At 42.9% G+C, this 72,089-nt stretch overlaps 1 pseudogene; it reads left to right on the top strand.

Moving 5' to 3' along the window:
• The first annotated feature begins 36,566 nt into the window (after positions 1 to 36,566).
• On the top strand, positions 36,567 to 43,202 carry LOC138637804 (tigger transposable element-derived protein 1-like; annotated as a pseudogene).
• Positions 43,203 to 72,089: the final 28,887 nt, after the last annotated feature.

The raw sequence follows: 72,089 nt of genomic DNA, 5'->3' as shown, positions 1-72,089 counted from the left end.
ATCACACATGCTGATTCAGCGATGTCTGCAGGGAGTCCAGCGACGAAATAAAGTTCTGGACTTTCTGCAGCGACCAACGACATCACAGCAGGATCCTGATCGCTGCTGCGTGTCAAACACAACGATATCGCTAGCCAGGACGCTGCAACGTCACGGATCGCTAGCGATATCGTTGTGAAGTTGTTTAGTGTGAAGGTACCTTAACAAGGGCAGAAATCGCATCACAGTCCACAGACTGGCTGGTGGCTCTCCTGATGCAAGCATTACAGCTGCATAGAAATACATGCTAACGCATTTGGGTCAGTAGAGCCGCTGGTCAGTCCAAACATTACGATGCGATCCTTTTCCATGTTACACAGCTATCTAACTGCGCCCTAAGTTTCAATAACTTATCAGTATTGGGACTGGACCAGAGGGGATAAAAATTGAATTTAGATTTTTTTCTCAACTGTCATAGATTTTTGTTACTGCTTAACAAACCATTTTATTCTTAAGTTTTTATAAGAGATGAACTTATTGTTTTGGAGAGGATTGACTTTGAGTTTAATTTCCTGAAATTTGTAACTCCACATAAATTTGAAAATATTGAGATTCAAATCATGGTTCACAAAAAAGAACAAAACCTTTCCCAGCACCATTTCCCACACTGCTGAATCATCAAACAGCAGTCAAACATCATATTGTATTGCCACACAGGATTTCCCATAATGTCCTGCATCTATGACATCTAGAGGATTAGGATATTTTGTACAGTGGTGGTCAGTACATGGGCAATCAAAGATCAGCGATTCCCACTAGAGCACAGTATGTAAGGCATATTAATTTCCATCTGCAAAGTCACTGGGTAAGTTGCTCTCTTTTGTAGTGCAAGCTCTTATGGTTAACAGGATCATGTCCAGTGGGTACGGAAAGTATTCAAACCCTTTTAAATTTTTGACTCTTTGTTTCATTGCAGCCATTTGGTAAATTCAAAAAAGTTCATTTTTTTTCACATTAATGTACACTCTGCAACCCATACTGACTGGAAATAAGCAGAAATGTAGAAATTTTGCAAATTTAATAAAAAAGAAAAACTGAAATATCACATGGTCATAAGTATTAAGACCCTTTGCTCAGACGCTCATATTTAAGTCACATGCTGTCCATTTTATTATTAATATTATTGTACATTTTTAAAGCGCTATTTATTCCATGGCGCTTACATGTGAAAAGGGGGCAAATGCACACATGTACATAAGGAGTGATGACCCTGACATGAGGGCTCACAGTCTGCAGGGGATGGTTGAGGATATACTAGGAAAGGGTAGAACTGGTTGTGTGGCGGTTCGGTAGGTTAAGGATCACTGCAGGCAGTAGGCTTGTCAGAAGAGGTGAGTCTTCAGGTTCTTTTTGAAGGTATGGTAGGTGAGAGTCTGATGTGTTGTGGTAGAGAGTTTCAGAATATGGGGGAAGCACGGGAGAAGTCTTGGATGCGGTTGTGGGAAGAAGAGATGAGAGGGGAGTAGAGAAGGAGGTCTTGAGAGGATCGGAGGTTGCGTGTAGGTAAGTACCAGGAGACCATGTCACAGATGTATGGAGGAGACAGGTTGTGGATGGCTTTGTATGTCACTGTAAGATTTTTGAACTGGAGTCTCTGGGTGATAGGAAACCAATGAAGGACTTGGCATAGGGGAGAGGCTGGGGAATAGCAGGGAGACAGGTAGTTTAGTCAGGCTGCAGAGTGTAGGATGGATTGGAGTGGTGCCAGAGTGCTAGAGGGGAGGCTAAAGAGTAGGAAGTTGCAGTAGTCAAGGCGGGAGATGATAAGGGCATGCACTAGTGTTTTTGTGGTGTCGCGGTCATGGAATGCGCCGATCCGGGAGATATTTTTTAGCTTGAGATGACAGGAGGAAGCAAGGGCTTGGATATGTGGCTTGAAAGAGAGGGCAGAGTCAAGGATCACCTGAGGCACCGGGCGTATGGGACTGGGGAAAGTGAGCAGCCATTGATATTGATAGATAGGTCTGGTGGAGGGGTAGAGTGAGATGGAGGAAAGATGATAAATTAATGTTTTGTCCATGTTCAGTATTAGAAAGTGAGCAGAAAAGAAGGCTGAGATAGCAGACAAACTGTGTGGGATTTTGGTAAGTAAGTAAGTAAGTAAGTAAGGAGGTGAGGTCAGGTTCGGATAGGTAGATCTGCGTGTCATCGGCATAGAGATAATACTGCATACTGTGGGATTCTTTGTGCTGTCCTAAGGTGTAGATGTAGAAGAGTAGGAGTCCTTGAACAGAGCCTTGAGGAACACGAACAGACAAGGGGCGGAGTGAGGAGCTTGTGTGGGGGAGGGAGACACTGAATGTTCGGTCTGTCCGGTATGACGAAATCCAGGATAGGGCCAAGTCGGTGATGCCAAGAGATAAGAGGATCTGTAGCAGAAAGGAGTGGTCCACAGTGTCAAAGGCAGAAGACAGGTCCAGGAGAAGGAGGACAGAATAGTGTGGCTTGTTCTTGGCAGTTAGTAGGTCATTAGTGACTTTAGTTAGGGCAGTTTCACTTGAATGATGGGGTCGGAAGCCAGATTGTAACCGGTCAAAGAGGGAGCAGGAGGAGAGGTGGGAGGACAATTCAAGATGGACACGTTGTTCCAGTAATTTAGAGGCATAAAGGAGAAGAGATAATGGACGACAGCTAGACACATAGGATGGGTCGAGGGAGGGCTTTTTGAGGATGGGTGTGATCTTGGCATCTTTGAAGGATGAGGGGAAGACACCTGTTGTGAGTGAGAGGTTAAAGAGTTGTGTTAGGGTTAGGATGAAGACCGCGGCAAGGTTAGGGATGAGGAGAGATGGGAGCGGGTCAAGCGTGCAAGTGGTGAGATGTGATCTTGACAGGTCGGTGGAGAGCTGATCTTCTGCCATGGTGGAGAAGCTGGTTTTGGAGGAACAGGGTTGAGCAGCTAAGAGGGACAATGGGCGCTGTGGGCCAAAGTTTTCTCTGATCATATTGATCTTCTGTTTAAAGAATGAGGCAAAGTCTTCAGCAGAGATGAGATGGGAGGGAGTGAGTGCGGGGGGACGGAGTAGAGAATTGAAAGTGTTGAAAAGCTGTTTAGGGTTGTGAGACAGGGAGGATATGAGAGATGAGAAGTAAGTTTGTTTTGCGGCGGTGAGCGTGGACTTGAAGTTGGCGAGGGACTGCTTGTATGCAGTGAAGTAGTCTGCAGAGCGGGATTGCTTCCATCTCTGCTCAGTGATCCTGGAAGCCTGTCTCAGTTCCTTGGTCAGTCTGGCCAGCCAGGGATGCCTGTTGAGTGTACGAGTTTTGCTATGCATGAGCGGGGCGGCTGAATCAAGTGTAGCTGTTATTGTGGTGTTATAAAAAGTGCAGCAGCATCTGTGTCATGAAGGGAGGCTATGTCTGTAAAGGTACCTTTACACTAAGCGATGCTGTAGCGATATAGACAACGAGCCGATCGCTGCAGCGTCGCTGTTTAGGTCGCTAGGAGACGTCAAACACGGTAACAGCAGAACGATGCAGGAGCGATCCAGTGACGTACTTATCGTTCTCGCTGGTTGTTAGCTCCATGAAAAAACATTGCAGGCATTGTTGCTTTTGCTGTCAAACATGATGAATTTCGCCGACCTGATGACCAAATAAAGTTCCGGACTTCTAGCTACGACCAGCGATGTCACAGCGGGATCCTGATCGCTGCTGCGTGTCAAACACAATGAGATTGCTATCCAGGATGCTGCAACGTCACGGATCGCTGTCCTTCTCGTTCTAAAGTTGCTCAGTGTGAAGGTACCTTAAGAGGGAGAAGGGAGAGAGAAGGGAGAGAGATTGTAAATTGAGGTGTTTGAGATTTCTGCGAGGGTGAGTGAGTTTGTGGAGTGGGGGTTGCACACTATGAGTGGAGAGGGAAGAGAATGTCAGTAGGTTGTGGTCAGACAGGGGGAGGGGTGAGTTAGTGAGATTAGTAAGGGAGCAGAGGCGGGTGAAGATGAGGTCCAGCGTGTCGCAATCTTTGTAAGTGGCCTCAGAGGACCTTTGAGTGAGGCCAAAGGAGGCAGTCAGTGACAAAAATTTAGAGGCAGCTGAGGTGGAAGCGTCAATGAGGATATTGAAGTCACCCATGATGATAGTGGGGTTGTCAGCAGAGAGGAAATGAAGTAGCCAGGTGGAGAGGTAGTCGAGAAAGGTGGAGATGGCTTGTTCTGGGGGGCGGTAGATGACAGCCAGCGGGAGGTTGGAGATGGAATAGGTGCAGATGGAGTGCACCTCAAACGAGAGAAAAGTAGCAGAGTGTGGTAGTGGGATTGGAATATAGAAGCAGGTGTCGGACGGGAACAAGCCAACTCCTCCACTACATTTGCTGCGGCAGCGAGGGGTGTGAGAGAGGTGAAATCCACCATAGGAAAGTGCTGCTGGAGAGGCTGAGTCAGATGGGGTGAGCCAGGTTTCCATGATGCCAAGGAAGGAGAGTTTGTTGGTGATGAAGAGGTCATGGATAAATGGCAGTTTGTTGCAGACAGAGCGTGCGTTCCATAGTGCTCCAGGTAGGGGGAGTGGGGGCATGAGGTTATTGTGGGTGGGAAAATGTGCAGAGGATCATGGCGGGGGGTTAAAAATCACTGTGTGGATGTGTTGAGGAGGGCCAGGATTTGGGGATACATCACCAGCGATGAGGAGTAGCAGACAGAGCGTTGGAAGGTGGGATCAGGATAGGACATGATGTTGCCATGAGTGTCTGGAGAAAAAGGACTGTATGTGGAGGAACAGTTCTGAGGAGAAGGTGAGATGGCTGGGCAGTATTGAGGGAGAAATGACTAGTTCTTTGCTGGGTGGAGGAATTGCAGGAGATTGTAAGAAGGAAAGTAGTATGGGGATGAAGAGAAAAGAAACAGAAATATTGTAGTGGTTTGGTATTCTGTTACCTTCCAGTCAATTCCAGTCAAATTCAATCTAATTCAAAGTAATTAAAAATATGTAATTTAAAAGATGGAAGGTAAAAGATGAATGGAGCAGACTGCGTCTGGAGCAGACGTCTGCATTTGAATATATCCCCAGCTAAGGGCAATCAGGTGTGAATGAGGAGGTGGCTGGGTATGGGAGACCAGATGTAGAGAGTTAAGCAAAGGTCATAAAGAGAGGGAGGGGGTTGGACTGACCACTCAAAGAGATGCCAGAATAACATAATGAGAGGCATGAAACAGGTCATGGAAACAAGATTATAGGTAAGAAAGCATACCAGAAAAGGATTATATGTGCTGTTCCTAGACACTCAGATGCCAGGGAAAGCATAGAAAATCAATGCAATATACAGAGACATTGAGGAGCCAGGGAGAGCTGGGGAAAGTCAGTGCATACCATAGAAAATCAGTGTAATATACAGAGACATTCAGGAGCAAGGAGGAGCTGGGGAAAGTCAGTGCACACCATAGAAAATCAATGCAATAAACAGAGACATTCAGGAGCCAGGGAGAGCTGGGGAAAGTCAGTGCATACCTGTGGGAAGAGGAGAACAGCTCGATTAGATGGTACCAACGATGATAATATTGTAGCAGTGATGAGTAGCCAAATGCATTCTAGAATTCAGTCTAATTCAAAGTAATTAAAATATGTAATTTAAATGATGGAAGTTAAAAAATGAATGGAGCAGACTGTGATCCTTGTGATCCTCCTTGAGATGGCTCTACTCCTTCATTAGAGGCCAGCTGTGTTTAATTAAACTGATATTACTTGATTTGGAAAGGCACACACCTGTCTATATAAGACCTCACAGCTCACAGTGCATGTCAGACCAAATGAGAATCATGAGGTCAAAAGAACTGGCCAAGAAACTCAGAGACAGAATTGTGGCAAGGAACAGATCTGGCCACAGTTACAACACAATTTCTGCAGTACTCAAGGTTCCTAAGAGCACAATGGCCTCAGTAATCCGTAAATGGAAGAAGATTGGGACCACGAGAAGTGTTCAGACCTGGCCATCCAGCCAAACTGAGCAATTGTAGGAGAAGAGCCTTGGTGAGTGAGGTAAAGAAGAACCTCAAGATCACTGTGGCTGAGCTCCAGGGATGTAGTAGGGAGATGGGAGTAAATTCCACAAAGTCAACTATCACTGCAGCCTTCCACCAGTCAGGACCTTTATGGCAAAGTTACATAGTTACATAGTTACATAGTTATTAAGGTTGAAGGAAGACTTTAAGTCCATCAAGTTCAACCCATAGCCTAACCTAACTTGCCCTAACATGTGGCCCAATGGAAGCATCTCCTCAGCGCAAGACATATGAAAGCCTGCATAGAGTTTGCTAAAAAACACATGCAGGACTTTCAGACTAAGAGAAATAAGATTCTCTGTTCTGATGGGACAAAGAGAGACCTTTTTGGCAATAATTCTAAGCGGTATGTGTGGAGAAAACCAGGCACTGCTCATCACCTGCCCAATACAATCCCAACAGTGAAACATGGTGGTGGCAGCATCATGCTATGGGGGTATTTTTCAGCTGCAATAATAGGAAGACTGGTTGTCATTGAAGGAAACATGAATGTGGCCAAGTACAGAAATATCCTAGATGAAAACCTCTTTCATAGTACTCTGGACCTCAGACTTGGCCAAAGGTTCACCTTCCAACAAGACAATGACCCTAAGCACACAGCTAAAATAACAAAGGAGTGGCTTCAGAACAACTCTGTGTCCATTATTGAATGGCCCAGCCAGAGCCCCGACCTAAACCCAATTGAGCATACTCAATACTGAGCAAAGGGTCTGAATACATATGACCATGTGATATCTCAGTTTTTCTTTTTTAATAAATTTGCAAAATGTATTACATTTCTGTTTTTTTCAGTCAAGATGGAGTGCAGAGTGTACATTAATAAGAAAAAAATAACTTTTTTGAATTTACCAAATGGCTGCAATGAAACAAAGAGTGAAACATTTAAAGGGGCCTGAATATTTTCCGTACCCTCTTTAGCTCTCTCTTCTGTAGAGCTTAAACTATTATGGTCACCTTGGTCCTCTCGCTCTCTCTCTCCCCAGTAAATTGTAACCTCTTATGGTTAGCATGGCCCTCCCTTCCTCATCTGTGAAGGGTAAGCTCTTATGGCCTGCAAAGTTTTCTCTTTCCTCTCCCCACATGTATTTTATGAGCAATTACAAGCTCTCAGGTATTGAAATACATATCAATTTACTTGCAGCAAATAACATTTTGGGGGTAAATTCAGTAAAGTTTACAAATTTGAATTTCAAATTTCAAAAGATTCGCTCATCTCTAGTCTTTATGATTTAACACCATTGAGAAGAGGGTGTTTTGAGCATGTGACATGGGTCGTGGTCTTTTAAAAAATGGGGGCATATGGGTATAAAAATTAAGGGTATAAGTAATTTTTGATTTAGTGGTCAAGAAAAAAATGTTGCAGTTCTTAACTACCATGATATGGCAGAGAATGATAACTTTTTTCTAGTGAATCATTCAAAGGATTGAAAAATTAGCAGTGTTCCTTCAAGTCTCTGTTGCCATATTTTTGGAAGATTTATGTGTTAGTAAAAACATCTACATGATTCTCTTATGAAAGCTATTCATAATTATTTTAGGTTCAGTGCTTATTATTTTTATATTGCACTGTTTCTGTATATGCGTTAGGGCTGTGTTTTACAGATATATCGTACTAAAAGCCCCCTTTTCTCCATATATGCAGGCACAATAAGGGGTCAACACCTGCATTTCGATTTGCATGATTATATTTACTGTAACTCAAAAGGAGCTGTAAGAAATATGAAGTCAGTGGCTTTTTACTGATGCCTGGAGGTAAATGTTATGGCTACCCCCATGATAGCTACAGGATCAAAAAAAGAATGGCACACTCCAGAAAAAGTATGTTGTGCACATCAATATTGAAAACTGTATTAGAAAAGCTCACATTATAGCATATTGTTTCATGGGTGATGTTTATTATTTGTTTTCTTTGAAGGGACCCTCTTCTTACATGCAATAAGGCTACGTCCCCATGGTCAGTAATTGGCAGCGCTTTGGACGCATGTCCGCTGTGTACAAAGCGCCACTGGCTTTTGAACGCAGGTGATTCCGCATGTGTTCATTGAACCATGGGGAATCACCGCACCCAATACATTGTATGAGTGAAATATATCTTGCGGAGACTCAGTGGCTCCACAAGATAAATTGACATGCTGCAGGCTGGAAAGATACGCCGCATGTCCTGTCCGCAGGGAAGCCACAGGCGCCGATGCACGCATAGTGGAGATGGAATTTCTTGAAATCTCATCGACTATGCTGTAACATTTGCCTGCTGCGGGTTGGATGCTGCGGATGTAAACAGTGTTCAACCCGCAGCATTTACTGACTGTGGGAACGTACCCTTAGCCATGCATTCTTCCAGTTTTTCATATGTTTGCAGTTAACTGATGACACTCCGCCCATGAAAGTTCTTCACATTCAATATAAATAAGACTCTACAGTTTATTTCCTGAAAGTTGGAGGATATATTTGATGTATTTGATTATTCAATTATTTTGTGAGTGCACTTTGTCAATCAATAGGGAAATACAATAAAATGTCTAAAACAATACAGGAAAGTAGCATGCCTAGGTGCTTGTGAACAACAAAATCTTACTTGGTGTGGTTGCTAAGGAAACTGATATAGTGAGCGAAGAATTCAACATTAATACCATGTTTAAACTGAGAAATAGCTGCACATAGAAAAACACCACCTTTAACTATTTCTATACCATGATAAATCTTTTTGTTTTAATTTATTCATATAAAATGCACAAATTATGGATACTCTAGATAAGCGATAGTTATATTCTTTCACTGAGCTGTACACAACAATTGCCCCTCTTCACTAACTATCAACATGTAAAAAAAAACAGGCATGCAATCCCCAAGCAGTTCTGACTTTACTGTGAAGGCCCATAGTATCAGAATGGATCTAAGAAGGAACATAGCATCAATGAATAGAGATAATCAAATCTTTTAGTTTGACACATTTTTCAAAAATATTTTATTTGCTTTGAATCGCATTACTCTAAAGCCTCCAATTTGCCCTGAAAAGGCATGTGTAACACTCTGAGGTCTCCTAGTACTATATACAACCCCTTTAAAGCTCTTTAGCAAAACTCAACCTCAATAATTTCAAATTAATCTAGTCAATTGTGACCAGATAGACTGTTATTTGTAAGACATTTACTTAAATTGATGGTGTCGCTGTCATACTTAATATCATGTTGCTGTGACTGAGTAATACAGTATGACATTATATATTACATAAAGCCCTCCACTTTGTCCCCACTAATATACTTGACAGAGGAATATGTGGACAATTGTGTCCAGCATTTGGCAGTACTAATGCTCAGACAGTTGGTGCCAATGGTGCATGTCTGCATTTTGAGCAATTTTTTTTTGCTTTCTTAAAAATAATTATACTCCCAAAACAGGAATGCAGAAGAAAAGCAAAAACTCATTATAGTTGCTTGCAACCAACAAGTTCACTGTCTCAAACACTGATTTCAGATTTGATTTATGTAAAAAATATTGTACTTCCTTGCTGCTGCTTAATACTACATTAAAGAGAATCTGACAACAGAATTTTACCTGCAATATTATTTGTGTACCCATTTAGCTCTTTCAAAAACAAGTCCAGCAATACCTTTTATAGTCTGTTTCACTGAGAAATCAACATTGAATTTAATATGCAAATTCCCACCCAATGCTGCCTCTTCCTGTTTTATGCTAAGCGACTTCAATTGAGCGACTTCAATTGACCCAATTGAGCATACTCAATACTGAGCAAAGGGTCTGAATACATATGACCATGTGATATCTCAGTTTTTCTTTTTTAATAAATTTGCAAAATGTATTACATTTCTGTTTTTTTTCAGTCAAGATGGGGTGCAGAGTGTACATTAACCCCTCTGTGACCTTAGACGTACTATCCCGTCGAGGTGCCCTGGGCTTATCTGACCCTGGACGGGATAGTACGTCATAGCCGATCGGCCGCGCTCACGGGGGGAGCGCGGCCGATCGCGGCCGGGTGTCAGCTGCTTATCGCAGCTGACATCCGGCACTATGTGCCAGGAGCGGTCACGGACCGCCCCCGGCACATTAACCCCTGGCACACCGCGATCAAAGATGATCGCGATGTGCCGGCGGTACAGGGAAGCACCGCGCAGGGAGGGGGCTCCCTGCGGGCTTCCCTGAGCCCCCCGCAGCAACGCGATGTGATCGCGTTGCTGCGAGGGTCTCCTCACCTCCCTCCCTGCTCGAGCCCCGGATCCAAGATGGCCGCGGATCCGGGTCCTGCAGGGAGGGAGGTGGCTTCACAGAGCCTGCTCAGAGCAGGCACTGTGAAGCAGCCTGCACTCCTATCAGATCAGTGATCTGACAGAGTGCTGTGCAAACTGTCAGATCACTGATCTGTGATGTCCCCCCCTGGGACAAAGTAAAAAAGTAAAAAAAAATTTTTCCAAATGTGTAAAAAAAATAAAAAAAAATATTCCAAAATAATGAAAAAAAAAAAAAAATATTATTCCCATAAATACATTTCTTCATCTAAATAAAAAAAAAACCAATAAAAGTACACATATTTAGTATCGCCGCGTCCGTAACGACCCGACCTATAAAACTGTCCCACTAGTTAACCCCTTCAGTAAACACCGTAAGAAAAAAAAAAAAAAAACGAGGCAAAAAACAACGCTTTATTATCATACCGCCGAACAAAAAGTGGAATAACACGCGATCAAAAGGACAGATATAAATAACCATGGTACCGCTGAAAGCGTCATATTGTCCCGCAAAAAAAGAGCCGCCATACAGCATCATCAGCAAAAAAATAAAAAAGTTATAGTCCTGAGAATAAAGCGATGCAAAAATAATTATTTTTTCTGTAAAATAGTTTTTATCGTATAAAAGCACCAAACCATAAAAAAATGATATAAATGAGGTATCGCTGTAATCGTACTGACCCGAAGAATAAAACTGCTTTATCAATTTTACCAAACGCGGAACGGTATAAACGCCTCCCCCAATAGAAATTCATGAATAGCTGGCTTTTGGTCATTCTTCCTCACAAAAATCGGAATAAAAAGCGATAAAAAAATGTCACGTGCCCAAAAATGTTTTCAATAAAAACGTCAACTCGTCCCGCAAAAAACAAGACCTCACATGACTCTGTGGACCAAAATATGGAAAAATTATAGCTCTCAAAATGTGGTATTGCAAAAAATATTTTTTGCAATAAAAAGGGTCTTTCAGTGTGTGACGGCTGCCAATCATAAAAATCCGCTAAAAAACTCGCTATAAAAGTAAATCAAACCCCCCTTGATCACCCCCTTAGTTAGGGAAAAATAAAAAAAAATGTATTTATTTCCATTTTCCCATTAGGGCTAGGGTTAGGGCTAGGGTTAGGGCTAGGGCTAGGGTTAGGGCTAGGGTTAGGGCTAGGGTTAGGGCTAGGGTTAGGGCTAGGGTTAGGGTTAGGGTTAGGGCTAGGGTTAGGGCTAGGGTTAGGGCTAGGGCTAGGGTTAGGGCTAGGGTTAGGGCTAGGGCTAGGGTTAGGGTTAGGGCTAGGGTTAGGGCTAGGGTTAGGGCTAGGGTTAGGGTTAGGGTTAGGGCTAGGGTTAGGGTTAGGGCTAGGGTTAGGGCTAGGGTTAGGGTTAGGGTTGGGGCTACAGTTAGGGTTGGGGCTAAAGTTAGGGTAAGGGTTTAGATTACATTTACAGTTGGGAATAGGGTTGGGATTAGGGTTAGGGGTGTGTCAGGGTTAGAGGTGTGGTTAGGGTTACCGTTGGAATTAGGGTTAGGGGTGTGTTTAGATTAGGGTTTCAGTTATAATTGGGGGGTTTCCACTGTTTCGGCACATCAGGGGCTCTCCAAACACGACATGGCGTCCGATCTCAATTCCAGCCAATTCTGCGTTGAAAAAGTAAAACAGTGCTCCTTCCCTTCCGAGCTCTCCTGTGTGCCCAAACAGGGGTTTACCCCAACATATGGGGTATCAGCGTACTCAGGACAAATTGGACAACAACTTTTGTGGACCAATTTCTCCTGTTACCCTTGGGAAAATACAAAACTGGGGGCTAAAAAATAATTTTTGTGGGAAAACAAAAAGATTTTTTATTTTCACGGCTCTGCGTTATAAACTGTAGTGAAACACTTGGGGGTTCAAAGTTCTCACAACACATCTAGATAAGTTCATTGAGGGGTCTAGTTTCCAATATTGGGTCACTTGTGGGGGGTTTCTACTGTTTGGGTACATTAGGGGCTCTGCAAACGCAATGTGACGCCTGCAGACCAATCCATCTAAGTCTGCATTCCAAATGATGCTCCTTCCCTTCCGAGCTCTCCCATGCGCCCAAACGGTGGTTCCCCCCCACATATCGGGTATCAGCGTACTCAGGACAAATTGGACAACAACATTTAGGGTCCAATTTCTCCTGCTAACCTTGGAAAAATACAAAACTGGGGGCTAAAATATAATTTTTGTGGAAAAAAAAATATTTTTTATTTGCATGGCTCTGCGTTATAAACTGTAGTGAAATACTTGGGGGTTCAAAGCTCTCACAACACATCAAGATGAGTTCCTTAGGGGGTCTACTTTCCAAAATGGTGTCACTTGTGGGGGGTTTCTACTGTTTAGGTACATTAGGGGCTCTGCAAACGCAATGTGACGCCTGCAGACCATTCCATCTAAGTCTGCATTCCAAATGGCGCTCCTTCCCTTCCGAACCCTCCCATGCGCCCAAACGGTGGTTCCCCCCCACATATGGGGTATCAGCGTACTCAGGACAAATTGGACAACAACTTTTGGGGTCCAATTTCTCCTGTTACCCTAGGGAAAATACAAAACTGGGGGCTAAAAAATAATTTTTGTGGGAAAAAAATTTTGTTTTATTTTTATGGCTCTGCATTATAAACTTCTGTGAAGCCCTTGGTGGGTCAAAGTGCTCACCACACATCCAGATAAGTTCCTTAGGGGGTCTACTTTCCAAAATGGTGTCACTTGTGGGGGGTTTCAATGTTTAGGCACATCAGTGGCTCTCCAAACGCAACATGGCGTCCCATCTCAATTCCTGTCAATTTTGCATTGAAAAGTCAAACGGCGCTCCTTCCCTTCCGAGCTCTCCCATGCGCCCAAACAGTGGTTTACTGCCACATATGGGGTATCAGCGTACTCGGGACAAATTGGACAACAACTTTTGAGGTCCAATTTCTTCTCTTACCCTTGGAAAAATAAAAAATTGGGGGCAAAAATATAATTTTTGTGAAAAAATATGATTTTTTATTTTTACGGTTCTGCATTATAAACTTCTGTGAAGCACTTGGTGGGTCAAAGTGCTCACCACACCTCTAGATAAGTTCCTTAGGGGGTCTACTTTCCAAAATGGTGTCACTTGTGGGGGGTTTCAATGTTTAGGCACATCAGTGGCTCTCCAAACGCAACATGGCGTCCCATCTCAATTTCTGTCAATTTTGCATTGAAAAGTCAAACTGCGCTCCTTCCCTTCCGAGCTCTCCCATGCGCCCAAACAGTGGTTTACTGCCACATATGGGGTATCAGCGTACTCAGGACAAATTGGACAACAACTTTTGAGGTCCAATTTCTTCTCTTACCCTTGGAAAAATAAAAAATTGGGGGCAAAAATATAATTTTTGTGAAAAAATATGATTTTTTATTTTTACGGTTCTGCATTATAAACTTCTGTGAAGCACTTGGTGGGTCAAAGTGCTCACCACACATCCAGATAAGTTCCTTAGGGGGTCTACTTTCCAAAATGGTGTCACTTGTGGGGGGTTTCAATGTTTAGGCACATCAGTGGCTCTCCAAACGCAACATGGCGTCCCATCTCAATTCCTGTCAATTTTGCATTGAAAAGTCAAATAGCGCTCCTTCCCTTCCGAGCTCTCCCATGCGCCCAAACAGTGGTTTACTGCCACATATGGGGTATCAGCGTACTCAGGACAAATTGGACAACAACTTTTTGGGTCCAATTTCTCCTGTTACCCTTGGTAAAATAAAACAAATTGGAGCTGAAGTAAATTTTTTGTGTAAAAAAGTTAAATGTTCATTTTTATTTAAACATTCCAAAAATTCCTATTAAACACCTGAAGGGTTAATAAACTTCTTGAATGTGGTTTTGAGCACCTTGAGGGGTGCAGTTTTTAGAATGGTGTCACACTTGGGCATTTTCTATCATATAGACCCCTCAAAATGACTTCAAATGAGACGTGGTCCCTAAAAAAAAATGGTGTTGTAAAAATGAGAAATTGCTGGTCAACTTTTAACCCTTATAACTCCCTAACAAAAAAAAAAATTGGTTCCAAAATTATGCTGATGTAAAGGAAACATGTGGGAAATGTTACTTATTAAGTATTTTGTGTGACATATCTCTGTGATTTAATTGCATAAATATTCAAAGTTTGAAAATTGCGAAATTTTCAAAATTTTCGCCAAATTTCCGTTTTTTTCACAAATAAACGCAGGTACTATCAAAGAAATTTTACCACTATCATGAAGTACAATATGTCACGAGAAAACAATGTCAGAATCACCAGGATCCGTTGAAGCGTTTCGGAGTTATAACCTCATAAAGGGACAGTGGTCAGAATTGTAAAAATTGGCCTGGTCATTAACGTGCAAACCACCCTTGGGGGTAAAGGGGTTAATAAGAAAAAAAATAACTTTTTTGAATTTACCAAATGGCTGCAATGAAACAAAGAGTGAAACATTTAAAGGGGCCTGAATATTTTCCGTACCCTCTTTAGCTCTCTTTTCTGTAGAGCTTAAACTATTATGGTCACCTTGGTCCTCTCGCTCTCTCTCTCCCCAGTAAATTGTAAGCTCTTATGGTTAGCATGGCCCTCTCTTCCTCATCTGTGAAGGGTAAGCTCTTATGGCCTGCAAAGTTTTCTCTTTCCTCTCCCCACATGTATTTTATGAGCAAACTGTTATTTAACCAGGAGTAGGCTAAGAAGGGCAGGGAAAAGAGCTGAAGTGACAAAGGCTTCAAAGCTACAGAATCATTTGCATATGAATTTTGCTAATTTCTCATTAACAGAATAAAAAACTGGCAATGTGAAAGTATTGTTGGACTTGTATTTAAGAGTCTCAGGTGCATATAACTAACTTAGCGGGGTGAAATGCTGTTGACAGATTTCCTTTTTAGGGAATCTGTCACCCCCTGGGACTTTTAAATCTATTGCCTGGAAGAAAACTCTGCCTCCTTTTATTGACATGCCATCTCCCCTCCCATCATCATTACACAATGCCCTGTGACATGAAGTGGTGGCCCTGGAATCTACTGCTTGCGCCCTTCTATGGTCATTGGTTTCATTGTTCTTCTGTGCTGACACATGTGCAGAAGAACCCTGAACAATGAAGCCACTTAAATGGTACCTGAACCTGTAACAGTTCTGACAGTACTTGAACCAGCACCAGTGTCTGTCCTGGATAGAGTAACAGAGTCCGTACTCTCAAAGCCTGTTCCAATATCTGAATTCTGTCCTAGAACTATGACTCCAAATTTGAGTCCATCCGGCCACGAGACCTAGAACCTAGAACTCATGCTGTCTGATCAGTGCCTGAATTCTGTCCTACCAATGATTTGGAAACTGTGTCTGTCCTTCCCAGTAACCCAGAACCTGTGTTGTCTGAACAGTGTCTGAACCCTATCCTGCCAGTGATTCTGAGCCGAGTGTGTGTGATCAGCAGCTGCAGTACCTTGGATTGCCTAGGAGTGGTATCTTTGCGACTACCTACAGCTCTCGCCTAACTCCACCTTCAGGCACTCCAGCAAACACCAGGTAGCTGATTAGCTATGGCCCACTAGGTAAGCACAGTGGGTCCATGACACACGTGTGTGACAGTTTGCTCAGGTCATGGACTCTGCTGATCCCAAGACTAGTGATGAGCGAACGTGCTCACCACTACTCGGTACTTGCCCGAGTATCACTATGCTCGGTGTACTCAGTGAGCCCTGAGTATTTCCGGAATTATTCAGCGGGAGCTCGGGTCTCCGCCTTTTAATTTTGGCACTTTTTAGAGCACGCAATCAGCGTCAGTGTCTGCCATGCACTGTAATACCGCAGCCATCTTTGTTGTGGTATTACAGTGATTGGCTGGCTACACTGCGTCATCAGGCCTATATGAGACTTGGCGCCACAAGTGTAGGAGACCCAATCCTTAACATTAGGCCTAGTTTTTAATAAGGACTTCCTCCACATCTCATCATTCTCCGTCACTAGAACACCTTGGTGAACGTGTTGTATGCTGCTACATCCATTCAATTTTTGGGCAAGTATGTCTATGAGCCCCATAAATATTATTTTTTTAACTATAACCCCCATGGGGAAATGTTTGTCAGCCCATGCACTTAGTCTATGGGCATTACAAGTGTATGAGACCCGCTTCTTAACATTGGGCCTCGGTTTTAATAAGGACTTCCTCCACATCTCATCATTCTCCGTCACTAGAACACCTTGCTGAACGTGTTGTATGCTGCTACATCCATTCAATTTTTGGGCAAGTATGTCTATGAGCCCCATAAATATTATTTTTTTAACTATAACCCCCATGGGGAAATGTTTGTCAGCCCATGCACTTAGTCTATGGGCATTACAAGTGTATGAGACCCGCTTCTTAACATTGGGCTTCGGTTTTAATAAGGACTTCCTCCACATCTCATCATTCTTCGCCACTAGAACACCATGGTGAATGTGTTGTATGCTGCAACAGCCATTCAATTATTGGGCAAGGGTATCTGTGATCACCATAAATAATTTTTTTAAATGTACCAACCATGGGAAAATGTTTGTCAGCCCATGCACTTAGTGTATGGGCATTACAAGTCTAGGAGACATGCTCCTTTCCATTGGGCCTAGTTTTTAATGAGGCCTTCCTCCATGTCTCATCATCCAACACTAGTGATCACTGATGAGCGATCGTGCTCACCACTACTCTGTACTTGCCCGAGTATCACTGTGCTCAGTGTACTCGGTGAGTACTGAGCATTTCTTATTAGGCAGGAGCTTGTGTCTCTGCCCTGCAATTTTGGCCCTCTTTACAGCGCCAATGAACATGCAGTGATTGTCTGCCATTCACTGTAATACCGCAGCCATTTTTGTTGTGGTATTACAGTGATTTGCTGGCCGCAAAGCGGCATCAGGTCTATAAGAGACCTGATGCTGCCATGCTTGGTGCATTCTGCTCCGGACTCAGCTAGTGTAGGGAGAGCTACTGCTGAGACAGGGACAGATTTGTTCTTTAATTAGTTAGTGTGGGTCTACTAGTGTTCAATCCACAAATCCTGATAAAGCAACAGAACTTTTAAGGGCTATTTCAGTGGTATATAGATCATTGTACTAGGTAGGCAGGGGAGTCTATGTGCACATATCCACATCACTGCAAGGCCTGCAGGCACTGTATGTGTGTGCATAGCTCTCACTGCATACCTCCAAGAGCTCCATTACTGTCTGCTGCTGCGTATTTTATATATACCTAGCTGCAGGTATCCATGGCTAGCATTTTTTTTTGGGTGGGGGCACCTCATATCTGCTAATCTTAATTTTATCAAATGTCCAATAGAGGTTTTTTGCAAACCTCCAAACATCCATATTAAACAAAATCCATTATGAATTTCACAGGGACAATGAGGCATAAGCAACACAATAGTTAAAATATATCTTTAATTATAACAATTAAAAAAAAAACATTCAGCAAAGGAAATTTATATATTTACATACAGCAAGGAGCAGTAACCAAAGCCAAGCGAAACTAATGTAAGGCAGCAAGACCTAATCATCTACATGCACACTGTGTTCCAAATTATTATGCAAATTAGATTTAAGTGTCATAACGATTTAATTGCTTTGTTTTTCAAATTAGCTCATGGACAGTCTTGTGTCTCAGGGCTCAATGGATCACTGAAATCAATCTTAAACACGTGATAATTAGTTTTCCAGGTGATTCTAATTAAAGGAAAACTACTTAAAAATGATGTTCCACATTATTAAGCAGGCCACAGTTTTTACAGTGTCCAAATCCTAGCTTTGCAGGCATACATTTTTTAGTTTGCTACCCTTGGTGTATACAGAAATTTGAGCACCGTTCAGTTTGGCCCCATAGACGCTCATTATAAAGCTGTGCCCTATATGCTCTGCACCGTTCAGTTTGGCCCCATAGACGCTCATTATAAAGCTGTGCCCTATATGCTCTGCACCGTTCAGTTTGGCCCCATAGACGCTCATTATAAAGCTGTGCCCTATATGCTCTGCACCGTTCAGTTTGGCCCCATAGATGCTCATTATAAAGCTGTGCCCTATATGCTCTGCACCGTTCAGTTTGGCCCCATAGATGCTCATTATAAAGCTGTGCCCTATATGCTCTGCACCGTTCATTATGGCCCCATGGATGCTCATTATAAAGCTGTGCCCTATATGCTCTGCGCCGTTCAGTTTGGCCCCATAGATGCTCCTTATAAAGCTGTGCCATATATGCTCTGCACCGTTCAGTTTGGCCCCATAGATGCTCATTATAAAGCTGTGCCCTATATGCTCTGCGCCGTTCAGTTTGGCCCCATAGATGCTCCTTATAAAGCTGTGCCATATATGCTCTGCACCGTTCAGTTTGACCCCATAGATGCTCATTATAAATCTGTTCCCTATATGCTCTGCACCGTTCATTATGGCCCCATAGATGCTCATTATAAATCTGTGCCATATATGCTCTGCACCGTTCAGTTTGGCCCCATAGCTGCTCCTTATATAGCTGTGCCCCATATACAATGCTCTGTACCATTCAGTTTGGCCCCATAGATGCTCCACATAAATCTGTGCCATATATAACGCTGCTGCTGCAATAAAAAAAAACACATACTCACCTTTCTTGCTTGCAGCTCTTCAGCGTCCGGTCCCGGCGTCTCTCCGCACTGACTGATCAGGCAGAGGGCGCCGCGCACACTATATGCGTCATCGCGCCCTCTGACCTACACAGTCAGAGCGGAGAGACGCCGGGACCAGATGCCGGGAAGATGGAGCGACGCCCGGCGTGTGGAACGGGGATAGGTAAATATGACATACTTACCTGCTCCCGGCGTCCCGCTCCTTCCCCCGGACAGCTGGTCTCTGGGTGCCGCAGCTTCTTCCTCTATCAGCGGTCACCTTTACCGCTGATTAGAGAAATGAATATGCGGCTCCACCCCTATGGGAGTGGAGTCCATATTCATAAGTTTAATGAGCGGTCCCACGTGACCGCTGTACAGGGGAAGAGCTGCGGCACCCGAAGACCGTGTGACAGGCAGGGGGAGCGTCAGGATCGCCGGGACTAGGTAAGTATGCCTCAGACCTCTCCCCCCCCTCACCCGCCGACCCTGCCACAGACCGTGACTCGAGTATAAGCTGAGAGGAGCACTTTCAGCCCAAAAATATGGGTTTCAATAAGCGGACCCAAATAAAATAGCAAATGCACAGGTGCAATACCAAATGAAACAGCCAGCCTTAGGGTGTTATTAATAGGCTGGAGCCAGATGCTTTGCATTCCTTGTGTGAACACGCCACATACATTATATGTTTTGTCTTGCATGTATATTTTTTGCAGGGTGCATTTGGGCCCAAATTGTTCTGTACACTGTGGCCTCTGTTCACACAGGATGCATTTTAGCACTGGGCAGCGCGCCGTAGGGCGTTATTAATAGGCTGGAGCCAGATGCTTTGCATTCCTTGTGTGAACACGTCACATGCAGAGTATTTTATCTTAGTGCATTGGTGTACCACACGGCCAAACCCTTATTGAAGGCTGGCTGTTTCATTAGGTATTGCACCTGTGCATTTGCTATTTTATTTGGGTCCGCTGCACCCTGCTTGTGCATTTGTATTGAGGCCCATTTAAACAGGTAAGCATCTCTGCCTGTTTTTGGTGTGTTAACCTAAGCATATTAGCTTCAGCACAGCCTGTTGCCACTTGGATGAGGCAGTGTTGCAGTGATTCCAGGTTGTGACTGATGTGCTACTTTCGGGGAGGAAGGCTGAAGAGGATGAGGAGGAGGTGCAGGAGCTGTAGGCTATGGGGACAACCAAGTGTCCGTTGCTAGGTGCACTTTCCCAGTAACACCATTGTTGAGGGCCCGGGTACTGTTGTGGGACATATGTTTGCTTGTGTAATGCCATGATGGCAGACTGGGAGAAATTGAGGCAGCTAGGGACTGAGTACCTTGTGACAGTCTCTGCCATCAGGTTGCAGAAAGCTTCCGTCTCCTTTTCAAGTGCAAGCAGATGAGAAATATGTGAATTTAGTACTGTGGCCAGTGTGTGACATTGGCTTTGTATTTCTGCTGGCATTCCAAGGACTGGGGCATGGACAACTGAACGCTGTGCTGGGACAAGGACGTGGACGTGCTTGATGATGGTGGTATATGAGTTTGTGTGCAACTACAGATGCACGGCAGGAGGCATCTTTGCATGCACCATGGACAGGTGATTGGCTTGCACGCACAACAGCGGAAGAAGCAGTGGTATCACCCACAGACACTGTTCATGGAGCCTTGTGTTTGGCCAACAGAGTCGGGTGCTTTGCTGCCAAGTTTGCTGGTGGTGCTTAGGCTGGTAGTTTTGCTACCCCTACTGATGAGGACATGGCCAGTGGTGCAAATTGCCTTTTTGTGGTTATCGGAAAAGTCTTTAAAAAACAACCAAACTGTTATGGGGACATTTAGAGATTTCATCTCACATACCACCTCCTCACCTCAAACCCTGTCTTTCATTGTTCCCCAAGGCTCAGTTCTAGGACCCTACTCTTCTCCATCTACACCTTCGGCGTGGGACAGCTCATGTAATGGCACGAGTTGCAATATCATCAGTATGCCTATGACACAAAGATCTACCTATCTGTATCTGACATCACCTCCTTACTGACCCAAATCACACATCTTCCCACTATTTTATCCTTTTTGTCTGCTTGCTTTCAAAAAGTGGACATGGACAAAACGGAAAAAATCATTTTTCAACCATCTCACGCTAAATAGACATGAGAGCTGTGGATGCATCATTTGGAACCACTTTAGTAAGAGGCAAAGTTTGCCAAAGAGAAAATGATTTTCCAGACATTCACGGCCTTTTATGCACATTTTTTGCAGCGGTGATCTTCATCTACTTGGTGTGGATGTGGTAAATTTCAAAGTCGTCATGAATACCATCATCGCTCATATCTTGTAAAGAGGAAAACTGGTGTTTCACAGGGTCATGTTTATCTACGTTTAGTGGCATTCCTTTAACCGTGTTCATTACACTAGAACAAATAATTTTCAACTGTGACATTTGGATATTATTTTTAATTTATATGGGTGAAGATGAATAAGCTTGGGCCACGGTTGTGTTTATAGTTACGCACAGTGCACTCCTCTTTAAACTTAGTATTTCACAAACATCCATCAGTTTGTTTGGTTTTACTACAACACTGACCTGCTTTCTCTTATTCAGCATGTCACGAACATTTTGCACTTTGCCCTTTAGACAGACATGTGCGTCTTTGCCACCATATTTTTGACGGGTTTAGGATGAGTCTCATACGCGCATCTATTACACCGATCTTCTGACGGGCATGAAACACATTCTGGTAATTGGTGGTGGGGTGGCTAAATGACCAATTATTGTAGGCTGCATCCTGGATCTCATACCTCCCATAGCCCCCGCTGATATTAAACATGTACGTTCCCATTCCTGTCTGCACCATGGCCCTTTTCCTGATCTCTTTATCCAATGATTTGTCCGCCATATTTTTACAAAAGACCTGCACCTTCCTATCAGCAACTGTATAGGAAACCACTTTACAGTTTTGCAAGGTGTTTATTATGCCCGTAAACAATTTTTTTTTTAAATGTACCCCCCATGGGGAAATGTTTGTCAGCCCATACACTTATTGTATGGGCATTTCAAGTCTAGGAGACCCGCTCCTTTAAATTGTGACTTTTTTTTAATGAGGCCTTCTTCCACGTCTCATCGTCCACCACCACTAGAACACCAGGGTGAACGTGTTCTATGCTGCTACAGCCAGTCATTTTTTTGCCAAGGATGTCTATGATCCCCATAAAAATTGTTTAAAAAATGTACCCCCATGGGGAAATGTTTGGGACATTTTTTTCTGAGGCCCTCCTCCATGTTTCTTTCAAGGGAGATTGGGGTGCGTGCAAATTTTGGGTCAAGGCAGGCAAAACCGACTGAAGACTATGAAGGGGTTTTTCCTGTGGCCATCCAGTACCTGGGTTCAAGATTTATTGGGGTGTATATGACTTGATATCAGGGCAGGCTTTGCATTCAAAGCAACATTTTTTCAGGAGGCCCTCCTGTACCTCTCGTGAAAGGGGTATTGGGGTGCGCTTTAATGCTTTGCAGCCCAGCCACTCACTGCATAGGCAATAACAGCATAGGAGACCCACTGTTTAAAAAAGGCCCTTTAAGAATATTAATGCCACCTGATGGCCCTCTAAAAATAGGCTTTGTGACTTTAAGAGTCCCTCCCTCATAAATGAAACAAGATGTGTCTCCTTATGTGACACACATCACATGGCCAGCTAGGGTTGTTAAATGTTACAATGACATTTCCCAGTAAATGCATTTGTATTGGTTGAAAGCAATGTTACAGTTGAAAACACATCAAAAACGCTGTGTGTGAACATAGCCCAAGTGGTGAAGGAACATTGTGGTCTGGGGTAAATTATTTTGCCTTATATACAAATCATTAGCCTGGAAAGGATTTACCTTAACATTTTTCCCAGCAAAATCCATTTTGGTTACATTTTTGTATGTTTTTGGTGCACCTCTAAAAATGGTGTGAAACTCTGACAACATTGCTTACAGCTGTGACCTAGGAGTCAGAAAAGCTTCCAGGGGTGATCCCTATGATCTTTCTGTGTCATTTGAGCAGTCTTTCAATAATTTTCTGATGTTTTTAGACATTAAAAGGACCCCGGGAGGATCGCGGTAAAAATACTCGGGTTTCCCAAAGACTTACATTGGGCTCGTTGCTCGGGTCGAGTACCCGAGTACTCCAATTTGCTCGACCCGAGCAACGAGCACCTGAACATTTTAGTTCTCACTCATCACTACTCAAGACCCATCAGGCAGAGTTGAGTTGAACCAAGAGTTGATCCAACAACGACATCAGCAGTAAAACATTTTGACTTACCTGTTGACAGTGAATGCCAGGTTGGATGCCCTGATCATGGTTGCTTCATCCACTCCAATCCAAGTTGAAGCAACCTCAGCCTGCAACTTTTTTACCTTGAACAAAACCTTGTCTGTCTTATCTGCCCCTTTATGATGGAGATCCTAAGCAGTGCCATGGTTTACGGAATCAGTTCACCATGCACTATGAAATGTATGCCCATCAGTTTCCCTCTGATTGAGCTAAAGTGGGATTCTTGATTCCCTATCTAGAATGAGAGGCTGTAACATGGCTCAACTCCTTGTGAGAACCTCGAATCTGCAGGCCTTCCTGGTGGCCTTCTGAAAGTTCTTTGATGAGCAGAGCTATATGTCTTCTGCTGCATCTTCCCTTCTCAGACTGTGTCAGGGTAGTCTGTCTGCAAGCCACTATGCCTTCTGGTTCCGGACCTTTTGCTCTGAACTAGACTGGAATGATGAGGCTCTAGTAGCCACCTTTTGAGAGGTATAGTCCAGAAGGATCAAGGGCGAACTGGCTGGTCGACACATCCCTTCAATGTAAAGTGCTGTCGAATATGTTGCCACTATAGAAATAAAATTATTATTATTACTATCATTATCCCTGCTACCATAGACAATTTGATTTCCCTGATAATTTGCATAGATTTCAGTTTCAAGGAACGATCCAGTGAAGTAACGCATGAGAGGAAACACTTGCATCCAGCTCCATCTTTCCAGAGACCTCTTGTTACCCAGCCTTCTGAGACAGTGATCTATTCTGAACCTATGTGTGAAGCTGGCTGAGCAGCAGCAAGAACACTATCATGCCAAGAGACTGTGCTTCTACTGTGGTAGCAAAGAGTATCAAACTCGTTCTTGTCCTCAGAAGCCAGATAATCTCCAAAGCCTTGGGTCTATAGGAGAAGTGATGCTGGCTGGCAGTAGTTCCTCTCCTTTGTTGATCCTGAATGTATCTGTATCATGTGGAGGCACTTGGTTTATTGAGATGGCTTACTAGACTACGAGTCAGCGGGAAATTTCTTGCAGCAAGTCATGGTGGATTGGGGCCAGATTCCTGTCTGATGCCTCCGGAATCCCTTAATGGTGTCCTCTGTCAAGGTAAAAACCCTTTCTGAAGTCAATTAAGTTATTACAGAGCAAGTGAATCTTCGGGTAGGAGTGCTGCATATGGCGAAGATCACTTTTTATGTGCTGCCTGGTCTGTTGCACTCACTACTCCTGGTTCTTCCATGGCTGCATACTCATGAGTTTGTCCTAGCCTGGAGATCAGGAAAAGTGTATTATTTGGATTAATCCTGTCATGAGTGATGTCTGGTCTCTATTTATCAAATTGGCTGTGTGCCGATGTCTTCTCTGACATCCTATTCACTTTGAAAATGTATCTTGCCATAACTCAAATTAAAGATGGACCAGGAGAAGTTTTCTTCAATTATGTCCCTAAAACAGATTTTTCTTTTAAGCTGCCATCACACTAGCAGCTTTTGGTCAGTATTTTACATCAGTATTTGTAAGCCAAAACCAGGAGTGGAACAAATAGAGATAAAGTATAATAGAAACATATGAACCACTTCTGCATTTATCACTCACTCCTGGGTTTGGCTTACAAATAGTGATGTAAAATACTGACCAAATATTGCTAGTGTGACGGCAGCCTTACTCTTGTGCTTTGAAGAAGATTTGAACCTGAAAAGAAATCATGAGAGTCCAAGGAGAGTATTGATGCCTCACTTATACTGCAGAGATTTCTTATGGGCTTGAAGAAGAAGTGGTGTAAGGGGGGAACTGTAACATTAATGCTGGCGTCTCTGCATACTTCCTCTCCCTCCTCCTGGCAGGGACACTGATATACTCAATGCCCTGATGGAACAGCAGTGTCTTAGTTCCTTGCCATGGTTCACCTGGGCATGCCCATACCACTCAGGTTTCTCAGTGGCACCCCTGGTGGGAGCGTGTGCTCTCCACAAATATAAAAGGAGCAGCAGGCACACTTTGAAAATGCCTCCAACCAATAGCTGGAAGCCATCAAGTATATAAGTCATGCTCCCCAGTAGGAAGGTGTCTGAGCAATGTTCTATATACAGTATAGTAGTTTTGTGCAACTAATGAGTTGCCAGGTTTCTGTATACTCTGTTTCATATGTCTGAACCTTTTTCTAGCTCCCGTGTTGCATAGTACAGAACCCTTAAGCTGTTCTGGTGGTTCACCAGCCATGAAGACTCACCTGCAGTACCTGAACCCTAAAGCTGCACCTACGGTCGCTGAATCCTGAGCCCGCTTTGGGAGGACATAAACCTTGACACCGCACTTGTGGTACCTGAACACAGACACCACTTCGGTGGTATTTGAGCTTGAAGCCGCTCCTGCGTTACCTGAATCCTGACACTGCTCCGGTAGTAGAACACTGAAACTGCACCTGCGGTAACTGCAGCCTGGAACTACTCTGGCAGTACCTCAGCCTGAAGCCGCACCCATGGTACCAGAAACCTGACACCATTCCTGTGGTACCTGAACCTGAAGACCGCACCCACGGTACCTGAACCCTGTCACCATTACTGTGGTACCTGAGCCTGAAGCCGTATCTGAACCCTAAAGCCACTCTGGCAGTTCTTGAACCTGTAACCGTTTCAGTGGTACTTGAATAAATATCAGGGTCTGTCCTGGTTAGCGTTCCATAGCCCATAATTTCAGAGTCTGTTCCAGTATCTAAATCCTGTTCTGCCAGCGACTCCAAATCTGTGTATCTCCTGCTTGGTCACCCAGACCCAATGTTTTCTGAACAGTGTCCAAACATTCTCCTGTTAGAGACTTTGAGATAGTGTTCATGTCTGCGATCCTGACTCCTGGGTCAGCAGCTGCAGTATCGGGGACTGCCTAGGAGTGGTAACTTGCAGCAATGTAGCCGCTTAGCTATGCCCCTCATAAGTAAGCCCAGTTTATGGCACAGTGGGTCCAAGATTCATATGCGTGACAGGTATCAGTACAGATCAAGCATGTACTTCAGAGAGAAGATTATCTAGCAGAGCACTTGCTGGAGTGGCAAGTGCTTGAGTAAAACTGTATTTCAAAAGTTAGATTGCCAAAGTTATATTTATGCAGATCTCTCGTTATTTTGTCTATCCCTGTCAGAAGATCTGTGTGGTCAAATCTGCTAAAAGGCTCCCTATATGTTATGGCCTGCAAATTGATTTTATACTTAGTCCTCATTAAAAATAAGGGCCTCAACATTAGTCAAAGCACATTTCTTTTAATTACTTCAATTTGTCTTATCAAAATTTGTACCATCTCTATGCGGATGACACCCAATTATACACTTCTTCTCCAGATATCATGCCTGCCTTTTTAGGAAACACCAGTAATTGTCTTACCGCTGTCTCTAACATCATGTTCTCTGTTGTGAATTCTGTTATCGAACTCCCTCCTGTGGTCATGAATGGTACTTCGGCGAGTTCTGTCCATGGACTCCCTCTGGTGGCTGTGAGTGGTGCTGCTGCTTCTGAGGTTCCTTCCACAGGTGACGGAGTTTATTCGTTGGCTGGCTGCTCTATTTAACTCCACTCAGATCGTTACTCCATGCCAGCTGTCAATGTTCTTGTACTGGTTCAGTTCGCTCTTGGATCTTTCTGGTGACCTGTCTACTCCAGCAGAAGCTAAGTCCCTGCTAGTTATTATTTGTTCATTGTTTTCTGGTCCAGCTTGCTATCATGATTTTGTTTTGCTAGCTGGAAGCTCTGGGATGCAGAGTGGCACCTCCGCACCGTGAGTCGGTGCGGAGGTCTTTTTGCACACTCTGCGTGGTCTTTTTGTAGTTTTTTGTGCTGACCGCAAAGATACCTTTCCTATCCTCAGTCTGTTTAGTAAGTCGGGCCTCTCTTTGCAGAAACCTGTTTCATTTCTGTGTTTGTGACTTTCATCTTTACTCACAGTCAAAATATGTGGGGGGCTGCCTTTTCCTTTGGGGAATTTCTCTGAGGCAAGGTAGGCTTTATTTTCTATTTCTAGGGCTAGTTAGCTCTTAGGCTGTGAAGAGGCATCTAGGCCGTGTTATGTACGCTCCACGGCTATTTCTAGTTGTGCGATAGGATTAGCGGTTGCGGTCAGCAGAGTTCCCACTTCCCAGAGCTTGTCTTGTGTGAGTTTAACCATCAGGTCGTTCCTGGTGCTCCTAACCACCAGGTCCATAACAGTTCTCCGTCTATCTGAAACTGAACCTGTCAAAAAGTGAACTCCTTGTGTTTCCTCCCTCTACTAATGTACCTATACCCGACATTGCCATTTCAGTGTGTGGTTCCACCATTACTCCCCAGCAACATGCCAGCTGTCTTGGAGTCATACTTGATTCTGAGCTTTAAATCACCCCCCCACACATCCGATCACTGGCTCCCTCTTGTTAACTGCACCTCAAAAATATTTCTAGAATTCGACCCTTTCTTATTTTCAACTCTGCAAAAACTCTCACTGTTTCCTCTTATTCATTCTCATCTGGACTATTGTAACGCTCCCCTGTCCAGTCTGTCTTGAATGCTGCAGCCAGGATCGTATTCCTCACCAATCGTTACACTGATGCCTCAACCTTCTGCCAGTCATTACACTGGTTACCCATCCACTCCAGAATCCAGTAGAAACTTATTACCCACAAAGCACTACATGGCTCAGCACCACCCTACATCTCCTTTGCCTCAGTCTACCACCCTACCAGTGCCCTCCGTTCCTCTAATTACCTGAGGTTTGTATCCTCAATAATTAGAACCTCCCACTCCCGTCTCCAAGACTTTTCACGTGCTGCGCCAATTCTTTGGAATGCACTACCCAGGTGCTTACGATTAATCCCCACAGTTTTAAGCGTGCCCTAAAAACGCACTTGTTCAGACTGGCCAACCATCTCAACACATTAACCTAACTATCCCTGTGTTGCCCGTTCAAAATTTTTACCATAACCATGTTCCTCGCATCATGTTCTCACATGCTTTATGCATTTAATAGCCCTCTGTGTCTGTACTGTTATATAGTTAGTCTGATAACCGGTTCATGCAGCTTTACATGAACACCCGATGTTTACACTTTGGCTGGTCGGAACAATGAAAGCAATTGTTACCATCCACCTTTTGTGTCTCCACTTTTCCTCATAGACTGTAAGCTTGTGAGCAGGGCTCTCATTCTTCTTGGCATCTGTTTTGATCTATGTGTTTATTGCTATTCTGTAATGTCTATTTTCTGTACAAGTCCCCTCTAAAATGTAAGGTGCTGCGGGATATGTTGGCACTATATTATTATTATTATTGTCTATTTAACCTATTAAAACATTAATTTAGCCATAAATGGAGTCCTTTATATTGCCAAATTAGAAATTGCTTCAGAAATGGTTATTCAGCATATCACATGGTAACTCACTTGCGATAATTGACCAGCCACCAAATCATTGAATGATTTAAAAAAAGGCAAAAGCAGCTTTATCGATAGAAGAAAAAAATGGATGGTGAATCGCTCCATTCTATATCTTATTATGTTTCTAGGGTAAAATACAGGTCCTTCTCAAAAAATTAGCATATAGTGTTAAATTTCATTATTTACCATAATGTAATGATTACAATTAAACTTTCATATATTATAGATTCATTATCCACCAACTGAAATTTGTCACGTCTTTTATTGTTTTAATACTGATGATTTTGGCATACAACTCCTGATAACTCAAAAAACCTGTCTCAATAAATTAGCATATTTCACCCATCCAATCAAATAAAAGTGTTTTTTAATAACAAACAAAAAAACCATCAAATAATAATGTTCAGTTATGCACTCAATACTTGGTCGGGAATCCTTTGGCAGAAATGACTGCTTCAATTCGGCGTGGCATGGAGGCAATCAGCCTGTGACACTGCTGAGATGTTATGGAGGCCCAGGATGCTTCAATAGCGGCCTTAAGCTCATCCAGAGTGTTGGGTCTTGCGTCTCTCAACTTTCTCTTCACAATATCCCACAGATTCTCTATGGGGTTCAGGTCAGGAGAGTTGGCAGGCCAATTGAGCACAGTAATACCATGGTCAGTAAACCATTTACCAGTGGTTTTGGCACTGTGAGCAGGTGCCAGGTCGTGCTGAAAAATGAAATCTTCATCTCCATAAAGCATTTCAGCCGATGGAAGCATGAAGTGCTCCAAAATCTCTTGATAGCTAGCTGCATTGACCCTGCCCTTGATGAAACACAGTGGACCAACACCAGCAGCTGACATGGCACCCCACACCATCACTGACTGTGGGTACTTGACACTGGACTTCAGGCATTTTGGCATTTCCTTCTCCCCAGTCTTCCTCCAGACTCTGGCACCTTGATTTCCGAATGACATGCAAAATTTGCTTTCATCAGAAAAAAGTACTTGGGACCACCTAGCAACAGTCCAGTGCTGCTTCTCTGTAGCCCATTTCGGCACCTGTAGCCCATTTCCTGCACACGCCTGTGCACGGTGGCTCTGGATGTTTCCACACCAGACTCAGTCCACTGCTTCCTCAGGTTCCCCAAGGTCTGGAATCGGTCCTTCTCCACAATCTTCCTCAGGGTCCGGTCTCCTCTTCTCGTTGTACAGCGTTTTCTGCCACATTGTTTCCTTCCAACAGACTTACCATTGAGGTGCCTTGATACAGCACTCTGGGAACAGCCTATATGTTGAGAAATTTCTTTCTGGGTCTTACCCTCTTGCTTGAGGGTGTCAATGATGGCCTTCTTGACATCTGTCAGGTCGCTAGTCTTACCCATGATGGGGGTTTTGAGTAATGAACCAGGCAGGGAGTTTAGGCTACGTTCACATTGGCGTTCCGCCAATGTGCGTCGCTGTTGCGCCGGCGACGCAGCGGCGACGCGCCCCTATGTTTAACATAGGGGACGCGTGCGTTGTTTTGGTGGCGTTTTTCGCCACGTGCGTCGTTTCCGACGCTAGCGTCGGACGCAAGAAAACGCTACATTGTAGCATTTTCTGTGCGTCCGATTTTCGTCAAAAACGACGCACGCGTCGCAAAACGCGCGCGTTTTTGCGCGCGTTTGCGCGCGTTTTTACGTGCGTCGCGCGTTGCGTCGCCGACGCAGGGCGGCGCAACGCTAGTGTGAACCTAGCCTTATAAAAGCCTCAGGTATCTTTTGCATGTGTTTAGAGTTAATTAGTTGATTCAGAAGATTAGGGTAATAGGTCGTTTAGAGAACCTTTTCTTGATATGCTAATTTATTGAGACAGGTTTTTTGGGTTATCAGGAGTTGTATGCCAAAATCATCAGTATTAAAACAATAAAAGACGTGACAAATTTCAGTTGGTGGATAATGAATCTATAATATATGAAAGTTTAATTGTAATCATTACATTATGGTAAATAATGAAATTTAACACTATATGCTAATTTTTTGAGAAGGACCTGTATAATAGCTCATATAGAGGCTCATATGGTCTCTGATGTCAATGTCAATACTCATCATAACCTTTTCAAAGAGAATATACCGTATATGAATTTGTGCTGCACATATCCAGACCTCTACAAAAGAATTCATCTAACATTCTATGTTTTATGTTATTACTCCAGCTTGTTGCCTTCGTATCCTTCATTGTTCATTTGATCTAAAGTAAATGTTTACTGTAAAAGATTTTACAGAGGCAATGCATTACTTCCATCGAAGAAAAAAAGACGGAGAATGGCAATCCCAGTGGCTCAATAAAACAGGATTTTATTTAGCAACCATAAAAAACACAAACTGGGTTAAAAAACGGACGCATTTCTGGCGTCTAGGACAACCTTAATCATAGTATAGCAAGAATAAGGCTATGTTTCAAGGTCAGGAGACGTTGCACTTTGGACACAGCAGATACCCCATTCAGCCCAAAGCGCTGCCCCCTTTGTACGCGCGGTGATTCCGCTTTGCTTTTCATGTGGAATCACCGCATCCTAGCCATAGACTGGGTTATTTATCTTGCGGAGATGGAGCGTCTCCGCAAGATAAATAAACATGCTGCGGTCTAGAAAGACATGCTGCATGTGCATAAACGCAGAGCGGATGCGGCCGTGCGCACATAAAATCCCCTCCATTATGCTGTAACATCTGGACGCTGCGGATTGGATTCTGCAGCTGTATGCAGAATCCTGAAGCAAATCCGCAGCAAATCTTGAAGGAATACGCCACGTGGAAACATAGCCTAAGGCTGCCGTCACACTAGCAGTATCTGGTCAGTATTTTACATCAGTATTTGTAAGCCAAACACCATTGTTTTTCTGGTGAAATTCTCAATATGTTTGATGTGTCACATGACCCTCTTCCCATTGAAAAAAATAAAGTTGGATCCAAAATGGCTGACTTCAAAATGGCCGCCATGGTCACCACCCATCTTGAAAAATTTGCCCCCTCCCATATATTAATGTGCCCCAAACAGGAAGTTGATATCACCAACCATTCCCATTTTATTTAGGTGTATCCATATAAATGACCCACCCTGTAGAATTAGACTTACCGGTAATTTGGTTTAAAAAAACGTCCATGAGAGCACCACAGGAGGGTGTCAGGAAGCAGCAGAAGAAACCTCGTCAGCAGCTATGCAGTTCTGATTCAGATTGGCGGTGAATTGAGGATACCGTTGGTTTGAACTAGACCTCGAACATAATACATTCATAGCACACAGGGCTACGAAATTTCCTGTAGCCTAGATTCGAGTAAAGAACCTTAAAGGGGTTGTCCTGGCTTTCTGTATAATTTGTGTGTACCTAGGTTGCAGAATCCTGACAATTTGTAGTATACTCCCTATCAGCATTCTGCATGGTGTCCTAAGTATCAAACACTGGCATGTGAGCAGCTCTCTCCTGTTTATGGAAGAGCTGCTCACTCACCGACTAGAGTTTCCAGAGTGCTCCACCAGTCTGTCTGCACTGGGAGTGGAGCTATTGCGCACTTGGGTAGTGCGACTACACACGGTCGTGCCTCATGTGTGGAAGTGGTGAGCGATGCTAGAACACGTGATGCCATGCTTCCAACTCATTTTGCAGCCAGGGAAACATTCCAGAATGCTGTAGATAAGCCCATGATGCTGGTGGGCTTAGCTCATCTTCGATTTTGGGGGTGACAGGTTCCCTTTAAGTGTGACAAACAGGCAAAAGAATAAGAAATCAGAAAGAGGACAAACATTTTTTCACACCACTGAATGTATACAGTGGATGTAAAAAGTCTACATACCCCCAATAAAATGATATGGTTTTGTCCTGTACACAAATAAACAAGAATAATCATTTCAGAACTTTGAGGGTAAGTTCACATGGCGTTTTTGCTGCTTTTTTTCTGCAGCAAAACCTGATCTTCTTGGAAGGAAAGAAGCTGTAAAGGCAGTAAAAACGCTGAAAGAAGTGACATGCTCTATGTCTAAAAAATGCAGCAGAGCACAACATACTGATCAAACAAAAAAAACAGTGTGTGTGCATGAGATTTCTGAAATCTCATAGGCTTTGCTGGTATTGTAAAAAGCAGCTGAAAATTAGCATAAAAAACTGCAGCAAAAAAGCAGCAAAAATGCCCTGTGTAAACTTACTCTTAATCTCACCAATAATCTGTATAATTAATTTGAAAAAAAAAAACTGAAATCTTTTTCAGATAAAAAAAGAAAGTTATAGAACTAAAATAATGTGATTGCATAAATTTAATATGCACACCTTAAAGCCTAATTCATACAGCCATGTTGCATGTACATGTTCTATATGGGTTTTTCAAAAGTTCAACACATACCGTTTACAGTTTATGGGGTTCTGGTTGTTCATATGTCCATGTTTTTTCACAGACTGTGTCCAGACCTTACACTGATTACACACTGATCCAAAACAAAGATAACACTGGTACCATTTTCTCATGTACGTGTTTAAACTAATTTAAACCAAAACTATTACTTTGTAGAACCACCCTTTGACTTTACCACAACATTCAATTTTTTTAGGTAGGAGTGTGTCAGCATAGCACATCTAGAATTGCAAATCTTTGCCCATGCTTCCTTGTATTAGAGTTCCAAATTAGTTAGATTTTGAGGAAATCTCCTGTGTGCAGCTCTTAAGCTTTCTAGCAGAGGCCTGAAGGTCTTGATGCAAAATTGACTGATACTTGGAACTGTTCATAATTCCCTCCCCCTGGACTAAAGCCTCAGTTCCAGCTGCTGAAAAAAGCCCCATAATACTGCCTCCACCATGCTTCACTGTGGTTATGTTGTTTTTTTTGATAATGCATAGTGTTGGCTTTGCGCCACACATAACTTTTGTAATTATGGTCAAAATGTTCAAAATTGGTCTCATCAGATCATAACACATTTTCTTACAAGCTTCTGTCAAACTTGATGTAGGCTTTGGCAAAACATATCCGGGTTTGGGTGTTTTTGTTTGTAAGAAAATATATGCAGTATAAATACATGTGTATGTATAATACATTTACATAAATAATGTACATGATTACATTGTTGCTTCTTTGCTGGAACTACAGTGTTCTTTCTATTGCAGCCATAATAATCCAAGATTTAGAAACAGTTAAGCGCTTTTGCTTGGCATTCAACAGACTATGTAGTAAAAATGTATAGCGGAAATCCCAATTCAAGTATTTTAGTGAGACCCTACCATACAATATATGACATTAATCACATTATAATAGCAGAATTTTATAGAAGAACATTCACTTTTGAGAGCTAATCTGTTCCTGTTAATTGCATTGATGCCATTAGGAAAAAGGTACAGTCTTTTTACGATTCTTCCAATAATTCAGAATTATTATAATTTTATAATTAATATGTTACAGCTACTTCTTTAAAATACTGGCAGAAGTACTGAGAAAGAAAAGTAGTTTCCTTTATAATTCATTTAAACAAAATTATTTATTGCACAAGTCTTGTAGTTACAGTCTGGAATAGAATACACATAATAGCACCTTCTATCATAATATAAAGGCCACAGTTCATCAAACCTTTTATGTAAAAAAAGTGGGAAAAATTTTTCGACGTCTTGCGACCTATGATGTATAGGTGCATAATAGTTTGCCTCCCCCTCTTTGATGCTTGCTCTGACTCTGAGCCAGCATCTTTTCATGCACCTGACAGCTGATCTGATCAGTTGATAGGCAGACATGACAACCCAGGGTCTGCATGAGACAACAGTGGTTGTCATTGCTGATCTGCTATGAGCACCGCCCAGCGGCCAGTGTTCATAGCAGATGAGCATTTCTGCTACACATAGCAGGGCTGAAGACCTGCTATGTGTAGCACAATCAATCAGAAAATCATAGCTTCAAGTCTCCTATGGAGACTATTTAAGCAAGTTAAAAAAAAAAAGAAAAATATAAAAGTTGAAATCACCCCCCTTTTGCGCCATTCAAAATAAAACAATAAAAAAAATCAATCATACATATATTTGGTAACTCTGTATTAAAAAATGCCTGATCCAGCAAAATATAAAAAGATTTAATCTGATCAGTAAACTGCATAACGAGAAAAAAAAAATCAAAAGCCAGAGCTATGATATTTTGGTCTCCGCAACTTCACAATAAAATGAAATAACAGACAATCAAAACATTGTATCTTCCCCCAAATGGTATCAATAAAAATGTCAGCTCGGCACACAAAAAATAAACCTTCACCAAGCCCCAGATCCCAAAAAACAGACACGCCATGGGTCTCAGAAAATGTATCTATACATGTTTGGTATCTATGTATTCGTAATGACCTGGAGAATTATAACAGCAGGTCAGCTTTAGCATTTTCTGAACATGGTTAAAAAAAAAAAATCAATTGTGGATTCATGGCATTTGTATTTTTTTTCCCGTTTTCCAGTACACTATATGAAATCATAAAAAGAAAAGGTGTGAATGATCAAAGTACACAAAATAGTGAATATTTTGTTTTTTATTGAGATTTTAATAAAAAAAATGTGATTCAAAAATCATTGTTAGCCATGAGATGGCATCACCAGTGCTTGCAAGCAAAGTAATTTGACATGCATGATTATTAGTGTTGAGCATTCCGATACCGCAAGTATCGGGTATCGGCCGATATTTGCGGTATCGAAATTCCGATACCGAGTTCCGATATTTTTGCGATATCGGGAATCGGTATCGGGATGAAGATTGATGTGTAAAATAAAGAATAAAAATAAAAAATATTGATATACTCACCCTCAGACGCACCCTGGTTGTAACCGCTGCAACCGCCATGCTTCTGTTCCTAAGAATGAGCGCGTGAAGGACCTTCGATGACGTCGCGGCTTGTGATTGGTCGTGTGAGCGGTCACATGAGCGGTCACGTGACCAATCACAAGCCGCGACGTCATCGAAGGTCCTTTACGTGCTCATTCTTAGGAAGGGAATCATGGCAGTTGCAGCGGTTACAACCAGGGCGCGTCCGAGGGTAAGTATATCAATATTTTTTATTTTTATTCTTTATTTTACACATGAATATGGATCCCAGGGCCTGAAGGAGACCCTGGGAACCATAGAGGATACATTCCGATATTTGTGTCCCATTGACTTGTATTGGTATCGGATATCGGTGATATCCAATATTTTTCGGATATCGGCCGATACCATCCGATACCGATACTTTCAAAGATCGGACGGTATCGCTCAACACTAATGATTATATATATATGTAATATAACGCTGGGAGCATCACTCTGTCCGTCCACTTTATAGACTGTGCAAGCGCAAACACCTGCGCAGTCTGGACCCCACAGAGTGATGCAGCCCAGGAGATCGCGGTATGCGTAAGGACTGAACATACACCGCGATCTCCGATGGAGAAGCAGGGACGTGCCAGGAGGGTGAGTATGCAATATTCACCTGTCCCCGTTCCACCGCTGCGCGCCACTCCATCTTCCGCATCCTCTGTCAGTGACATTCAGGTCAGAGGTTGCGATGACGTGTTAGTGCGCACCCTCTGAATGAACTGTCACAGCCAGAGGACGCGGAAGACAGAGCGGCGCACAGCGGTGGAACGGGGACAGGTGAATATAGCAAGTGCTGGGGGCCTGAGCCAGTGGCGACTCTGGCGCCTGACCCCCATAGCGTGCTGGTGACCCCGCCTGCTCAGGACTCCGGTATTCGATGCCCAGCAACGAGAGGTGAGTATGTCATTTTTTTTTAAATCACAGCAGCATACTGGGTATATTATACTATGGAGCATCTTATGGGGGCCATCAACATTTATGGAGCAGCATACGGGCATATTATACAGTTCGTCCTCGGTTTACGATGGTCGCGAGTTACTTCGTTTCGTGGTTACGACGCTTTATACGACGCCTCATTCCGATTTACGTGCATCTACGTGCAGCGGTGGAAGAATAGAGTCCAGTACTGTACACTGTACCCGATTACACGAGGAAAACGAGTCTCCTGCATGCCATAACACCCTTCATTATGGCTCCCAAATGTAAGCTAGACTCATCTGATACCAGTGCATCAAAGAAAAAGAAGGCCATCACCATGGAGGTGAAAGTGGATATCATAAGTTGATCTGATAAGGGGGAAACACCAACAGAAATTGGCAGGTCATTAGGACTGCTCCTATGAAAGCGACAGTGATAACAAAGCAGCGTAGTGGGCTTATTATTGAGATGGAAAGATTATTGGTGCTTTGGTTGGAAGACCAAAATCAACGCCGTATCCCTGTGAGCCTTATGGTTATTCAGGAGAAGGCTAGGCAACTGTTTGAGGCGTTGAAAAGAGAAAAGGGGCAAGGAAGTGAAAGTGAAGAATTTGTGGCGAGTAGGGGTTGGTTTATGAGGTTTAAGGATCGTGCCAATTTCCATAACATTAAAGTGGAAGGTGAAGCTGCTAGTGCTGATGAGAAAGCAGCAACTGAGTTTCCTAAAGCATTGGCTGAGATAATTGAGGAGGGTAGTTACTGTGCTCAACAAGTGTTCAACGTGGATGAGGCTGGCTTGTTTTGGAAATGTTTGCCTAAGGCCGGCTTCACACTCAGCGTATGAAAATACGGTCCGTATATTACGGCCGTAATACGCTGAAAAGTCCCGAAAATAGTGGTCCGTAGCTCCTCCGTAGGCAGGGTGTGTCAGCGTTTTTTGCGCATGGCATCCTCCGTATGTAATCCGTATGGCATCCGTACTGCGTGGTTTTCTCGCAGGCTTGCAAAACCAACATACCGCTATAGAAGTGATCCATGTGTCCCAAAAAGAAAAAAAAATATATATATACTGTCTCTCTCTCTCTCTCTCTCTCTCTCTCTCTATATATATATGTCAGTAGACACATATATGTATATATATTAATATTTTTTCCAGCGCTATACAGCTTGAAATGGGAGCTTTCTAGGTAAGTTCCCACGATCTATGAACATCCAGCAGAGGGCGCCTCACCGCAAATGAAGCTAAATATAGATCATTGATCTATATTTAGCCTCATTCCCCGGGGTTTTGCAGCAAGGATCAGCCTGCATTAGCGGAACTCCTTGCTGCAAAATGTTTTAACCCCTTCAGAAGGATTTACATCGTTGGACGTTGCAGATCTGCGGAGGGTAAGTATATTGTTGGTTTATTATGTTTTTTTACTTACAGAACGAGGGTCTTCAGTGACTGGATTGGGCATAGAATAAAATACTCCAACAACCATTGTTTATATTTCAGTAAAATAATTTTAAATAATGTGTTTGTGTTTTATTTAACCCTTTACTACAATTGGATTAATAATGGATAGGTGTCAAAATTGACGCCTCTCCATTATTAATTAGGCTTAATGTCACCTTACAATAGCAAGGTGGCATTAACCCTTCATTACCCCATATCCCACCGCTACACGGGAATGGGAAGAGAGTGGCCAAGTGCCAGAATAGGCGCATCTTCCAGATGTGCCTTTTCTGGGGTGGCTGGGGGCAGATATTTTTAGCCAGGGGGGGGGCCAATAACCGTGGACCCTCTCCAGGCTATTAATATCTGCCCTCAGTCACTGGCTTTACTACTCTGGCGGAGAAAATTGCGCGGGAGCCCACGCCAATTTTTTCCGCCATTTAACCCTTTAATTTAAGAGCTAGAACGGCCAAATTTTGCAGATACACACTACTGACATTAGTAGTGTGGAATCTGCAAAAAAAATGGAGAGAAGACATGGTTTACATACAGTAAATCAAATCATGTCGGGTTTAGGAAGGAGAAAGAAAAAGCCGGTAATTGAATTACCGACTTTCAAGCTGTATAGCGCTGGAAAAAATATTAATATATATACATATATGTGTCTCACTGACATATATATATATATATATATATATACAGTGGGGCAAAAAAGTATTTAGTCAGTCAGCAATAGTGCAAGTTCCACCACTTAAAACGATGAGAGGCGTCTGTAATTTACATCATAGGTAGACCTCAACTATGGGAGACAAACTGAGAAAAAAAAATCCAGAAAATCACATTGTCTGTTTCTTTAACATTTTATTTGCATATTATGGTGGAAAATAAGTATTTGGTCAGAAACAAACAATCAAGATTTTTGGCTCTCACAGACCTGTAACTTCTTCTTTAAGAGTCTCCTCTTTCCTCCACTCATTACCTGTAGTAATGGCGCCTGTTTAAACTTGTTATCAGTATAAAAAGACACCTGTGCACACCCTCAAACAGTCTGACTCCAAACTCCACTATGGTGAAGACCAAAGAGCTGTCAAAGGACACCAGAAACAAAATTGTAGCCCTGCACCAGGCTGGGAAGACTGAATCTGCAATAGCCAACCAGCTTGGAGTGAAGAAATCAACAGTGGGAGCAATAATTAGAAAATGGAAGACATACAAGACCACTGATAATCTCCCTCGATCTGGGGCTCCACGCAAAATCCCACCCCGTGGGGTCAGAATGATCACAAGAACGGTGAGCAAAAATCCCAGAACCACGCGGGGGGACCTAGTGAATGAACTGCAGAGAGCTGGGACCAATGTAACAAGGCCTACCATAAGTAACACACTACGCCACCATGGACCCAGATCCTGCAGTGCCAGACGTGTCCCACTGCTTAAGCCAGTACATGCCCGGGCCCGTCTGAAGTTTGCTAAAGAGAATTTGGATGATCCAGAGGAGTTTTGCGAGAATGTCCTATGGTCTGATGAAACCAAACTGGAACTGTTTGGTAGAAACACAACTTGTCGTGTTTGGAGGAAAAAGAATACTGAGTTGCATCCATCAAACACCATACCTACTGTAAAGCATGGTGGTGGAAACATCATGCTTTGGGGCTGTTTCTCTGCAAAGGGGCCAGGACGACTGATCTGGGTACTTGAAAGAATGAATGGGGCCATGTATCGTGAGATTTTGAGTGCAAACCTCCTTCCATCAGCAAGGGCATTGAAGATAAAACGTGGCTGGGTCTTTCAACGTGACAATGATCCAAAGCACACCGCCAGGGCAACGAAGGAGTGGCTTCGTAAGAAGCATTTCAAGGTCCTGGAGTGGCCTAGCCAGTCTCCAGATCTCAACCCTATAGAAAACCTTTGGAGGGAGTTGAAAGTCCGTGTTGCCAAGCGAAAAGCCAAAAACATCACTGCTCTAGAGGAGATCTGCATGGAGGAATGGGCCAACATACCAACAACAGTGTGTGGCAACCTTGTGAAGACTTACAGAAAACGTTTGACCTCTGTCATTGCCAACAAAGGATATATTACAAAGTATTGAGATGAAATTTTGTTTCTGACCAAATACTTATTTTCCACCATAATATGCAAATAGAATGTTAAAATAACAGACAATGTGATTTTCTGGATTTTTTTTTTCTCAGTTTGTCTCCCATAGTTGAGGTCTACCTATGATGTAAATTACAGACGCCTCTCATCTTTTTAAGTGGTGGAACTTGCACTATTGCTGACTGACTAAATACTTTTTTGCCCCACTGTATATATACCTATTCTATGTGTACACATTTATTCTACCTATTGGACTGTAAGCTGTCAGTGTGATTTTACTGTACACCGCACTGAATTACCGGCTTTTCTCTCTAACAGCGCTGCGTATTTCTCGCAAGTCACACTGCTTGTCCGTGTGTAATCCGTATTTTTCACGCTTCCATAGACTTTCATTGGCGCATTTCTTGCGCAGTACGGTGACAAACGCAGCATGCTGCGATTTTGTACGGCCGTAGAAAGCCGTATAATACTGATCAGTAAAATACGGCAGATAGGAGCAGGGGCATAGAGAATAATTGTGCCGTATTTTTTGCGAGTTTTACGGACGTAGTTTCTGCGCTCTTACGTCCGTAAAACTCGCAAGTGTGAAGCCGGCCTAACTGTACGTACATCGCCAAGGAGGAGAAGTCAGCACTAGGTCATAAAGTTGGCAAGGAGAGACTGACTTTGATTCTTTGGGGCAATGCTGCTGGCGACTACAAACTGAAGCCCATGCTGGTGTATCAGGCTGAGAATCCAAGGGCACTCAAGGGCATTTCAAAGGGTCAACTACCAGTCATCTGGAAGTCTAATAGGAAGGCATGGGTGACACTTGCAGTGTTTGATGACTGGTTCACCAACCATTTTTTGCCAGGTGTGGAGCGGTATTGTACCTCCAAGGACATCCCCATTAAGGTGTTGCTAATTCTGGACAATGCCCCTAGACACCCTGCCCATCTGGATGACTTTAACCCTAATGTCAAGGTGGTTTACCTTCCACCTAATACCACTGCCCTAATACAGCCTATGGACCAAGGAGTCATTGCTACATTCAAGGCCTACTACCTCCGAAGGGGCAATGGTAATGCTTTAGCAGCAACTGAAAAGAATAAGGACTTGACTCTAAAGGACTTTTGGGCATACAACATCCTTGATGCTGTGAATAACATTGCTGATTCCTGGGATGAGGTTAAGCAGACCAGTATGAATGGTGTGTGGAAAAAACTGTGTCCCCAGTTTGTGAATGATGTCACAGAGGTCCAAGAGTCAGTGACTAGTGTCATAAAGAACGTTGTTGATATGAGTAAGACAATGAATCTGGAGGTGGAGGAGGATGATATCACAGAGCTACTGGCATCTCATGGAAAGGAGTTATCTGCTGAGGACCTTATTCAACTGGAGAAGCAGATGATAGAGGAAGCGGAAGACATACCAACCCCAGAACCTAAGAGATTTACAAGGCAGGGCTTGGCAGGGGGTTTTGCCCTGATACAGGAAGGGTTGACAAGGTTTGAGGCCAAGGATCCCAACATGGAAAGGTATACTAGGGTTGCCAGAGGAGTCATGGATTCCTGTTGTGAATTCTGTGGCAGAGCTCCCTCCCGTGGTCACAAGTGGTACTTCGGCTGATTCTCTCTGTGAGCTTCTGTTGGTGGAGGGAAATGGTACTGCGGCTTCTGAGTTTCCTCCCTCAGGTGATCTGGTGAGGTCGTTAGGTGCTTCTCTACTTAACTCCACCTAATGCTTTGATCCTGGCTTCCTGTCAATGTTCCAGTGTTGGACTTGCTTTTCCCTGGATCATTCCTGTGGCCTGCTGCTCTGCATAGCTAAGTTCTTCTTTGCTATTTGTTTGCTATTTTTTCTGTCCAGCTTGTCTAGTTTGTTGCTGGAAGCTCTGGGACGCAAAGGGTGTACCTTCGTGCCGTTAGTTCGGTACGGAGGGTCTTTTTGCCCCCTTTGCGTGGTTTTCTTTAGGGTTTTGTGTAGACCGCAAAGTTACCTTTTCTATCCTCGATCTGTTAAGAAAGTCGGGCCTGACTTTGCTGAATCTATTTCATCTCTGCGTTTGTCTTTTCATCTTAACTCACAGTCATTATATGTGGGGGGCTGCCTTTTCCTTTGGGGTATTTCTCTGAGGCAAGGTAGGCTTATTTTCTATCTTCAGGCTAGTTAGTTTCTCAGGCTGTGCCGAGTTGCATAGGCAGAGTTAGGCGCAATCCACGGCTGCCTCTAGTGTTGTTTGGTGAGGATTAGGGATTGCGGTCTGCAGAGTTCCCACGTCTCAGAGCTCGTTCTATGATTTTGGGTTATTGTCAGATCACTGTATGTGCTCTGACCGCTATGTCCATTGTAGTACTGAATTGCCTTTCATAACAGATACCCTTAGGTGTTACAAGGAGATCTTGGAGGAGAAGAAGATGGTCTCCTTCCAAACTAACTTGCAGCACTACTTCAAGAAGGTAGAGAGGCCTGAAACAGATCCTGTACCTGTACCCTCTACCTCAGCTGCCCCTCTTGACTCACCTGCCCCTCTTGACTCAACTGCCCCAGTATCTCCAGCACCTTCTGCAGCTTCCTCCCAATAAGCCTGTTCTCTCTTTGGAATTGTTATCTTTGTTTTTTACAGTTCATGGTTTATTACTGTTACAGCACTTACAGTACAGTATTTCATTATTAAACGTACTGTACTGCATAATATTTTACTGTACCTATGTTTATTGATAATTAGGGTACGGTGTTAGGCTAGTTGTTTAGATAAGCTAAGTGTTTGCAGTACTGTACTGTTATTATGGTACAGTACTATATGAATGTATGGTCCGACTTACGTCGAAATTCGTTTTACGACGCCGCGTAAGAACGGATCAACGTTGTAAGTTGAGGACTACCTGTATTATGTAGCATTTTATGGGTTTTACAGCTGGCAAAACGCACCGAGTAAATGTGAAGTTGATACTGGTGCGTTTGCAGCCCGGGGTCCACCGTGCAGGAGAGAGAACTGCTACTAGTGAAATTAGACGCGTGTTCCGTCACTCGGTCAGTACAAGGACGAAACCTGTTGCTTTACAGAGTCGTGTAATATAAGTGGGACTAATACCCTAACTAGGGTTGTGCTTGCTCGGAACACTTCTGTGCTAACCGCACACAAGAAGGAACCAGAGCCAAGCCAAGCAAATAATTGCCCCCACTGACGCTAGCTTCCTACCTGAACAAATCCCACAGCTAGACGGACACACTCCACATATAGCCTGAGTGGCAGAGTATTCACTGGCGACATTTTCAAACATAAATGATACTAGCGCATGGCTGTGCGGCCATGCGAACCTTTTATATTTGCAGCAACTTCAAGACCTTCCTAGAGGACCAATCGAAGCTGCTACAGGACCTGAGCGTGTGATCCCCGACCTCCAATGGAAGGTCCTCCTTTGGACATGCTAAGAAGGAGAAAAGTAGGACTTAGTCCTGGTCTGATGAATATTTTTTTGAGGGTTATATATTAGTTATATTCATTGACCATACAAGGTCATTATGTCTGGTATTTCTTTTCTATACAGGATTTTGCTTAGTCCCAGAAGCGTCTGCTCACTGCTGACCAGTACTGGCTACAATGGCTGAGCCCGGAAGGGCAGCAGCAACCAAGTGCACAGTATCTGCCTGAGTCAGATGCTAGGACCGACGTCTCCGCTGAGCAGGCTCCACTGTGGCTGAAGAATGTGAGACCACAGCGGAGGTGGCTCGACATTCCCCCCTGTGCATTGCACCTAACAATGGGGTCTATCAACCTTTATGGAGCAGCATATGGGGTATATTATACTATGGAGCATCTTATGGGGGCCATCAACCTTTATGGAGCAGCATACGGGGCATATTATACTATGAAGCATCTTATGGGGGCCATCAACCTTTATGGAGCAGCATGCGGGGCAGGATGCAGGACGGGAACAGCACATGACAGAATGGGGCGCAGAATGGGAGCAGCACATGACAGAACAGGGAGCAGAATGGGAACAGCACATGGGAGAATGGGGGCACAGGATGAGAGCAGCACATGTGTGGTATTAACATGGGTAAGTCCAGAAACTAGTTGAGCAGGATGAGAGCAGTTCTTGACAGGATGGGGTGCAGGATGGAGCAGCACATGACAGGATGGGGCACAGGATGGGAGCAGCAAATGACAGGATGAGGGTGCAGGATGGGAGAAGCACATGACAGGATGGTGTCGCAGGATGGGAGCAGCACATGGCAGAATGGGGTGATGGATGGGAGCAGCACATGACAGGATTGGGGCGCAGGATGGGAGCAGCACATGATAGAACAGGGGCGCAGGATGGGAGCAGCAAATGACAGGATTGGGGAGCAGGATGGGTGCACCACATTACAGAATGGGGGCGCAAGATGGGAGCATCACATGACAGGATGGGGTGCAGAATAGGAGCAGCACATGACAGGATGGGGCGCAGAATGGGAGAAGCAAATGACAGGACGGGGCGCATGAGGGGAGCAGCACATGACAGAATGGGGGCGCAGGATGAAAGTACCACATACCAGGATTAAGGAACAGTATGGGTGCACCACATTACAGAATGGGGCGCAGGATGGGAGCATCACATGACAGGATCGGGCTCAGGATGGGAGCAGCACATGAAAGGATGGGGGCGCCAGATGAGAGCAGCACATGATAGGATGGGGGCACAGGATGGGAGCAGCACATGACAGAATGGGGCACAGGATGAGAGCAGCACATGACAGGATGGGAGCGCAGGTGTAATACTATTGTTGGAACTCGAGCATTCTAGTAGCGTGGGGCAATGAACAGAGACAGGTTTCTTTAGTGCAAATAGTGTATTTGTACAACAGCAATAACACCCAAATCAATATACCGATAACCCGCATTGACCTGCAATGAAACAAGTCCTTGAAACTTATAAAGCAAATCGGCAGAGTTCTTAAGGCAGAGTCCTCGGCAAGGTGATCAAAAGGTGAGTGTGACAGGTGACGTGGTGCAGATCCAAAACATTGTTGGTGAAGAAAGAGTCAAATCCAGGTATGTAGTAAACACAGGGAAGTCCAGAACAAGTCCACAGGTTATTCCCAGGTGTGGTATTAACATGGGTAAGTCCAGAAACTAGTTCACAAGTTGATCTCAGTTGTGGCATAAACACGGGTAAGTCCAGAATCAAGTTCACATTAATGTATTATACTGGTGTTATTTCCAACAGCTCCCACCGGGGGGAGTAAATGAAGGATTAAGTAGCAAAACACAGTCCAGCAACACAGTTCAAAAACACAGTTCAGAAACAGAGTTCTTACCAGGAGTGAACCAAGGGTTAAGTTCCAAAGTCAACAGACTAAAGATTGAGTTGCAAAATACTCCGGTCACATGGAAGCTCACAGGACACAGATGAAAGGATTAACCCCTTAATGACCGCCAATACGTCTTTTAACTGACCTGACATATAAGAGAATAGCCTCCCCATACAGGTGACGATCCAGTAGCTGTCGGCTGTCCACTATAACTGACAACTTGCTGCATCAGCCACGATCAGTGTTTGCAACGTCCAACTCTGTTTAACCCCTTAGATGCTGCTGTCAATAGTGACTACATTATTATAAATGGTTAACAGAGTGTAGGGGCTTCCTATTTAACCAAATTGGTGCCCTCAGATCTTGATTGTGTGGACCTGACGTTTGCCGTGGCAATTCATGACCAAATAGCGGCCTTAGAGTCTGACGGCTGTAGTGACCTGTTCAGAAGTTAGAGGCATTTAGGTGGTAAAAATGCACATTTTCATTCCCATCATGCCACTTTGCATTAATTCCTGTAAAGCACCTGAAGGGTTAATAAACTATCTGACTGCAGTTTTCAATATGTTTAGGGGTGCTGTTTTTAAAATGGTATCACGTTTGGGGGTTTCCCAATATATGAGAACCCTAAAGTCACTTCAAACATGGATAAGACCCTAAAAAAATGAATTTTGTAAATTTCCTTGTAAAAATGAAAAATTGCTGCTACATTTTTAATCCTCCTAAAATGCTAACAAAATAAAATAACATTTTACAAATAGTGCTGATGTAAAGCAGACATGCGAGAAATGATATTTATTAATGGTTTGCTGAGGTATGGCCATCTGGATTAAAGGGATAATCTTTCAAAGTTTGAAAATTGCTAATTTTTTAAAATTTTTCTCAAATATTTTATATTTTTTATAACTAAGCACAAAACATATTGACCTAAATTTACCATTATCATAAAGTATAATGTGTCACAAAAAAACAATTTCAAAATTACTGGTATTTGTTGAAGCATTGTACAGTTATTACCACATAAAGTGACACTGGTCAGATTTCAAAAATTTGGCTCCGTCATTAAGGGGTTAAAGGTTTCTTTGTTTATTGAGCTCCACAACATGTTTCGACGGAACAGCTCCATCTTCATCAGGTGGCAGTATACAGAGAGTGGACCAGAGTGAGTATATAAAGGAGCACCAACCAATGAGATTTAAGGAGCAATTGTTCAGAACACATGATTAGGTGGGATCACATGATTAATTAAGATACAAGTCGCAAACGCAGTTTAAAAACATATATATCAAAAATGATTAAAAAACCGGATATAGCATAATAATATAAAATCAACTAAAATAAAACCAATAAAATGCATAAAATAATAAAAGAACAGGGCAGAAATGCAGCCATTATGTGACCTTTTCAATGATGAGATTTAACCCCTCAGGTGCCAGTGTGCCGAGTTTAAAAATCCAATAACTTTCTCTTCTTACTAAATTGGTAAAGCGATCAGGCATATCATTTGGTATCTGATCTATGATGGTAAGCTTGAGTGAACTTAGGTTCCTATTATGTACTGCGAGGAAGTGTTTTGACAGACTATGCATTAAATACCCATTCCGGATGTTCTGACGGTGTTTATTCATCCTTGCATGCATAGCCTGTATCGTCCGCCCGACATATTGCAGCCCACAACCACATTCAATCAGATAAACTACATAACTAGAGCGTCAATTTACATGACAGTTAATATTAAAACTGATGCCCGTAGTGTATCACCGAAATTCTTTTGCTCCATTACTGATGGAACCACAACATAAACACTTAGCTGCCCTGCAAGTAAAGCAACCCAGATTATGGTGTGTCCGGCAAGTAGATGTGGATGAACACTCACTTGCTGGGAGCAACGATGTTACAAAGGGTGCGATTTTTTCTAAAGATGGTTCTAGGTTGCGCAGGAATATGTGTTGATAAAACTGGATCCCCTTTCAAGATGAACCAATATTTTTTCAAAAGGTTTCGTACAACCCCATGAGATTGGTTAAAGGTAGTTATAAAACTCCATTTAGTGAAATCAGAGGGTTTAACTGACCTATTATTCTTATTTTTAATCTGCTCAATCCATTCTTTTTGTGTGAAGGCTCTGGCTCTTGTGAATGCATCAGAAACCAATTTTTTAGGGTACTCTTTACTCTTAAAACGATGTTTCAGGATATCGGCTTCTTTGAAGAAATCACTGTCTTTAGTGCAGTTCTTCCTGATCCTCCAGTACTGCCCATAAGGGATTTTTAAAATTCAATTAGAGAGGTGACCACTGCTAAAATTTAGATAGCTATTTAAGTCTACCCTTTTGAAAAGTGACCATGCGGGTCAACATGTACCAATAAATCTAGAAATTGGATTGCTGTACTAGATAAGTTGGCTGTGAATTTAAGTCCCCAAGAATTCATATTCAGGGACTGAACAAAATCGAGTGCTTCTAGTTCGGAATCCGTCCAGATAATAAAAAGATCATCAATAAAACGGCGGTAGAGGGCAATTTTGCCCACCGCCAGTGGGTACTGTGTGATGAAGACAGACTCAAATGCCCCCATGAACAAATTAGCGTAACTGGGGGCAAATCACGTCCCCATCGCGCAGCCCCTCACCTGGTGGTAGAAAGCTCTTTCAAAAGAAAAAATGTTATTACTAAGGACAAACATTACCGCTTTTTTTAGAAACTCAATTTGCATAGGAGGTAATTGGCCATCAGTCAGCAAAAATTGAGTTACCGCTTCAAGGCCTAAATCATGAGGGATATTTGAATAAAGGGACTGTACATCCATGGTTAGTAAAAAGCAACAGGGGACATTGGGTAGAGATAAAAGATGGTCAATTAAATGAGAGGAGTCTCTAAGATAAAAATCTAGGTCCATAATGTATTTTTGCAAGAACAGGTCTACATAATGTGAGAAATTACTGGTGATGGAGTCGATACCTGAAATGATGGGCCGGCCGGGGGGATTTTTGGGTCCTTATGAATTTTGGGTAAAAATTAAAAAAGGGGGTCTTAAATCTGGAGATGTTGAGGAATTTGAATTCCTTTTTATTCAGAATCCCAAGGGACCAAGCTTCTTTGATGAACCCAGTGTATTGGGAAAAAATTGTAGCCGAAGTGTCATTCTCCAGTTTAGCATAATATTTGGAGTCACTCAAGATTCTAATGCCCTCATTGACATACCAAGCCCTATCCATGATAACAACCCCACCCCCCTGCATTTTTTGTGATTATATTATTGTTAGCTTGTAGAGATTTGAGGGCCATTTTTTCAGCGAAAATAAGATTGGAAGATTTTTTTAAAATAGGGGGGAGGGAGCGGAGCTCTTTGAAAATTAACTGCTGGAAGGTTTCAAGATGGGAGCCCTTGTGATGGATGGGGTAAAATTTACTAGAATTAATTTTCGGATTAACATGTAAGAAGGTGTCAGCATCATTAGTAGAAGAGGGTACCAGAGTACTGGAGATTAACTTATTCTTTTCTTCAATTATGAAGTGGCGTTGTGTAGTCAGTTTTCTGATGAACTAATTTAAATCTAAAAACAGATTAAAGGTATTGAGTGGCGCATCCGGACAGAAAGATAATCCCCGTTCAAGGAGCGATTTCTCTGTGTCAGAAAGTGTGTAATTTGAGAGATTAAAAACACTGGATTTTTCAATTAGGTCACTTGTGCCAGCACAAGTTTTTTTACTTTGGAGTTTGAATCTGACTTTTCCTCTTCCTCTGCTTCCTCGCTTTCTCTTTTTCTTTTTCTTTTGGAAGAGTGGCCCGGGGCCAGCCGAAAAACCTGTGTGATTTTGGTATTACCAGAGGTATCATTAGTGACTGTCCGTGTATGGCCTGGGATAGGAGACTCAGGGGGTACTGGACTTAGTGGGGAGGGATCTAAAAGTGGGGAAAACGTTTTTACATGGGATGAGATCACCAAATTGCTCCTCAGCATATCGGTGGACTCGATAGTTTCAATTATAGGAAATGAGGGGGTGACAGTGGAGGGAAGAGCAAGAAATGAAATAGAATGTGTAGAAGATTGTGACGACAGGTGGTCGTCATGGATAGTAAACTGTGTAGAAGATTGTGACGACAGGTGGTCGTCATGGATAGTAAACTGTGAAAGGCCACCTGCGCCATCAGCCTCACTGAGGGCTGGAAGCATTGGAACAGTGGGTAAGATTTCGAGTGATCCTTCCATAGGAGGGTCACAAGATGACTCGCTAATCAAGATCCTAGTGGTAGGTGGGGCCAATACACTGGAGGGATCAGGACAAGTGAATTCGTCCTCACATGATGCCCCCAGGGCAGGCTCCAGTTTATTAGCACATCCCTTAAGGGTGCTCTTATGTTGCTGGTAATATAGTTCCTGCTGTTTATTTCCAAAGACACAGGTGGAGTCCTTTCGTTTCTTTATAGTGGATGGTATCTTAGTGGAAGATTCAAGCATAAATGATGCTGGAGTGAGACTATTGGTGTCACTATCTGTGGCAGTAGCTGTTAACTGATCAGTTCCTCTGTCCCTATGGAACTTGTTCGCTTCTTGATCAGATCCTCTTCAAACTTGCTCAGCCTATTGAAGAGTTTCTGGTCAAGATCATGAAAGTCAATGAAGGTGGAGTACTGTGATAACTTCTGTTTAAGATCAATTAATTGGGATAATGCATTATTAGCTAGAGATTTCCTCTTGGCGATTAATAGTTCCATCAGGGCTGAGGAGCATTTCAAGCGGATGGCATCCCATAGTTTAGTGAAATCAGGGTCATTCTGAAAGGATGACTGCTGAGCAATTACCAATCCTTTAGGGACTAGACCTTCCAGAATGTAATGCTGAAGGAAAAGTACATCAATGTGATTAGTAATTTCAGTATAATTCTCATAATCTAAAAAAAGCCTAATCATATGTTTCCTATCATCATCATTCAATTTAAGGACAGAGGAATGTGACGGAAAAAGGTCTGGATTGGAGCATGTCCCTAGGGCTTTTGCAACTTTTCCTATCCTAAGGGTACCGTCACACAGTGGCACTTTTGTCGCTACGACGGTACGATTTGTGACGTTCCAGCGATATCCATACGATATCGCTGTGTCTGACACGCAGCAGCGATCAGGGACCCTGCTGAGAATCGTACGTCGTAGCAGATCGTTTGGAACATTCTTTCGTCGCTGGATCTCCCGCTGTCATCGCTGGATCGGTGTGTGTGACACCGATCCAGCGATGCGTTCGCTTGTAACCAGGGTAAACATCGGGTTACTAAGCGCAGGGCCGCGCTTAGTAACCCGATGTTTATCCTGGTTACCATTGTAAATGTAAAAAAAAAAAAACAGTACATACTTACATTCCGGTGTCCGTCAGGTCCCTTGCCGTCTGCTTCCCGCACTGACTGACTGCCGGCCGTAAAGTGAAAACAGAGCACAGTGCGCTGTGCTGTGCTTTCACTTTACGGCCGGCAGTCAGTCAGTGCGGGAAGCAGACGGCAAGGGACAGACACCGGAATGTAAGTATGTACTGTTTTTTTTTTTTTACGCTGGTAACCAGGGTAAACATCGGGTTACTAAGCGCGTCCCTGCGCTTAGTAACCCGATGTTTACCCTGGTTACCCGGGGACCTCGGTATCGTTGGTCGCTGGAGAGCTGTCTGTTTGACAGCTCTCCAGCGACCACACAACGACTTACCAACTATCACGGCCAGGTCATATTGCTGGTCGTGATCGTTGGTAAATCGTATAGTGTAACGGTACCCTTAGAGACTCAGGTTTAGACTCAAGGTAATCCATGGTGGGAGAGAGAAAAAAAAAAAGGAGTATACTATGATCAGACACCAGAAATAACTATGATCAGACCCCAGAAATAAATACAACCGCAAGAGTGCCTTCCAATAGGACTGCACAAGGGGGCCCTAGTAAATAGCACAAGTAATATTAAATTAGGCCACTAATGGGCTGGAAGGGTTAATATCAACACTAGAATCACAGAAGGGCAATTTTAATGCAACTTTACACACTGCAGAAGTGTCACAGGAGATAACCAACATTAAATATTAGCAAAAAAATGAATGTCCACAATTATTGTTAGTTAAAGGGATAATAACAGTCCTCTTATCCAAGATGTTAGTAGGGCTCCCAGTGTAGTCGGCAGGCATGAGGCATGGTTCTAAAAGGCAGCAATGGATGAATCCTTCCACACAATGGATAAATAGTATTGGTATCCTCAGAAAAAAAGAGCACAAAAAGCCACATTGAGAAGTATCAGGGGAGTTAATATCAGCTGATGGCACAGATTACAAACTAACCTTTAGGGGTTATGCAGCAGGCACATGAGGAGTGGGGAAAAACCACTTTGAAGCAGCATTATATGAGTCCATCCGCACACTGGGTTAGCAAGAGTTAGTAATCCTCAGAGTACCAGGAAGAAAGGAGAACACAAAAAGCCACATTGAGAGGTATCAGGGGGGTTAAAATCAATCAGCAAGACAGATTGCAAACTAACCTTTAAGGGTTATGCAGCAGGCATAACACCAGTGAGAGTGTGTGCAGAGAAGAGATGACCACCCAGAGGCAAATCTTAACTTAAGGACGCAGTCCAAGGGCAGCAGATGAGCGTCCAGGCGAAGGGGAAACTAGTAGCAGTGGCGAACGCCAGCCGGTGTGTACAGACAGCAAGCCCCGTTACAGAGCACGTCGGATATCACGTGACTGCAGGTCATGCGGATCATGTGATGCGAAGGTCCTGTAGGAAGTGAATGGAGACTGCTCCAATACAGCTCCAGCCGTCACCCTCGGATGAGGGAAATAATGCAAATAGATACAGAAAGGACAGGCTAACGGAGCGCCAGGCTGGCGGTCAGGGGAGATGTTGATTGAGAAAGGTCTGATGCAGCTCCTGCCGGGTGCCTCAGGAGAGGAATAAACAGTGAGTTGCAAAATACTCCGGGGTTAAATGTGATCCCACCTAATCATGTGTTCTGAACAATTGCTCCTTAAATCTCATTGGTTGGTGCTCCTTTATATACTCACTCTGGCCCACTCTCTGTATACTGCCACCTGATGAAGACGGAGCTGTTCTGTCGAAATGCATAGTGGATCTCAATAAACAAAGAAACTTTTAATCCTTTTATCTGTGTCCTGTGAGCTTCCATGTGACCGGAGTATTTTGCAACTCACTGTTTATTCCTCTCCTGAGGCACCCGGCAGGAGCTGCATCGGACCTTTCTCAATCAACATCTCCCCTGACCGCCAGCCTGGCGCTCCGTTAGCCTGTCCTTTCTGTATCTATTAACAGACTAAAGATGACTTAGAGAGTGTAGCTTACATATGCAGAGAATGTCCAGAGCCACAGGTAGAAGCACAGTAGAACAAGCAGCTGAGCTGAAGGGGAATGGAAACAGAATACTTCAGCAAGGAAGCTGACACCTGAGTCGGGTTTTAAACAAATGAACAGGAAATACGGCAGACAAAAACAGCAAACTCCATCTTAACAAAGGGCAAGATCATTCACAGGATGTGTTTAGCACATGACAGGATGGGGACACCAGATGAGAGCAGCACATGACACAATGGGGGCACAGGATGGGAGCAGCACATGACAGAATGGGGGCGAAGGATGAATGTAGTACATGACAGAATGGGGCCCAGGATGGGAGCAGCACATGACAGGATGGGGGCGCAGAACGGGAGCAGCACATGACAGGATGGGGGTGCAGGATGGGAGCAGCACGTGACAGAATGGGGGCAAAGGATGGGTGCAGTACATGACAGAATAGGGCGCAGGATGAGAGCAGCACATTAGAGCATGGGGGCACAGGATGAGACCAGCACATGACAGGATGGGAGTGGAGGATGGGAGCAGCACATGACAGAATGGGGGTGTAGGATGGGATCTGCACATGACAGGATTGGGGCACAGGATGGGAGCAGCACATGACAGAATAGGGGCACAGGATGAGAGCAGCACATGACAGGATGGGAGCGCAGGATGGGGGCGCAGGTTTGGAGCAGCACATGATAGGATGGGGTGCAGGATGAGATCAGCACATGAGATAATGGGGTCGCAGGATGAGAGCAGCACATGACAGGATGAGGGCGCAGGATGAGAGCAGCATTTGACAGGATGGAGCGCAGGATGGGAGCACATGACAGGACGGCGGTGCAGGAGGGCGGCAGCACATGACAGGATGGGAGCGCAGGATGGGGCACAGGATGGGAACAGCACATGACAGGATGGGGGCTCAGGATGGGGCACAGGATGGGAGCAGCACAAGACAGGATAGGGGTGCAGGATGGGAGCAGAACATGACAGCATGGTGGGTGCAGGATGGGAGCACCACATGACAGGATGGGGGTGCAGGATGGGAGCACATGACAGGATGAGGGCTCAGTAAGAGAGTAGCACATGACAAGATGGAAGCGCACAAAACAGGATGAGGGTGCAGGATGGGGGCTGCACATGACAGGGGCGCAAGATGGTAGTATATATATATACATATATATATATAGTGTGTGTCACAGAACAAGGTGGGCAGATGTAAAGAGTATATGATTGTAAAATATTTATCAGCAAAGCACTTAGGAAGCCCCTACGTACGTTTTGGCACAAACAAGCCTTGTTATTGAGTTTTTTATTGAGTTATTAATTTAAAAAAATGTTATTCACTATTTCTGTGCACTTTGGTCATTCACACCTTTTCTTTATATGATTTCATTTGAAGGTGTGGAACCTATATTTTTCTATATTGCCTTTATTTCTGCATTTTTCAGTTGATGCTTTATTTTGTACAGTAACATTGGCCATGTTGATGAGTTAATAGATATTTTTAAAAATTTCTGCGATTCAACCTGGTGACTGAATATTGGCTTTTGGGGCAAATAGTGACTGATGACAATCAATTCTTGCCTAATCAGAGCTTGGAATTTATCACAAATTCCATGTTTTTGTTTGTCCACCCACTATTTGAGGAATAACCACAGGTTCTCAAGGGGATTGAGATCTACGGAGATACTTGGCCATGGGCCAAAAAAAATCAATGCTTTGTTCACTGAATCACTTAGTTATCACATTTTCTTTGTGACATGGTGCTTGATCATGCTGAAAATATCATTGTTCATCACAAAATTGCTTTTGGACTATTGGAAAAGTTGCTCTTGGAAGATGTTTAGATACAATTCTTTATTCATGGCAGTATTTTTAGTCTAAACTGTGAGCGAGCCTAATCCCTTGAATTAAAAACAACCGCATAGGTGAATAGTCTAAGGTGCTTTACTTTTGGCATGACTTAACTCACGATAGAAATACGCATATCTCACTCACCAGAGGAGTATCTAGGGATTTGGTTCATGGGGTCGAAACTTCTGAGTGGACCCCTAACTAGGAAACCTTGATTACAACTGGTTGATGCACCCTGATAGTGTATGTAGAAAAACCTCAGCAGATGAACTCGAACGTGAGAAAATATTCTCAAAAATTCCTATGCTCGAGTTCATATGAGGTTATGTCAGCAGGGGGAGCAGCACCGCAAGTCTAGGTAGCTACGTTCCCCTGCTTTCCATTCATCCCCCAGTTTTTACAGTCAGGAGCACAGCTGCATTAGCAGGCTCCTGGATGTAATATTATTTAACCCCTTCTGATGGATTTATATCGTGTGACATGACTGTAGCGGCGGAGAGGTTGTTGTTGTTTTTTTTTTACCCTTTTACAGAAGACATGGGTCGTCATTTGGATTGAGCGTATATTAAACATATTACTACACCCTGTGTATTTATTTCATTAAAATACTTTTTTTTTCCAATTGAGTGTGTGTCTTATTGACACCTCTCCATTATTAACCAGGCTTAATGTCACTTTACATTAGCAAGGTGACATTAACCCATTATTACCCCATATCCCACTGCTACAGGGGAGTGAGAAGAGAAAGGTCAAGTGCCGGAAACGGTGCATATTACAGATGCCCTTTTTCTGGGGTGGCTGGGGGCAGATGTTTCTAGCCAGGGGGGTGCCAATAATGATGGTCTCTCTCTAGGCCATTAATATCTGCCCTCAGTCACTGGCTTTCCCACTCTGGCGCCATTTTTTTCTGTGAATTAAACCTTTATTTTAACAGGTAGAGCCCCCAAATTTTGCACACATACACTTGGAACACTATTAGTGCGGACTATGTAAGAAATGAATGATATGAAATGGTTACTGTATGTAATCCATGTCTCATATCCTGTCGGGTTTGGGAAGGAGATGGCAAAAGCCGGCAATTGAATTACCGGCTTTTCTGCTATCTAGCGTTGTATGAAATATATATATAATATATATATACAGTATATATACATATACATATACAGTATATGCCTATACTATGTGCAGACATTTATTTTATCTATTTTATTGCAACCTGTCAGTGTGATTTTACTGTAAGCGCACAGGAATTACCGGCTTTTCTATCTATCTATCTATCTATCTATCTATCTATCTATCTATCTATCTATCTATCTATCTATCTATCTATCACTATATATATATGACGCTTTACATGTAAGGAGGGATATACATAATAAAAACAAGTACAATAATCTTAAACAATACAAGTCATAACTGGTACAGGAGGAGAGAGGACCCTGCCCGCGAAGGCTCACAATCTACAAATGTCAGAGAACTGCTGTATGTAAAAGCTCATGTTGCACACGAATGTCATACGGATGTTACGATAAAAAAAAAAAATCGCATTGACATCGCATGACACTCGCATGTTTTACCTTCATTTTTTCGGTCCAGAAATCGGACGTTTTTTTTTCTCACACATGGGTATGAGCCCTAAAGTGCTGTTTCCTGACGAATATCTACATGGTAGCGTCTAAAGATACTCATTTTCCTTTACATATAAAAAAGCAATTTAGTACTTCTTTCCAAAATGAGCTTTTAAATACGTGGTGTTACATTGTTGCGAACAAGCATAGCATTATAAGAATAGGTATAGGTATACATATAATTAAAAATATGATTCACTCTAATACTTTATCAATTATACTACTATCATCTCTACATGAATCAATTCATCCCATAACAAATCAAAAAATAAATAAATACCATTAATTAAAAAAAAAACTTTTGAAAAAAAAAGCTTTTCTAAAAAATTTCTTTAAAAAAAAAAAGATTTTTTTTCCTTCTTTTTTTCTTTACCTTCCCCCCCTCCTCCGAAAAAGGGAAAATTTAACTTTTGTTGTTATATTAACCCATGTGCAAACGACTGAGCTATTCATGACAAACCCTTACACATTCAGTCCATTTGGATAGAGGCTTTGTAACCTATATATTAAAATAGAACTCCTTACGGTTTAATAATTTGTTCTTGTTATTAGCCCCTTTTGTTATATGTTCCAGCGGTGTGACGGTGATGCAGAAGCATTTATTGTGCTTCAGCAGGATATGACAGGACAGACTATGTTTAATCTGCCCGTTCTTTGCATTAGAGCGGTATTTATTCATCCGGGCATGCAATTCCTGGGAAGTTCGTCCCACGTATTGGAGCCCGCATCTGCAAGTCACTACATAGATGACAAAATCCATTCTACATGTGAGTCTCTGCTTAATCTTAATTGTTTCCCCAGCAGTATTAGATTGAAAACTCCTAGTTCCATGGTCAAGGATCTTACAACATTTACATTTGTTTGAAGAGCATTAGTGATGAGCTAATATACAGTACAGACCAAAAGTTTGGACACACCTTCTCATTTAAAATTTTTTCTGTATTTTCATGACTATGAAAATTGTACATTCACACTGAAGGCATCAAAAACTATGAGTTAACACATGTGGAATTATACTTAACAAAATAGTGTGAAACAACTGAAATTATTTCTTATATTCTAGTTTCTTCAAAGTAGCCACCTTTTGCTTTGATGACTGCTTTGCACACTCTTGGCATTCTCTTGATGAGCTTCAAGAGGTAGTCACCGGGAATGGTCTTCCAACAATCTTGAAGGATTTCCCAGAGATGCTTAGCACTTGTTGGCCCTTTTGCCTTCACTCTGCGGTCTAGCTCACCCCAAACCATCTCGATTGGGTTCAGGTCTGGTTACTGGAATCTCAAAGTGCATTTCTTACCGATTGAAGGTGAGCATAACCACAACTGAAAGAATTTTTTTTTACTGTTGGTAAAAACGTATTACGCTCAGAGGAAGCGCCAGACTTGTATCTTTTTTGCCTCTTTCCCTAAACCAGGGTATTTCTAAAGGCTAATGAAATTGTTCACTTTTCCAATCTTTTCCATCTGGCCCAGTCCGTCATGACAACGTCTTCCAGCCACAAATCAGCTGCAAAGATTACAAGAAAGACACATTTCATGTCTCTTATTTTCAGCACCGTCACCATCTATCCCCAAGCTGCACAAATTCCTTATACTGCTAATACCCCAATACTGAGCCGCTGTCACATTTGTCTCCATTACTGCATCTGTGTGGTACTGTGTGTCCTTCAGATGATAAAATAAATCTCTAGAATACAGTGATATCCTGTGCAAGTGCTATTGGTCACTTGCGCACATTTTGTTCCCTAGAAAGTAATAATGCCCTGTTGACAGTCACAATAACTTGAGTCCCATATAACAATAAGTGCCCACTTTACTTGTAATAATGTCCTGAGTCTCCCCATGTACAGCTCTCCTATATACAGTATAATGCCCCCTCTCTGTATGATACCACTCACACAGTATACTGACCACTTAGGCTCCAACACTGTATGATGGACCCATATGTAGCCTACATATAGTATAATGTACCAGATAGTCCTCAGTATAGTATAATGCACTCCCCATAGGCCTGTATAGTATAATACACTGTCATAGGCCTGTATAGTATAATGCACTCCCCATAGGCCTCAATATACTATAAGGCACTCCCCATAGGCAGACTCTATATCGTATAATGCACTCCTCTTATGTCTCTATAGTATAATGCTTTCCGCATGGTCAGACTTTATACAGTATAATGCACTCCCCATAGGCAGACTCTCTATTGTATAATGTACTACCCTTAGGCAGACTCTATGTTGCATAATGCACCCCCATAGGGAGACTCTATACTGTGTAGTTCACTCCCCATAGGCAGACTCAATTGTATAATGCACCCCATAGGAAAACTCTATATGGTATAATGAGCTTCCCATAGGCAGACTCAAATTGCATAATGCACCCCACATAGGAAGACTCTATATGGTGCAATACACCCCCATATTGAGACTCTATATTGTAAAATGAACCCCCATAGGCAGACACTATTGTATAATGCACCCCCATTAGGCAGACTCTATATGGTATATTGCACCCCTTACAGGGAGACTCTATATAGTATCATGCATTCCCCATAGGCAGACTCTATAGGGTATAATTCATGCCCCATAGGCAGACTATATAAGGTATAATGCACCCCCATTAGGCAGACTCTACATAGCATAATGCATTCCCATAGGCAGACTTTATATAATATAATGCACCCCCTCAAGGGATATGCTGTATGGTATAACGCACCCCCCATAGGCAGACCCTATATCATATATTGTACCCCCATAGGGAGACTCTCCTTAGGCAGACTCTATATTGTATAATGTACCCCCATAAGGAGACTACATAATGCATTTCCATAGGCAGACTCTATATTGTATAATGCACTCCTCTTAGGCCTCTATAGTATAATGCATTCTCCATAGGCATACTCTATATAGTATAATGCACTACCCATAGGCAGACTCTATATTCTATAACACACTCTTTATAGGCAGACTCTATATGGTATAATTTGCTCCCCATAGGCAGACTATATATGGTATAATTAGCTCCCCATAGACAGACTCTACATAGTATAATGCGCCCCATATAGGCAGACTCTATATGGTATAATGCACCCCCGTAGGGAGACTTTACCTAGTATAAAGCATCCCCATAGGCAGACTCTATATTGTATAATGCACCCCCATAGGCAGACTCTATTTACTATAAAGCACCACCATAAAAAAATACAATACTCCCCTCTCCTCCTCGTTCCCCCGCTGCTCCGAGTGCCCGCACATATGCGGAGAGAGGGTGCCAAGTAATGACGTTATAGTGTCTGCTGTCAGTGACGTTAGATGCTAAGATCGGGCTGATGGGAGAAGGAACTTAACGCTCCCACTCCCTTCAAATGTATCAGCATCAAGCCGATACAGTTGAACTTGCGATGACTGTTGCTGGCACTGGGCCCACCCAGTTACAGTTGCATAGCTCCGAGTGGACCCTCAGAGTGTGGGGTCCCATGGCGACTGCCCCCTCTGACCTCCCGATAGACACTACTGTCTCTCACCCACAAAGCTCTCCACAGTTCTGCACCCCCCTACATCTCTACCTTCAACTCTATCTACCACATTATCCATAAACTCAGTCTTAGATCATTAGTATCCTCAATATTCCGAACCTCCCACTCCTGTTTCCAAGACTTCTCATGTCGAGCCATATCTCTGAAATTTATTAACCACAGTTTTAAGCATAGCCCCAAAACGCACGTCCATCACCTCACCTTACTTATCTAACTATTCCCATACTGTCCTTGCAAAATTTTGCTCCAAATCTGGTTGCCTGTATCATCTCTTTACACAGTCTCTATGCACTTAATAGCACTCTGTTTCTGTACAGATACTGGCTGGTGATCGGTTCGTGCAGCTTTATTTGAATACCTTATATATTATATTGATGCCTGGACCAAACAATATAAGCAATTGAACAACTGAACCTTGGGGGACACCGACGCATAGGGGATGAGATGAGGAGATAGTGTGTGAGTGGGAGACATTGAATGTCCTGTATGTTAGGCATGGCATGAGGAGATCCAACAAAGGGCCAATTCTGTAATGCCAAAAGATCATAAAGTCTGTAGCAAGAGGGAATGGGCCACTGTGTCAAAGGCAGATTCCAGGTCCATGAGAAGGAGGAGGACAAGCTAACGACACTTGGATTTGTCGATTAGTAGGACAGTGGGGACTCTAAACAAAAGCTTTGCCTTATGTTGTCAATCTTCTGCTTGCAGAATGAGGCAACGTCTTCAGACGAGATGAGAGGAGAGGGAGAGGGAACAGGGGGATGGAGGAGAGCCTTGAAAGTTTTGAAAGGCTGTTTAGGGTTGTGGGACAGGTATAATATGAGAGGTGAGAAGTACATTTGTTTTGATGCAGAGAGAAATTGTGCAGCATTTTACAAATTCTGTTACTATTAGACAGGCATCTCCACTCCCTTTCTTTGGCAACTGCACAGCAGCATGCTTTGTAGATGAGGGAGAGAAAGAACATATGCTCCAGTAGATGACAAGTGCTGCAACAAGTAGCCTCACTCTTCTTCCACCTTAACATTACACACAGTACACTCCACAGAGGTGGAACCCCAATTACCTTTTGTTATCCCTTACATCACAACTCTCCAACCACACAACTGACTGTAAGGAACCATAGATGGCTGAGTTTTAAGATTTGTTCACACATTCTATGCCATGGGCATCGGAAGTGTACTCCAAAGATTCACAAAGTCAAGAGGAAGAAATCATCTCTATCAATGCCCACATTTTTTCCAGTTTGATCCAGGGCTGGATGAAGTAGGGTCTGAACAGAATCCAAACCCTCATCAACAGATGTTAACACTGGTGGGTGAAGGTGATCCTGATGAGACTCAGATACTTGAGGAGCACATGGACTGTACTGTGCTATCAGAAAAGGAAGAGGAGGAAAGTGAAGCTAAGGGAGAGGAGTAGAAGAACAGAGAGGATGACAATGAGTTAGTAGATCCCACTTCATGTAAACCCAGAGGTATGCAGCTGAGTAGCTCAGCAGAGGAGAAGGAGGAAGACAAGGAGGTTACGTTGCAGCTTCCCGCATTCACAGAGTTATTCAACCAAGACAAGCATTTCATCCTCAGCCCCAAATCTGTCAAGGGCCAGCAACATTCACAAGTCTGCAGCTGCCTAGCTTGGATCTTTTTTTGAGACGGCCAAAAAATGACACAAATCATGTTATCTGCCAACTTTGTTAAAAACTGCAAAGTAGAGTTAAATAAATGCAATAATTTGACTACTACAATGTATGATCAGGCACATGCAAAATCGACATGCATTAATCTGGAAATCTCACTGTCCTAAAATGCAGACTAGCAGGCCTCGCTAATCGCCATCCACTCCACGAACCGCATATTCTGATTCTTCCTCCTTCCTCACTATGGCAAGTGTTGCTGTCACACCGGTCTCAGGCTGCAAAACCTTCACTTATTTACCCACTACAGTCGGGGTGAGTGAGAGCCTGTAAGCTAATATGAAAATGGACATGACTGCTGTTTTTGACTATAAAATATAATGCACATCACTCTGTAACCAGGAGGTGCTCGGAGAGGGATACCACTCCCTTATATGTATAAATCAAAAAAATCCGGCACTCAAAATCGTCTGCAAAAAAGTTTTATTCCAGTGCAATCCCAAATTTATATATAACGTTTCGGTCTGTAACTTAGACCTTCCTCAGACGGATTGCTGCAGAGTAAAAGGAATCAGAAGTGTACAGCGCGTGGTAAAGGATAAGCTCCTGCTGATGATAGCGCTCTTGAGGAATTTTGTTCTCACATTGGAGGTCTCTTATCTCACCCCTTGCACCTTACTTATTAAGCATTTATTCCAATAGCACACTACCTTATAATGTGACTCACTATTTTTTACCTGCTATGGGTTCAGTTTATTTTTATATTTTCCTTGGAATCATATTCTTAAAGTATTTAGCATTAATTTTACATTCTATACCATCTGGTCCCTCATAAGTACACATTGTTGTAGTATTATTAACCCTTTCATCTGCTCCTGACCTAGTACTATTTTTGCCATATGTATAAATAAAGGTATTTTTTCTCAATTTCTGTGGTCCAGTATTTATATATTTTTGTCCTAAAGTTGGGGATAGCTTCTCGCTTCGTAAAAATAACCTTTATATAGTGCAAACATATTCTGCAGAGCTTTACAAGTTACCAGTTCATATAAAACATTAGAAAAAGTTAAAGCAAAAATAATGATGACTCTGCTCTTCAGAGCTTACAATCTACATTGAGATGGGGGTGACAGAAAGTACAGGTCCTTATTTACCTTATTTACAATGATGGTCCATTTATCTTGAGGAAATGGTGGGTAGATAAAGGCTGTATGAGGCTTTTGAATACAGTTGAGTTTGGTGCAACTTGTGAGAAGTCTGGGATCCGGGAGTGGAAGGCACAGATTAGTATGGAAATTAGTTGAAAGTCATATGCAGAGCATAACAAGCTAGTAGGCTGTTAAACAGAAATGAGGGCGGAGATGTGGGGGTGTTGCACTGTCGAGAGCTTTGTGAGTGAGAACAAGCAGTTTAAATTGGATCCTATAATGTGTGTTTAGCCACTGCAATGAATAGCACAGGGCAGAGGAGTCCAAGTACCGATTAGCCAGCTATATGACCATGGCTACTGCATTGACGATGTACTGGAGAGGGGAAAGTCGAGTGATGAGGAGGCCCTTTAACACTTCCACCTTCGTTGCTGCCTCTTCCACCTCCTCTAGGGCCTCCACCTGCGCCCTCAACCTCTGCCTAAATGAGACACACATTCCAACACTGTAGATAGAATTCCTCCCACCTCCGTACTGCACAGCCAGGGCTCACTGCAATCTTTACATTAATATGCCTTGGAGATCGCAGTCATACAGATCAAGAGTTGTGGACATCTACAGCTGTGTTTGAGCAATGGTTGTCTATAATCAACCTGGAGACAGGGAATGTCGTGTACTATAATGGTGCAAACCTGGTGGCAGCCCTATGCCGAGGTAACCTCACACACGTGCCTTGTATGGCTCGAATTCTCAAATTGATTGTACAGCAATTCCTCCACCACTGTCCCAGCCTGGATGCACTGATGCAGAAACCATTGTCATTACATGCTCATTTCCACATTTCAACTTAAGTTGATATAGAGATCTTTTGATCTACTGGTTAACAGGTTGAAATGTAATGTGATGACACCATGGAATTCAACTATACACATGTTGCAGTGACTGTAGCAGCAGCGCTGTGACCTGGTGCAGTATGACAATTTGCATTGCCTGGCCCAGAGCAGTACAGACGTAGTGCAATTCACACTTGAGAAGTGGACACAGACTAAGGACCTCTGTACCCTTCTGCACATTTTCAAAATAGCTACTAAGATGTTTAGTGCTGACAATGCTGTCATTAGAATCACTATTCCGGTCATCTACATGCTGGAGAACACTTTGAATAGTCTGCGGGAGGAAGTGATGGTGGTCCCGGGGGAAGAGGAGGAAGCAGAGGAGGATGCAGAAGGGTTAACAATGTCTCTAATTTCCGATCTGTCATCTCACAGGCAGTTGCCAAGGGAGAAACAACTGGAGAAGGATGAGAAGGTAGAGGTGATGGGCGTGCAACAGTTAGGAGATGAAGAGGATAATGATTCCCTCTCTGTTGTCTGTGGTTGCCAGGAAAGGATGGAGGAAGCAAGCTTGAGTTTTATCCTACCACCAACACACTGTGGGCTTAGACATCATGAAAGAGACAAACACATGAGTACCTTCTTGCAGCACTATCTGCAACAAGATTGTTGCTGTATTGTTAGGATTTGGGTTGCCAATCTGTTCTATTCAATCTTGACAGTGGTTTTCCCCAAGACAGCAGTGAGGCATACAGTGTGAATCACAGTGATAGGCTCCCAATCCCAGGAACTTTGAGTCAACAACGCAAAAACATTAGCAGCCTTGCAGCGTTGGTGTACTGGGTTCCAACCCACACCAAAGACAGCATCTACAAAGAGTTTGCATGATCTCCCCGTGTTTGCGAAAGTTTCCTCTGAGTACTCATTTTTCTTCCCAAAATCCAAAGACATACTGAGAGGATATTTAGATTGTGAGTCACAATGGGGACAGTGCCACTAATGTCTGTAGTATTCTTGGCACTATACAATTGAGTAAAAAATAAAAATAAATACAAATTAATTTGGCACAGCTCTCAGAGCAACAGGCCTACACATCTCACTCATCCGCCAGTTACTGATCAAACTTTAAGCAAGAAATACTGCTCCAAGCCATGTCCAATGCTTAAATGAGGCATGGTTTTAGTACCACGCTATTAGCACAAAGAATTTATATTGTGAAAAGTGGACTCAGAGGTATCTCATAGAGTAAGCACAGTCTCTCTCTGACCCCAGCGGATCCCTTTCTGTTACCTGTTGGTGCCGACTACACAGGTTGCCGGATACTTCACAAGAGGATGAGAATATGGAAAAACTCCTGAAAGACTCAGAAGCAGCTTATATAGCTACCCAAATCAGTGAGAGTAAGGCTGAGTGGTTAGGCTAGGTTCACATTGCGTTAATGGGTTAATGCTAACGGACTGCGTTGCATGGCGAAAATGTCGCAATTAACACCATGCAATGGGTCCGTTGGTGCACCCATTGACAGCAATGTGATTTGTGCCTGTAGCGCATCGCTAGCACATGCCATTTTTGGCACGCGCTAGCAATGTGCCGTTCTTTTGTGCAAGCAGCGTCCGAGGTGTGGCCGAGGTCCGTCACTCGCTAGCGCAGATCGGGGATCTGCGCTAGCGATGACAGCGAACGCGGACCCAAAATAAACATTGCGTTAGCGCAATCCACTAGCGCTATGCGCTTAACGGATTGCCCTAATGCAATGTGAACCTAGCCTTACACTTCCATAGATTATATACCCAGTATGTAGATACTAAATCTAAGCGTAAACTGTTTTTTACTAGGCAAGCATACTTTGAATTGGGGAATCAGTCTAGTAAACTCTTAGCATTTATGGTACAACGACACAACACATCTAATACTATACTTAGAATCCGATAAATTAGATGGTACAATTGTGACCTCAACAGATGATATCCTCCAATGCTTCCATGATTATTATAAAGAATTATATAGATCCAAAGGGGATTTTGATAATCCAAGCTGCCTAGATTACCTCTTAGATATTGAATTTCCTACACCTAACCCTTACACATCAAGCTTTTCTGGATGCACACTGTACTTTGGAAGATATTAACCTGGCTATAGCAGATATGGCCTCTGGAAAGGCACCAGGCCCAGGTGGGTTCCCCATAGAAATGTACAGAAAATATCGAGACATTTTAGCGCCGAGTCTTTTGAAGGTATTCCAGGGTATTTGGAAGGGGGTTTCTCTACCAGACTCCTACTATGAAGCAAATATTATAGAGTTAATAAAAGAAGGAAAAGACCCCCTGGATTGTGAATCATATCGCCCTATTTCATTAGTTAATGTTGATTTATAAAATTTTTACTAAAATTTTAGCCACTAGATTAAACATGGTAATTTTGGACATAATACACCCTGACCAGACAGGATTTATGCCAGGTAAAAGTACATCTATTAATATTAGGAGAGTTCAATCAATAGCCCAGTATAGTTAATTGGTTACGGAGAATAGAAGGGCCTTGGCCTCGCTGGATGCGGCCAAGGCATTTGACTCTCTAGAGTGGCCCTTTTTAACTGCATGCTTACAGAGATACCAATTCGGTCCTAAATTTCAAAGATGGATTAGTGCAATTTATCTGAAACCTAAAGCACGGATAATTATTAATAACTCCATGTCAGAAACATTTTCCCTGAAAAGAGGAACTCGTCAGGGGTGCCCGCTCTCCCCAGCTTTATTTGCTCTTGCGATTGAAGCATTAGCAATACTTATGAGATCCACTCCATCTATTAAGGGTATCGAGATAGCTGATCGCACGGATGTCATTGGTTTATATGCGGATGATATGGTAATATTTATGAATAATGTAGAAGAGACCTTGCTGCATGTGATCACTATTATAAACGTATTTAGTAAGCATTCGGGGTTATATATTAATTGGGATAAGTCTGCTTTGATGCCTGTTACCCATGATTCAACAGATCACCTTGAAGGACTCTCCTCATTACCGGTGGTATCTAGCTTTAAATACTTAGGAATAATTACACCAAAATATAGTAGGCTTGATTTACAATTTAATATTCTCCCGTTACTAGACTTGGTTAAATATAAATTTGCAGTCTGGAGTAAGTTACCACTATCTGTCTCTGGTCGTATAAATCTGTTTAAGATGTTATTGCTCCCGAAGCTTAACTACTCCCTTCAACATAGTGCAGTTCCTGTTCCCAAATCCTTCTTTTCAAATTTGAACTCTTTAATTTAATCATTTATCTGGGGGAAAGCAAGACCTAAACTCAAATTATCTACTTTACATAGCTCTAAGCAAATGAGAGGGGTGGTGTTGCCTGATTTTTTCCTATACTATTTAGCTGAAAAGCTTAGGGCATTGAGTAAAGGGATGCCTGAAAATGGTTTACCAGATTCAGAGTGCCATTTAATCCAGGCTGCAAGATCTGATTGTCTGATAGGTTTTTTGGAAATAGATACATCCACTACTCCTAGATTACTACCATTACGCCAGTTAGCGAGGCTGGTTTGGAAACAGGCAAATAAGGTGACCCACTTTGATGGTATTGTAGTCGAAATTTCATTATGGAATAATATGTACTTTCCAGGGCTATTGAATCACCCATCTACACAATTTTAGATTTCACATGGTGTTGTTTCAGTTTATGATTTATAAGAACAAGGCACTTTAATGTCTTTTGAACACCTACAAATTAAATACAACTTTCCGCGACCCCAATTTTTTCGCTATTTACAACTCAGATCGGCAATACAATCACATATACATATAACCAGAATCCCTCAATGTCTGTCCACTATTTCATCCTTCTTCTCCGCTAGATTTCTGAAACTTAACATGGACAAAACAGAATTCATCATCTTTCCCCCATCTCACGCGACCCCCCCCAACGAACCTATCCATTACAGTAAATGGCTGCCCACTCTCCCCAGTCCCACAAGCTCGCTGCCTCGTGGTAATCCTTAACGCTGATCTCTCCTTCAAACCACATATCCAAGCCCTTTCCACTTCCTGCCGACTTCAACTCAAAAATATTTCACGAATCCGTTCATTCCTCAACCATGAATCTGCAAAAACCCTAGTCCATGCCCTCATCATCTCTTGCCTTGACTACTGCAAACTCCTGCTCTGTGGCCTCCCCTCTAACACTCTCGCACCCCTCCAATCTATTCTAAACGCTGCTGCCCGACTAATCCACCTGTCCCCCCGCTATTCCCCGACCTCTCCCCTCTGTCAATCCCTTCACTGGCTCCCCATTGCCCAGAGACTCCACTACAAAACCCTAACCATGACGTACAAAGCCATCCACAACCTGTCTCCTCCATACATCTGTGACCTCGTCTCCCGGTACTTACCTACACGCAACCTCCGATCCTCACAAGATCTCCTACTCTACTCCCCTCTTATCTCCTCTTCCCACAATCGTATACAAGATTTCTCTTGCGTATCACCCCTACTCTGGAACCCTCTACCACAACACATCAGACTCTCGCCTACCATCGAAACCTTCAAAAAGAACCTGAAGACCCACCTCTTCCGACAAGCCTACAACCTGCAGTAACCACCGCTCGACCAAACCGCTGCATGACCAGCTCTATCCTCGCCTACTGTATCCTCACCCATCCCTTGTAGATTGTGAGCCTTCGCGGGCAGGGTCCTCACTCCTCCTGTACCAGTTATGACTTGTATTGTTTAAGATTATTGTACTTGTTTTTATTATGTATACCCCTCCTCACATGTAAAGCGCCATGGAATAAATGGCGCTATAACAATAAATAATAATAATAATAATGATAATAATAATAATAATATACACGGGATCAGGGCCAGTCAAATAATATAATCTTTCCCATTAATAGGGATCCTTAAATCTCAGGGACCCCGTGGTCTTATCTCTGCACTGTACACACATATGTGGACTGTAGGTACTGATTCTGTTTTATTGACAGTTAAAGAAAAATGGAAATCCCTAATTCCTGATCTTCAAGAAGAGGATTGGGAGATGTTTCTTGAATCCCCAATGGTAGTGTCTCCTGCGGCTAATAATCCAAATGCATATCTTACATCAAGTATATCTAACCCCAATACGGTTATTTAAAATGGGATGGTCTACCTCCTCAGAATGTCTAAGATGCCACGCAATGGAGGCTGACTTTATTCATATGATTTGGGGATGTCCAATTATCCAATCATTTTGGAGTGAGATAACTACGATGCTGACTTCTCTTGTGCATATTCCCGTTCCTTTGAATCCTTTAGTTTGTTTATTTGGGGTACTAGAGGAAGAGACATGGTGATATCATACTCAAATTTTCTTGAGTGAGACACTTTTTCTGGCACGAAAAGTAATAGCTCTTTACTGGATGGGAAATACTCATCCATCTCTTAGGGCCTGGATTGATTTGGTAAATTCTAAAATTCTATTATACCCTACGAACGAACGTTATGCCGAAATAGAGGCTGCTTGGGGAAATTTAGCAAAATATGGGATGTATGGAATTCATCACCTCTCACTGTGTCGACCCATGGCAGATAGCCTAACTCCACTATAATAAGATGTAATGAACATTGGATCACGCCTAGTTTCAATATTAAACAATCGATATGATGGCGATGGTTTTGGCAGCAGGATATGGTTATATTTTGTTCCTTTGGTTTTTCTAAGGTTTTAGTATAGGTATCCTAGACAATTTGTGATACTTTAAGATTTGTATAACCCGTTCCATACACTATGATACAAATATGTTTATGGTGATTTGATCATACACAAAATATGTATCTACTATATAATTGTCTAAGGATCACTTCCGTCTGTCTGTCTTTCTGTCAGTCTTTCTGTCTGTCACAGATATTCATTGGTCGCGGCCTCTGTCTGTCATGGAAATCTAAGTGGTAGAAAACAGCTAAAGAGAACAAAGCCAGCTCACTGAGCAGCCACCGCAGGTGCACGGAACTCCACGTAGATCAGCGTGGTCATCAAATGAAGGAAAAAAGAAAAAGTCGTTCCAGCTCCATATTAATAAAATCCAGGCTTGAAACTTTATTTTGCCAATATAAAAGCAGTGGGGACATGCTCTCCGGATGCACACCGGGACACAAACAGCAACGCATTTCGATCACTACGGATCTTTATCAAAGCTATATATACAGAGTTGTGTGCTCAATATATAGATCCCAATGACCAATGAAAACCAAATGAATGGTCACATGATCAAACACAAGGTCCTTCAAATGTGAAGGAATCACGATAATAACATAATAACACCACCAAACAATTATTAACAAAATATAACATGCAACAATGGAAATATACAAAAGATCATGAATTAAAAACATACTTTAGTGTCTTTAGTCACTTTATAATCTCTCAATACAGAAAATCAGTCTGATAGTCCTACCATTGATCAATCTCTTGGTTTTGTAACTAAAAATCCATATTTTTACCCTGTCCATGCAAGATCTGAGTGCATGGACAGGTTTCAGGAGATTGTGGAAAAGGAATTAAGAAAGTTGAGCAATGGAATGACATCTACTGTCCATAATTATAACACTGGCAATTTTTCCCGTAAACAGTGGCAAGCATTGCAGGAATTAAAGGAGATGGAAGATGTGGTAATTAAGATGTCAGAAAAAGTGGGATTAGTGGTGTTTTTGAATTCAAGTGATTATTGTTTTAAGAATATGGAGTTGCTTTCTGATACATCTACTTATGAAAAACTTAATTCTAACCCTTCCACCAAATTTAAGGAACGAGTTGACAAAATCATTGAAGAAGGATTTAGTCTTGGTGTGCTTTCGAGAAAACAAATGGATTATTTGATTGTTAAAAATCCCTTTCTGGTATATATGTCCCTATCCTGGTTTACATGGTCCCCAATCCTAGTGTATGTGTCCCCATTCTGACCCTAATGCATAATTAAAAACAATAACATTCTACTCACCTTTCCTCTGCTCCCACGTTGCCCAGTGTCTTTTGTAGCCACCGCACAGCCCGGCAGCTGACATCGGAGTGTGCGCCATTTCATGCACCGCTCCCTGTGGCTGCACCTCTGATGTCAGCTCACAGCCAACGCGACGGCAGCATGTATCGCAGTGCTGGGACCCCACGGGTCTCTGCAACATGATGCATGTCATCTGGATCTGCATCTTCAGTGAAGACGCAGATCCAGCAGAAGCAGGCACCTGTACCCCCTTGCCTGCTTCTGCTTCTACGTTGCATTTCATACTATAAACGCAGTAGTGACTTGGAGATGCCGACTGTACCGCTCTTCAAAGTGCCATTCAATTCTCAAAACAAAAGATGGCAACATAGTTCAAGAACCAACAGAACATTGTCATAACTCCTGCCCTCAAAAAGCAGAAGCAAACGTTGCCAGAAGCAAAATGAGAGCAGACATGAGAGCAGTAAGTGCTACTCCTCGCAACGTGATGGGAAAGGTGTTGTCTGTATTGAGTAATGATGCATTGGCCCATATGCCAAGACAATCATCTCTTGCGAGAAGCCTGGTCTATCATAGAACAGGTAGTAATTTGCCTAACCCAAAAACTATACATTTTTGCATTCCGGAAAAGTATAGTCGACTAATACTTCATGATTCAGGAAAGGAAGATCGAAACAGAATTCTGGTTTTAGGAGATAGAGATCTTATGCTTGAACTGAACAAAGATACAATCTATGGAGATGACACCTTTGATAAAGTGCCCAATATGTTTTACCAACTGTACACTTGGCATGCTGTACCCATACCTATATACTATCTACTACTATCCCCCTCTCCTGCAGAGCATCTCACCTATAATTCTATATTGTTCTCCTGCCCTGCAGAGTATCTCACCTATAATTCTATATTGTTCTCCTGCCCTGCAGAGTATCTCACCTATAATTCTATATTATTCTGATCTGCAGAGCATCTCACCTATAATTCTATATTATTCTCCTGCCCTGCAGAGCATCTCACATATACCTGCTTAATATCCATCTGTCCTGCAGAGCATTTAGCCTATAGCTCTATGCTATTCTTTTTTCTGCAGAGCATCTCTTATAACTCTCTACTGTTTTCCAGTGGGTATTCATGTCTGTGGGCACTTTTCACATATCATGTGAACACCTTGCACCTGAAATTTCATAGATCTGAGACTTTGTGATGATGCAATTGGCAATTTTCCGTGTGGGGAATTTTCCATGTGGGGAATTTTCCATGTGGGGAATTTTCCGTGTGGGGAATTTTCCTGTGGGCATTTTTCCTGTGGGCATTTTTCATGTGGGCATTTTTCTGGTCACCGGCATAAGCAATTTCTGTGAGTCATTTAACACATTTTTTACACCAGCTCGTGCACCAGCAGAACAGAGTACAAGTCTGACACATTGTGAACAACTGTGCAGTATGGTGCAGGATTGTCAGGAGCCCAATATCAATGCAATTGGGAATTTGGACCCTTTTACATTTGAGTCCTGAGCTCCCCTGTCACACCTTGGAGGTTTTGTCATGGCCAGCAGTCAGCATCATCTCAGAACGTGTCTTCAGCGCTGCTTGTGGTGTCCTGATGCAAAAGCTCATCCGGTTCTCCCCTCAAAGTGTAGACCACCTAACTTTCATTAAAATAAACAAGTCATGGCTTTCCTATGACTTTTGAACCACAGTTGCACATTGGTCAGGCTAGGAGATTGTGTCATTTTTAGTTTCATGTATTGATCTCGTGTTAGTGCAGTCTGTGACATCTTTGTGACGTCTTCTATGCCTGATATTGCTGCTGCTGACAATACAAACAATTTTTTGACATGTGGAGACAAAAAGTTGGGTTTCTATCTGATGGTTGCCTGTACTAGAAGGGGTGTCAGTGGCCTATTGTACTGTTTCTACTCTGCGAAAATCAATGCAACTTTTATGGTGTGTGACAATTATTTTTTGAAATGTGGAGACTCCAAGTTGGGTCTCCATCTGGTCAGTTGCCTGTAATGGAAGGTGTGTCAGAGTACTATTAT

This window comes from Ranitomeya imitator, chromosome 5 (assembly GCF_032444005.1).
Source record: "Ranitomeya imitator isolate aRanImi1 chromosome 5, aRanImi1.pri, whole genome shotgun sequence".
Lineage (NCBI taxonomy): Eukaryota > Metazoa > Chordata > Amphibia > Anura > Dendrobatidae > Ranitomeya > Ranitomeya imitator.
The sequence above is the reverse complement of the archived record's forward strand: the minus strand, read 5'-3'. Positions and strand labels throughout refer to the sequence as shown.